This window comes from Acinonyx jubatus, chromosome E2 (assembly GCF_027475565.1).
Source record: "Acinonyx jubatus isolate Ajub_Pintada_27869175 chromosome E2, VMU_Ajub_asm_v1.0, whole genome shotgun sequence".
Classification (NCBI taxonomy): Eukaryota; Metazoa; Chordata; class Mammalia; order Carnivora; family Felidae; genus Acinonyx; species Acinonyx jubatus.
Window position 1 is genome coordinate 48,485,534 of NC_069396.1, and position 58,723 is coordinate 48,544,256.

At 50.5% G+C, this 58,723-nt stretch overlaps 4 protein-coding genes and 1 non-coding gene across 13 annotated transcripts in view; 2 read left to right on the forward strand and 3 right to left on the reverse strand.

Annotated features, from left to right (window-relative positions):
* LYPD3 (LY6/PLAUR domain containing 3) overlaps positions 1-908 on the reverse strand; it is a 4,179-nt gene extending 3,271 nt beyond the window's left edge. The window contains exons 1-2 of the mRNA XM_015070779.3: positions 721-908; positions 22-153 (exon numbers count right to left, since the gene is read on the reverse strand). Of these exons, the coding sequence (XP_014926265.1) occupies positions 22-153; positions 721-805 (217 nt within the window). The 5' untranslated portion in view covers positions 806-908. The remainder of the gene's footprint in view (positions 1-21; positions 154-720) is intronic.
* Positions 909-6,066: 5,158 nt separating this feature from the next.
* Positions 6,067-28,292, reverse strand: PHLDB3 (pleckstrin homology like domain family B member 3). 3 transcript variants are annotated; one of them, XM_027037694.2, is made up of 16 exons: positions 28,136-28,292; positions 27,219-27,625; positions 26,376-26,558; positions 26,058-26,156; positions 24,549-24,677; positions 24,150-24,311; positions 23,312-23,422; positions 23,070-23,153; positions 22,602-22,712; positions 13,467-13,566; positions 13,209-13,299; positions 13,039-13,126; positions 12,652-12,708; positions 8,441-8,660; positions 7,741-7,826; positions 6,067-6,492 (listed from the first exon to the last, which is right to left on the reverse strand). In XM_027037694.2, exons 2-16 carry the CDS (start codon positions 27,486-27,488, stop codon positions 6,358-6,360), a joined length of 1,926 nt encoding a protein of 641 aa, XP_026893495.1. In that variant the 5' UTR covers positions 27,489-27,625; positions 28,136-28,292; the 3' UTR covers positions 6,067-6,357. The 3 variants fall into 3 exon arrangements, with proteins under 3 accessions (XP_026893495.1, XP_026893494.1, XP_053065940.1); XM_027037693.2 differs by having other exon boundaries at positions 26,019-26,156; XM_053209965.1 differs by lacking the exons at positions 6,067-6,492; positions 7,741-7,826; positions 8,441-8,660 and adding an exon at positions 9,103-9,741 and having other exon boundaries at positions 26,019-26,156.
* Positions 28,293-29,415: 1,123 nt separating this feature from the next.
* ETHE1 (ETHE1 persulfide dioxygenase) lies at positions 29,416-46,742 on the reverse strand. Of its 2 annotated transcripts, XM_027037695.2 has the most exons (7): positions 46,586-46,742; positions 46,073-46,217; positions 45,815-45,963; positions 32,359-32,488; positions 30,286-30,375; positions 29,768-29,884; positions 29,416-29,602 (listed from the first exon to the last, which is right to left on the reverse strand). In XM_027037695.2, exons 1-7 carry the CDS (start codon positions 46,664-46,666, stop codon positions 29,550-29,552), a joined length of 765 nt encoding a protein of 254 aa, XP_026893496.1. In that variant the 5' UTR covers positions 46,667-46,742; the 3' UTR covers positions 29,416-29,549. The 2 variants fall into 2 exon arrangements, with proteins under 2 accessions (XP_026893496.1, XP_026893497.1); XM_027037696.2 differs by lacking the exon at positions 45,815-45,963 and having other exon boundaries at positions 46,586-46,723.
* Positions 31,415-31,524, forward strand: LOC113593471 (U6 spliceosomal RNA). The gene has a single exon (XR_003413649.1). It is a non-coding gene; the product is annotated as a U6 spliceosomal RNA (small nuclear RNA).
* A 5,062-nt stretch (positions 46,743-51,804) lies between the features above and the next one.
* ZNF575 (zinc finger protein 575) lies at positions 51,805-54,754 on the forward strand. Of its 6 annotated transcripts, none has more exons than XM_027037697.2 (4): positions 51,805-52,265; positions 52,546-52,660; positions 53,038-53,235; positions 53,708-54,754. In XM_027037697.2, the coding sequence occupies exons 3-4, from the start codon at positions 53,154-53,156 to the stop codon at positions 54,364-54,366; spliced, it is 741 nt and encodes a 246-aa protein (XP_026893498.1). In that variant the 5' UTR covers positions 51,805-52,265; positions 52,546-52,660; positions 53,038-53,153; the 3' UTR covers positions 54,367-54,754. The 6 variants fall into 6 exon arrangements, with proteins under 6 accessions (XP_026893498.1, XP_026893499.1, XP_026893501.1 ...); XM_027037698.2 differs by having other exon boundaries at positions 53,079-53,235; XM_027037700.2 differs by having other exon boundaries at positions 52,546-52,641.
* Positions 54,755-58,723: the final 3,969 nt, after the last annotated feature.

Here is a 58,723-nt window from a genome sequence, read left to right on the forward strand (position 1 = left end):
GGACCCGAGGGCCCCACTCACTGGTCTCCACCGCCCCCACGGCCTCTGTGCAGACGTCCACGCCCGGCGCGCACTTCACGGTCTTGGTCTTCTGCGGAGAGCATCCGTCATCTGCTTTCTGCACGCAGCTGTAGCACTCCAGGGCCCGCGCTCCTGGGGGCGCAGGGCCGAGCAGAACTAAGCGATTCCTACTGAAGCCTCGTCCCCGAAAGGAGAAATAGTCCTTCCCACGCCCTCTGTCCTCGGGACGTGACAATGCTATTATTGCCCACCATTTTCCGGGACAGGAGTAAAAATCTCGCCACAAATCTGGTGCCGCTCTCCTTCCAGCCGCCTATGCCTACAGTGGGAGCATCCTCCCCACAGCCCCTTCTGCCCAAGATGGGGGGATCCTTGCTATGGATGGGAGGGACACCTTCCCCTCCACCCCCCGCCCCGTTCTCCGCTCAGAATGGGAGAACTTTTCCCGCAGTCCAGTTAGCTCAGTGAGGGACCCTTTCCCACTGCTCCTTCGGACCAGGGCGGGGGATCCTTCCCACAGTCCCCTCTGGCCAGATTGGGGGACCTCTCTCACAGCCCCCTCGACCCGGACAGACGATCTTTCCCACAGGCCCCCTCTGCTCAGAATGGGAGATCGTCCCCACAGATCTCCCTGTAGGAGAGACCTCCTTCCTAGAGCCCCTACTCCACCTCCTCCATCCCCTCCCGCAGCAGACCCACCTTCTCCAAGCAGCAGCGACAACAGCAGCAGCCAGCCCGTGGTCCAGATCACTGCCTGGGCGCCTGCTTTCCTGGCAGGGTCCATGGCTAGGTCCTGCTCCCTCGGCGTCCCCCCTGGGTGTGCCGCCTCCCAACCTGGGCCCTCTTACCTGAGCCCGGGATGAGTAACCTCCCCCCAGGCAACCCTGGCCTTGCCCAACCGGGCTAAATCAGCGTCCGCTGTGGGGCGGAGCACCCGCCCCTGGGTGCGTCACCCAGCAGCTGCCAAGGAGGGAAAGGGTGGGAGTCAAGGTTCCCCGACAGCTCCCCGGAGAAAGTCTGTGTGTTTGGGGGGTAGAGGGGAAAGTACGGAGGCTCAGAATGGGGAAAGGGTCTACTCAACACGGGGCCCTTGCTATATTTAATGAGTACCTACCATATGCCAGCTTTGATCCGGACTGCTGTTGGAGGTTAAGACAGAACCGGTGCCTGCCCTCACAGAGCTCACTGTCTGGTGGGGGGGGGGGGGGGACAGATATTAAGTAATCACACAAATTGTTGTACACAACTGGAACAATGAAGGAAGAAGTGTAGGTAGCTCCAAGGAGGCATGGAGTCTGGAAGTGGGGGCTGGTTGGTCAGTGAAGCTTCCCTGAGGATGTCATTCAAGTTGTGCCTGGACCCTGGGGGCAGAGCAGATTACAAAGCAGAGGGGGGCAGTGCAAAGACCTAGGGGTAGGAGTAGCCTGGACCATTGTGTGCCTGGAGCTCAGGAAACAAAGAGGAGGAAGGTAGAAATTGAGGCTGAAGAGCCAGGCAGGGGCTAGACGGATCAGGACATTACAGGCCCAGCGAAGAGATTTGAATTAATTCTGAGAAAGGTGGATGAGCTTTGAGAGGGTCTAAATCTGGCGGCAGGGAAGGACACAATCAGACTTGCTTTTTAATATGATCAAAATCTGGGGATTAATGCGAATATCCACAAAGAAGACAGCAGAAAAAAAATGAGTGGTTCACTCACCCCATGGAATATTACACAGCAGTGAGAACAAGCCAACTATTGGCATCTGCAGCCGCGTGGATGAATCTCAAAAACTTTATGTGGAGCTCAAGAAACCTTATGCAGGGGCACCTGGCTGGCTCAGTGGGTGCAGCATGCAACTCTTGATCTTGGGGTTGTGAGTTCCAGCCCCATGTTGGGTGTAGAGAATACTAAAAAAAAAAAATAAACTTAAAAAGAAGAAGAAGAAGAAGAAGAAGACTTACCCAAATAAAACATACAGTGAACTCCATTTACATGAGGTTCTAGAACAGGGGTTACCTTGTCCCAAAGGGGCAATAGTGATGAGCCCCCGCTATCTTCACACAGGCAATAGTTACATGTGTGTACAAATATGTGAAGAATTATCCAGCTATAGAGGTGCCTTGATGGCTCAGTCGGTTAAGCATCCTACTATTGATTTTGGCTGAGGTCATGATCTCACAGTTTGTGAGTTCGAGCCCCTTGGCGGGGCTGACAATGCAGATAGGGATTCTCTCTCTCTCTCTCTCTCTCTCTCTCTCTCTCTCTCTCCCCTGATCGCGCTCTCTTTCTCTCAAAATAAATAAATAAACTTAGAAAAAAAAAGAATTACCCAGCTGTATACTTACATATTTCACTAAATGTACATTATTAAAAAAGGAAGTAGGGGGTGGGGAGAAAGAAGAAATGTCACTGTGGCCTCTGTGTAAAGCAGGACAAGACTCTGGAAGGAGAGAGAAATGCAGCAGACCAGTGAGGATGCTGGACAGTCTTCCAGGTAAGGAAGAAAAGCATCCCCGGACAGCAGGGAGCTGGCCAGGCACCCACAGCGAGGCCATGGTGTTCTGTTACACCCTAACACAGACGGGGCCACACTGTGACCTGGGGGAGCGAGACACTCAAGACCGCTGCATTACCATGTCTGAATTCAGAAACAAACAAGAGCATTGTGCAAACCACAAAATGACTAAGCGTCCCCATATCCAGGCCAATATAAGTGACTGCTATGTTATGGTATATTACACTGTTATGTTACAGTATCTATATAGATTATGTATTATTTATATTATATACTATATTACATCATTATATAAGTTACATCTCTCACCTTCCTTTGTTTCTGCCGGCTCAGATGATTTATCTCTGCCGGGAAAACGAGCGGCTGTGTTCATAAAAATATTACCTGTTCCCCAGACCCTGTTCAGCACCCCCATTCCCAATAATGACTAGCGCCTCAGTCATATAGGTGGGGCCACTTGGGATCATGCTGAGGCTCACAGAGAGAAAGTGAATGACTACTTCTGAAGTCATCCAGCATGGGCCCCTGCCTCTCAGCCTTGAAATCCCAGCCCCACTTATGGTTTGCTGTGTGACCCTGAGAAAGTGTCTTCACCTCTCTGAGGCTCTGAGATATCTGTTTTACAGTAAAGGAAGGAGTGTCTTTCATGGTGGAATGAGGCAGTGGGCAAAGTATCAACCCTGGCATCAGACAACCTGAAAACTGAATTCTGCCTGCACCATCCTCTTGCTGTGTAGCCTTGAGCAACTGGGACTCCCTCTCTGAACTTCAGCTGCTTCCTTTGCCAAAAGGGTCTGAAAACCTCTATCTCCTGAGACATAGAATGAGGCAGGGTAATAATACTGTAACTATTGTGCGTTCAGGAGCAGGAGGCCCTGTAGGCCCCAGCCGCGTGGGAGAGTTTCAGGGAGGAACCCCAGCTGGCCAGACCAGAAGAACTAGCATCTTGGGAGGGAGTGGTACCCAAGGGTGGGGAGCTTCCTCTTGCTCAGGCCTGCCTGGATCCCGGGCGCTGACCCCCACCTGGCCCAAGACCAGAGAGCAGAGGGAGGTGTGAATGTGGGGCCTCCACTTACTCTTCCCTGCTCCTGTTCACGGAGGTCACTGCAAAGTGATTTAGAATCTGGTTCCCCAGAGAGGTGGACGCAGGGGTCAACGTGGAGGCAGCTCTCCGGCCGTGGAGGTCATGCCTGGGCCTCAGACAACCCTGGGGCCCAATTTACTATGTTTTCCTGTCCCCTGGGCCAAGGCAGGCTCGGAGGCCAGTGGTATTCCCAGCCTGTCTCAGACCCACTGCCTCTGGGACACACAATTTGGGAAGGGGTGGGGTCAAGGGGCAGGGCTGGCTACCTAATTTGTGAGGCTTGGTGCAAAATGTAAAGTGGGGGACCGGGTTCAAAAGGCAGGAAAGAGTGCCATTAAAGGTACTAAAACAGAATTGCATTTTTCCTTTCTTCTGACATCTTTCTCCACCCCTCCTGGTGTTCAATGTCATGTTCCCAAAGACAAACATCTTGGGCGCTTGAGAGCCCAGACCTTCACAGGTACCTACAGACCCTGTCCCGCAACCAGAGCGATTGGTTTGCTGGGCTCCCCTTCTAGTGTGCAGCTGCCCGCTGCCATGCCCCACCCTGAGACACCACGAGGCACAAGCGCATGGCCCTGATTGTCCCAGGTGCACCCAGGCCCTGCGGAAGCTGGAGGGTGGCAATGATCACAGAGCAGGGGCAGGGAGGGTAGGGCAGACAGAACCTGTCCCAGGGAGGTGGGAGGTGGCAGGAGGTGGAACCTTGTGTGAGCCAAGGTTCCAATCCCTCCAACTCAATGCATGATATCCCTTCCTACCTCACCTACAAAACACAAATTCGAAAAGAAAATTAAGGGGGCGCCTGGGTGGTTCAGTTGGTTGAGTGTCTGACTCTTGATTTCAGTTTAGGTCATGACCCCAGAGTTGTAAGATCGAGTTCCGCGTCGGGCTCTATGTTCATCGTTCAGTGTAGAGCCTGCTTTGGATCCTCTCTCTCCCTCTGTCCCTCTCCCCCACTCATGTGCTCTCTCTCTCTCTTTCCAAAACACACACACACACACACACAGAGAGAGAGAGAGAAAGAGAGAGAGAAAATTAACAATTCCAGCTCTTGTGAGCATTCAGTTTGTAGAGGGGCTGGGAATGGATTGATCCAAGAATCCAGATGTCTCGCACCTGGAGGTGAAGGCCAAGGGACACCGGGGATCCCTGAGGGCCTGAGGATTGGGGTGTTTGCATTCCCAGGACTCAGGAGCACCACATCTGGATCCTCAAAAAATCCTGCAACGGGACACCTAGGTCCTGGGGAAATGGGGACCAGAGGGACTGAGTACCTACTTCCAGAGAGGTCTTCCCAGTGGGTGAAGACCTGTCTCTACACTCTGGTGAGTGGTCCACGCCAGAGTGATCCCAGGGGACTGTGGATCAAGGAGGGCTTCCTGAAGGAGGAGCACCTTGAGGAAGATCTAAAGAATGAAGAGCCCTTTGTCTGACTGTTCTCCACTGTCCCTCAGTGCTCAGCAGCTCTTTCTCGTCAGTTTATTCAGCTAGCAGACATTCCTTCAACACCTTGTTTGCACTTAGAGCTTGTGCCAAGGACTCAGTAGTGACCCAAACAGCCCCAACCCCTGCCTCCTGGGACTCCCATTCAGCACGGGAAGACACGCTTCATCAGCAGTGAGGACCCAGTGTCTTCAAAGCTGTGATGGGAGAAGCACAGGCAGAGTGATCAGGGCTGGCACAGAGGAAGCCCGGAGGAAGCACCTGTCTCAGCCCGGAAAGTCAGGGAAGGCGTCCTGGAGAAGGAACCACCTGAGCTATGACCTAAGTGATGAGTAGTAGGGTGGACTGAGGAAAAGTGCCTAAGCAAAAGGAACAGTATGAACAAAGACCAAGAGGTGAAAGGGAAGCATTTTTCCTCCACTTTCATGGAATGAAATGTGTCCTATGGTGCTGAGGACATGGCAGTAACCAGGACACCTCTGGTTCTGACCTCATGGGACTCCCAGTCCATAAGGGACGCAAACCCATTACCAGTGATGACCTAGGGTGTTCAGGGATGGGAGAGGGGAGCTCAAAGTGGGATGCCTGGCCCAGCTGAGGGAGCCACGAAGGGCTTCCTGAAGGAGGGGACATCCCAAAGAAGACCTGAGGAAGGAGGAGCTAGCTGGTCAAGGGCAGGGTACAGGGAATAATTATGTGCCAAGGCCTGGAGGCCAGGAGCCTAGAAGTTCCTAGAAATTGCCAAGAGCTCAGTCAAGTCAAAAAGGGTGGAAGCGGGGGGGGGGGGGGGGGGGGCGGGGGGCGGGTCCCACAAACTGAAAATAGCAAAATTACCAAAGACTAAAGACACATGCCTCCCCACCTCCTTCTCCCCGCCTTGACCTTAATCATGAAGGCCTCCATTCCTAAAGAGAGGAGAACCGGCCGTGGGATGCTTCGCGCTCAGAGATACCTATAACTCGGACATCCTGCCTAGGAAGGGGCCCGGGACGCCTGTGCTAGAAACCACGGCAGCAATCACTGTTTTCCTCCGTGTTTAATTCGGTATCACAGGAGCACCAATAAATAGTTCCTTCCCGCCCCTGCAGTCTTCCTCCTGCCCGGGGCAGGGCCCCTGAGGCTGGCTTCCCGTAGCGGGAAGACACCTGCAGCCCCAAACGCCGCGGCTCGGGCCCGCCGAGCCGCGGCACCTGCAGGATTCCCGGAAGTTCCGAAGGGGCGGGCCCGGGGCTTTTCCACAGCAGGCGAGGCCGCGGGCGGGGCGGGGGCGGAGCCTCGCCAGTACGCCCCCCGGGAGGGCGGGGCCCCTCAGGGGGCGTGATTCTCGTCCGCGGCGGTCACGATGACGTCCATCCAAATGCGCATGGCCTCGGGGCTCGGTGCCACCATGTAGAAGAGGCGTTCGTAGGTTTTCACGCAGAACGTCAGGCGAGGGTTGGGGCTCTGGGGTAAGCAGAGTGAAGGTGGTTACGAGGGCATTTGGGTTCGAATCCCAGCCTTGCTACTTATGTGCTGTGTGGCACTGGACACGTTACTTAGGCTCTCTGAACCAAGTCCCCCATCTGTCTTCGTAAATAATGCTACCTACCTCACTGGGTTATGAAAACCAAACGAATTAACATTTGGAGGCTTCGAATTTGGGGAGCAGGAGGAATTTAGATGGAGGACTCATGTCCCCTTTGTAGCCTACCTTATATATTAGAAATACAAGCTTTCAAATTTCCCCTTTCCAGAATCTAGGTTCTCCTGGTTTGTCACTGGGGAAAACTAGTATCTACACTCCATTTATTAAGTACCTACTTGCCAGCCCTGAACTGAGTAAATCCCTTACGCCCATTGCCTGCTGTTAACCTTCTCAACTCTGAGGAAACGGGGTTGAACTATGCCCATTTTGGAGGTGAGAAAAATAAAGCTGGCTAAGGGAAGTCACTTTCCTGAGGTCCCACAGCTGGGGTTCCAATCTAAGCTCTAAAAGGCCATAGTCAGGGCTCCTGGGTGGCTCAGTCGGTTAAGCGTCCAACTTCGGCTCAGGTCATGATCTCGAGGTTCGTGAGTTCGAGCCCCGCGTCGGGCTCTGTGCTGACAGCTCAGAGCTGGAGCCTGCTTCAGATTCTGTGCCTCCCACTCTCTCTCTATCTGCCTCTCTCCCTCCCTTCCCTTAAAAATAAACATTCCTAAAAAATAAAAGGCCATAGTCAGTTGCTCTCCAGAGCTCTCTAAATACTATACCAGTTGCCAACATTTACATTTCTGGCACTGCACTTGTACAAGTTTCGAATTCCTGAGTCCTCTAGGGTAATAGAGTATGAAGTGACACCATGTGGCCCATTCCCATTTGGCAACTATGGGCAGAGGCTGAGAAACGATCATCTCCTTATGATGGTCCCAGGCCACCTGGGTCCTCACCCTGCCATCTTCAGTCATTTATTCCTTCCCAGCTTGGCATCAGAGCCTGCCAAATTTTTGCTCTAGATCTTTTTTTTTTTTGCCCCAAGACAAGTAACAGTGGCAGAGAGCCAGAGACTGGGCTGTTAATTTTTGGTTGCTACAGTGAGATGACCGGTGGGCTCTTGTGCTGGGTAGAGTACCCTGATGGTGCAATCTCTGGGTGGCCTTTCCCGGGGACAAGCTAAGGTTTGACTGCAGGGGCTCTGACCAGGAGGGCAGGGGGGTCCCACACGAGGGCTTCACCTTGAAGGCACAGCGTAAGTGGTCGTAATAGACTTCCTCTATGGCCTGGAAGTAGATGACGCCTTTGAGCTTGGTCTCTTCCTTGTCTGAGGAGGGAGGTGAGGGAGAAACAGCCAGTGAGAGGTTTGCATCTGTGCGTCAGAGCGGGGATGGCCGGACCCAAGTCCAGAGACTGGTGCTGGGGTGAGGGACTGGTGACAGTCTGAAGGTCCCTAAAATACCCTGGCTGGGAGGTGGGTGAATGTTGAGGTTGGAAGGGAGACTGACAGGACTGGGGAATGGGGTCTGGGGAGCTGGAGTCCTAGGTCCCTGAGTGCCTTGGTCTTGGAGAAGAAAAGAGACTCAAGGAGAGGTTCAGAATCATGGGCTCTCCTGGAGAGGGAGGGTGAGGGGCCTGGACCCCTGGGTGTTGAGGGTGGGGGAGGACCCGGACAATGTCGGTTCAGACTCTTCCCGGGTGTCTTAGGGAAATGGGGTCTGGGGGGCCAGAATTGTATGAAACTGTCACCCGTGTTACTGAGGAGGGCTGGGGGGTTGGATTCCAGGTTGCTCCTAGGGCTGGGAAGCCAGACTCGTGGGCTTAAGACAGAAGGGGGTGGGGGGGGGGGGTGTCTCTTAGGCGTCCGGTGGGGAAGGCCTCCGCTGTGGCCACTTCCAGGGTCTTGGGGTCCCAGGTCCCAGGCGGCCAGGCGGGGCTTACCGGCGTAGTAGGCCAGGCGGCGCGCCTGGCGGTCAAAGCAGAACCACCGTTTCTTCCAGGTCTTAATGCGGCCGCCCATCTTCACCAGGGATCCGCGGCAGCAGCCCCCCGACACCCTCACGTGCGGGCAGTTCTCCGGGTTGTGGCCCCAGCGTTCCAGGTGCTGCCTGAGATCCAAGACCCGGGGGCCTGGGGGGCGGGGTGGGGGCGTGGGCGGGGCCTGAGGAAGGAAGAGAAGGGGGCGGCTGACATCAAAGGGTCAGGGAGGGGGCGGTCCTGCAGCTCACCTGTGAGGCCCGCCGCAGCCTTTCAACAGCAATATCCAGAGTGGCCATCATGAGAATGATCGTGATCCGGCAGCTACGTTTCTGGACCATGGCACCTTGCCCAGGGCTTTCTAGCAGCAACAACTTGACTCCCCAGGACTGCCCTTGGGAACCGGGCTACTAGGAGCCCCATTTTACAGATGAGCAAATTGAGGTACAAAAATATAAAATAATCCACCCGAGGTATCACAGGGCTTCTAGGTGGTAGAGCTGAAACACAAATCCAGGTCTTCCCGCCCCTAGAGTTCACTCTGAAACACAAGAGCTATGTCAGAGAAGTGAGGGAGCCCAGTGGGACCCTCATATCCTGTGCAACAGGGACCAAGTCAGTGATCAATACTTGAGAGCAGTTTCTACTACTATTGTGGTTATTCTTGTGATGAAATCAGCAATTCTTACCTGTGCTAAGCGCTTTATAGGGACAATCCCTCGGCCCCCTCAAACTCCCTTGGGACGTAAGTACATTATTACCCCCATTTTATAGATGTGGAAACCAAGACTCAAGAGAGGTTAAGTCACTAGGCCCAAGTCACACAGCTAGAGCCGACAGAGCCAGGATTCACCAAGCACAGCGATCATCTCTGGCGGCCATAGAAGGGGAAAAACTTAAGGCAATGAAAGTGTCTACTGTTCGTAAGGCCCAGCCTGATCGCACCTATTCTTTTCCCTGCAAAGAATGGTATAATCCCCCACAGTCACGCTGAGGCTCAGAGCACTGTGTCTCAGACTTGAGCGCACAGGCAGACCCCCTAGGAATTTCGTTAAAAATGCAGCCACAGGGGAGGAGGGGGGAGGGTGGCTGGATGGCTCAGTAGGTTGATCGTCCCAACTGAAATCAGTCGGTTGATTTCAGCTGGAGTGATGATCCCAGGGTCGTGGAATGGAGTCCCTTCTCAAGCGTGAAGCCTGCTTGAGATTCTCTTTCTCTCTCTCCCTCTGCCTTCTCCCCCGATCACATGCTTGCTCTCTCTCTCTCTCTAAAATAAAAACAATACAGTTAAATTAAAAATTTTTTTAAATGCTGCCCCGGGTTCGGTCAGGGGTGGGTGTGAGGTTCTGCATGTCTAACAAGCTCCCAGGGGTCAGTGCTGCTGGCCCATGGGCCACGCCTTGGGTATCAAGGGCTGAGAAAACGAGTTGAGGAAACAGAAGTAAGGCAAGGAGGGTTGAGAAATAGAGGAGACTCACTGCATGGAGATGGGGAAGGTGGAGGGCAGGTGCAGAGGAGCTGAGGGAATGCATAGGAGGGGAAGAAGCAGTTACAAGGTCAGCCAGCGGGGCCTGGAATCTTCTATGGGTCCTGTCACCAAATCCAGACAGTTACACTAACGGTCACCAACGTGTATGAAAGGTCTCACTCCGTGTTCAGCACTGTGGGAAGTGATCACAGTGGTGATCACCTTCCTTCCTCTCAAAAACAAAACAAAAACAAAACAGAAAAACCAAAACCAAAACACCGTCTATTGTCCCCATTTCCCAGATGAGGCAACTGAGGCTTCTAGACAGGCAGTGACTCACCAAGGTTACCCAGGTAGGACGTGGCAGAGCGGGGCCCCAATCCAGGAGAATAGACGGGCTCGGGACTCGCGACTCCACCGCTGCCCCTCCATGTCACCCCCACGGAACCCCTGCCCCTCTAGGAGCCTCGGTTCCCCTGTGCTGAAATTCGGAGCTATCACAGCACCCTCCTCACGAGGGTGTTTCAAGGACAAGCTCTCGAGCTCTTGTTCAGGGTCCCAGCCCCGCGATCGGGCATGCGCACAAGAAGGCGGCCTGGGGTGAAACTGGGGTGGGGGTGGGGGAGGCGCGACCAGGCACAAAGCAGGGGGCTGATGAATAAATGATGATGCTCCAAAGCAGGACTGCTTCATTTTTAATGAGGCAGAGCTCATGCCTGACAGCCCGAAGGCTCCACTGCCCTTCCCGGTATATTTTACTCCTTGGCTCTTATCAGCCCCTGACACGCTGTTTATTTTACTTATTGATGCTGGTGTTTTTTTCGATGTGCCTCCCTAAAAGCCAGCTTCCCCCAGGGCAGGGACTGTCATTTGGGTCACTGCCGTACCCCAGGGTCTACCACACAGTAGGCGCTCAAATATTGGTTGAAAACAAAGTAATAATAATAAGGAAAGGACAGATGGTTGAGAAAACAAAAGGCAGGTTGGGAACAAAGTGATCATTTATGGGAAAAATAAATTCACAAAATATGGTTCGATCGGTGCACGTGGAGAAGTATAGAATAAGATTCGAAGTCTTCCCAGCAAGAGAAAACGCTTGGGCCTCCAGAGGTACAATGGGCGACCCTCACTTCCCCCAATGCAAAGCATTTGTATTCATGCTATTAGCATAGATAAAAATAAAATTTTAATGAGGAACAGTCAGCTAAATCCAGAATATGCAAAACTCTACAGGATACATGACTCAATTTTTTTTTCCCACCAATAAATGGCATTTTTTAAAAAGTAGGGAGGGAGGATTCTTTTTTTTTTTTTTTTAATGTTTTTATTTATTTTTTGAGAGAGATACAGAGCAAGAATGGGGAAGGGGCAGAGAGAGAGACAGAGAGAGAGAGAGAGAGAGAGAGAGAGAGAGAGAGAGAGAGAGAGAGAGAGAAAGAGACAAGGAATCCAAAGCAGGCTCCAGGCTGTCAGCACAGAGCCTGAGGTGGGGCCTCAACCCGTGAACCTGGAGATCCTCATGACCTGAGCCGAAGTCGATGCTTCACGGATTGAGCCACCCAGGCGCCCCAAGAGGGTTCTTAGTATTAGAGATTTAGGAGACATTTTAAACGCATTGTGTGTACTTTGTTTGGATCCAGATTTGAATAACCAACCATAAAAAGACATTTCGGCGACCATTAGGAAGATGTGAATATGGATCACACATTAGAATGTTACAGAATTATTAATCATCTCATAAAGTATGACAATGGGATTTTTGTTATGTTGAAAAGAGAACTTACCTATTGGAGATACACAGTGAGGTACGGACGAAATTATACAATGTCTGAATTTGCTTTAAAATATTCCAGTGCATGGGGTACCTGGGTGGCTCAGTTAGTTAAGCGAGGGACTTCAGCTCAGGTCACGATCTCATGGTTTGTGGGTTCAAACCCTGCATTGGGATCTGTGCTAACAGCTCAGAGCCTGGAGCCTGCTTGTATTCTGTTTCCCTCTGTCTCTGTTCCTCCCTTGCTCATGCTCTGTCTCTCTCTCTCTCTCTCTCAAAAATAAATAAACATTAAAAAAAATGCTTTAAAATATTCCAGTGCAAGATGGGAAGTAGGTGAGGGATCAGTAAAACAAAGCTGGCAAGTCAAACAAGATTCAAAACTGATTATCACTGGGGCGCCTGGCTGGCTCAGTTGGTGGAGCGTGCAACTCTCGATCTTGGGGTTGTAAGTTCAAGCCCCACGTTGGGTGTGGAGATTACTTAAGAAAAAAAAATCTTTAAAAAAGGAAAAAAAAAAAAAAAAAGAAAAAAGACTGATAATCACCAAAGCTGCATGTTGGGTATACAGGGGCTTATCAATCTATTCTACCTCTGCATATGCTTGAATATTTGTATAGTGAAGTTTTTTAAAGAATCAAACACATTTTTAAAAGTTTTGAAAAGCCTTGGCATATACTTGCCCTCATTCTACAGTAACTGCTGACATTGTCACCTACTTATAGAAGAGGAAACTGAGGCACAGAGAAGTAGAGCATGTTACCCGAGGACATGTCATGGATATAGTGGGAACAGAAACCAGGCCTTTTTAGTTCCCCTCCCCTTGCCAAGGTCACTTTTCTATGCCTTTCGAGGAGAGGAGAGGGTGAGATAAAGGGCAGAGGCCAGGGCAGAAACAGAGCAGGGAGGTGAGGCTGAGGGCAGGGGTGGACTGACCATGATGGCAGGTACAACAGGGCCTGAGGAACCTTCTGTGCTTCTTCTCATCCCTTCCTGTGGGTTCAGGAGGAAGGACTCAAATGAGGATGCTAACCAATAAGAAGTGGGGGAAAACTTACTGGATCCTTGGGTCTGAGGGGGGATGGGCTGGGGGGCCTGGATCCCTGGGTCTGAAAGGGGAGGGGCTGGGGGACTGGACTCCTGGGTCTGAGGGAGGAGGGGACTGGGGGGCCTGAACCCCTGGGTCTGAGGGGGGGATAGGCTGGGGGGCCTGGATCCCTGGGTCTGAAACGGGAGGGGCTGGGGGCCTGGACTCCTGGGTCTGAGGGAGGAGGGGCTGGAGTAGGATCTCCTGACCTTAAGCAGGAGGGGCTGGGGTCTCACCCTGGCCTTGAGCAGTCGCTCCCTTTCCGCCACAGCTTGCTGCAGGAGCCGCTCCATGCGGGCGATGTCTGGGTGGAGGGCCCCACAGCTGGGAGGAGGGAACAGAGACCAGGGCAGGCTCCAGTGGCCTGGCCTCTTCCCGTTTCCCCACCTTCTCCCTGACGTCTCACCTGTTCCCAGGGCCACAGTTCAGCAGCTGATAGAGTGGGTGTCTTCCAGAGTCTTCCGATGTTGCTGGGAGGGCCGAGGCCTGCAGGGGTCCTGGAAAAGAAGGGCTGGGGCTAGGGGACCAGGATGCTCCCTTGTGTAAGCACCCCCCACCCCTTACAGGCATCCAGATTCCTCCATCGTTGCCAGGGGAAGGGTGGTGGTGGGGAAGGAGGTACGTGGGAATAATGGGCGGGGGGGAGGTGCGGGGAGACCCTCACCAGTACAGTGGAGGGATAGAGGTCGGGGGGATCCCCTCTGGCTCGCTCTCTCTCCCCTCTTCCGGGGCAGGCTTCCAGTCCTCTGGAGGCCGATGGAGCCCTACAAACAAACACACAAGGCCCATGCACACAGGAAGAGGCACTCAGTCTCAACTGTTAAGCCGGAGGACCGCCAAGGAAAACCAGTAGCTACTCGGCTCCTATCAGAAAGCCACTGTACATGTGATGCTGGGGAAAAGCAGCTAGTCACCAAGGACCACACAGGGCAAGGCGCGGAACGGCAGATTTAGAGACAGGAAGTAGATTCGTGGTTGCCAGGGGATGTGGGAGGAGGACATTGAGGGGTGACAGCTATAGGATGCAGGGTTTCTTCTGGGAGTGATGAATATGCTGTAAAACAGATCGTGGGGATGGCTGCACCACTCTGTGTGTGAATATACTAAAAACCACTGGATTGTACACTTTATTTTTATTTAAAAAAAATTTTTTTTAACGTTTATTCATTTTTGAGACAGAGACAGACAGAGCATGAATGGGGGAAGGTCAGAGAGAGAGGGAGACACAGAATCTGAAACAGGCTCCAGGCTCTGAGCTGTCAGCCCAGAGCCCGACGCGGGGCTCGAACTCACGGACCAATAGATCGTGACCTGAGCCGAAATCGGACGCCCAACCAACTGAGCCACCCAGGCGCTTCTGGATTGTACACTTTAAATGGATGAACTCTAGGGGCACCTGTGTGGCTCAGGTGGTTAAGCGGCTGACTCTTGATTTTGGCTCCGGTCACGATCTCACGGTTTGTGGGTTCGAGCCTGGTGTCGGGCTCTGCGCTGACAGCATGGAGCCTGCTTGGGATTCTGTCTTCCTCCCTCTGCCCCTCCCCTGCTCGCTCTATCTCTTTCTCTCTCTAAATAAATAAACTGGTAACCCAGGCTGTGCCCAGGAGGTGGACTGATGGATGGAAACAAGGGTGGGAGAGTCATCTCTCTGAATATCCTGCCATACCCTTCAAACGTTGAAACAAGGGGAATTTTGGCTTTAAAAAAATAAATAAACATAACAACCCAATGTAACCTGTGCTCCTGGACCAGAAAAAACTTTGGTTTTTGCTAGAAAAAACAACGGTGGAACAGCTGACAAAATACGAATAGGATCTGGTTATTTTACTAGTATTATCTCAGTATTAGTTTCCTGAATTTGATCACTGCACTGTGGTTTTATAAGAGAGTGACCTTGACCCTAGGTAATAAATGTAGGAAGGGTTTAGGGGTAAAGGGGAATCATGCTGCAGAGAAAGATAGTAAAGTGTGTGTGTGTGTGTGTGTGTGTGTGTGTGTGTGTGTGTGTGGAGAGAAAGGATAAGAAAGCAAATGTCAAATGTGGTAAAATGTTAATTACAGAACCTGAATGCCAGGTGTACAGGAATTCCTTCTACTATTTCTGCAGTTTTTCTGTAAGTCTTACGTTACTTCAAAATAAAAAGTTACTAAAAAATGAAGACAAACTTATTTGACAGTGAGAGAGAGAGAGAGAGAAAGAGAAAGAAAGAAAGAAAGAAAGAGAAAGAAAGAAAGAAAGAAAGAAAGAAAGAAAGAAAGAAAGAAAGAAAGAAAGAAAGAAAAAGAAAGAACAATGAAATCATTCTAAAAAGAAAAAACAGGGTTGCCTGGGTGGCTCAGTCTGTTAAGTGTCTGACTCTTGATTTTGGCTCAGGTCATGGTCCTGCAGTTGGAGAGATAGAGCCCTGCATTGGGCTCTGCACTCAGGGTGTGGAGCCTGCTTGGAATTCTCTCTCCTTCTCTCTCTGCCCCCCCATGCTGCTGCTGCTTTCTCTCTCAAGATAAATAAACTTAAAAAAAAAAAAAGAAGAAGAAAGAAAAAACAGCAACTCTGAATAGGTAATAAGGAATGATAAAAATAGGAGCGCCTTGGGGTGCCTCGGGGGATCAGTGAGTTAAGCATCCAACTTCAGCTCAGGTCATGATCTCACAGTTTGTGAGTTCGAGCCCCACGTGGGGCTCTGTGCTGACAGCTGAGCCTGGAGCCCCATTCAGATTCTGTGTCTCCCTCTCTCTCTGTCCCTCCCCTGCTTGCACTCTCTCTCTGTCTCTCTCTCAAAAACAAACAGACATTAAAAAACAATAATCATAAAAGCTCCTGGCTGGCTCAGCCAGTGGAGCAGGTGACTCTTGATCTCGGGGCTGTAAGTTTGAGCCCCATGTGGGGTATAGAGATTACTTAAAAATAAAAGTTTTTATTTATTTTTTTAAGTTTATTTATTTTGAGACAGAGAGAGCATGCACATGTGCACAAGTGAGGTAGGGGCAGAGAGAGAGGGAGGGAGAAGAATCCCAAGCAGTTCCCACAAACCACAAGTTCATGACCTGAGCCAAGACTAAAGAGTAGGACGCTCAAGCAACTGAGCCACCCAGGCGCCCCCAAAATAAAACCTTTCCTTAAACAATGATGTGTGGGTTTTTTTAATGTTTATTTTTTTTTTAGTTTTGAGAGATGGAAAGAGCCTGAGCAGGGAGGGGCAGAGAGAGAGAGAGAGAGGGAGAGAAAGAATCCCAAGCAGGCTCCGCATCATCAGCGCAGAGCCCCATGCAGGGCTCAAATTCCCGACCGTGAGATCACGATCTGAGCCAAAATCAAGAGTCGGACGCTTGACCCACTGAGTCACCCAGGTGCCCCCAAAATAAAATATTTTTTAGAAGAATAATAAAAACAATACACGGCATAATTTGAGCACCAGCAAGGGTACTCACTGCTGTAGATCACAACTCATCAAGATATTTAATCTGTGGGGCGCCTGGGTGGCTCAGTTGGTTAAGCATCCGACTTCGGCTCAGGTCATGATCTTGTGGTTTGGTTCATGAGTTCAAGCCCCACGTCGGGCTCTGTGCTGACAGCTGGGAGCCTGGAGCCTGCTTCGGATTCTGTCTCTCTCTCTCTCTCTGCCCCTCCCCCACTCACACTCTGTCTCTCTCTCCTTCAAAAATAAATAAACATTAAAAAAAAATTTAATCCATGAGTTAATAACAGTAAAGGAAGGCAAGTCTCTCGACAGAAGTATTGCAATGAATTGGTGAAGAGGAACAACAGACTAGAATTTTAGCACTTGAGACCCCTCAGAAAGATGGAGGCACCCACGCCAGAAAAAGAGAGACAGGTGCACAGCGCCCAGCACAAAGCTGAGCCTGCATCTGCTCAGGGCCCCACAGTCAACTTTACAGGAAATACAAAGAGGCAGAGAGGTGACAATGACCCCCACAAGGCAATCAGCAAACCCTGCCTGGGAAACTCCACAAAACACCCATCTGGTTTCCTCCCCAAGTAAATTGCCAAGGGGACAGAAAAAAGAAACAGAGGGGGAAGTCTATAAAGACTTAAAGCATACAGCCACTTAAAAAAAAAAAGAAAAGAAAAGAAAGAAAAGACAAAGAAAAAAAAAGGAAGACTAAACTATAGTGTGTAGGGACAAACACTTAACTGACAGAACTTTAAAGCAAAGAGAGAGGCTATAGATACTGTAAAGGTCAGGCTGGTGGCCATTCTCTAGGAGGCGGAGGGGGTCATCATTCAGGGGCATGCGGCGGGTTTCTGGAGCAGCTGTTGGGTCTACCTCCTGACATAGCTGGCAGTTCCAGAGTGTTCCCATGTAATCATTAAGCTGTGCAAGTGTTCCACGTGATTTTCTACACTCATGTTATCTCTAACCAAAAAAAAAAAAAAAAAGTTCCAGGGCGCCTGGGTGGCTCAGGTCATGACCTTGAGGATTGCGAACTCGAGCCCCGCATTGGGCTGTCCACTGTCAGCACAGAGCCCGCTTCAGACCCTCTCTCTCTCTCTCTCTCTCTCTCTGCCTCTCCTTGGCTCACGCTCTCACTCCCTCTCATCTTTCTCTCAAAAATAAACATTTCAAAAAAATTTTTTTAAGTTTGAAAAAATAAGAACTTCGAGTATTTATCAAGTGCTCATTATATACCTAACGATGTACCTGGCACTCTGCAGACTTACCTAAACTTCTAAAAGCCCACAGGGGGGCCCCTGGGGGGCTCAGTCGGTTAAGCATCTGACTTTGGCTCAGGTCACGATCTCACGGCTTTGTGAGTTCGATCCCCTCATCGGGCCCTGTGCTGACAGCAGGGAGCCTGCTTGAGATTCTCTCCCTCTCTCTCTGCCCCTCCCCGCTCATGCTATCTCTCTCAAAAATAAATAAATAAACATCAAAAAAAAAAAAAAAAAGGAAAAGCCCAAGGAGCTGGGAAAGTTTCGTTCCCCTTCACAGGGAGGAAACTGAGCCCATGTCTGTTCACTCTTTCCTTGCTTCAAAAGATGTTCCCAGCACATCCTCGCTGAGACCTTAGACACCTGGCACTGAGGAAGTGAGTTGGCAAGGTGGACTCAAGCCTTGTCTGCATGGCACTTATGTTGTAGGAACTAAATAAACCATCATACAAGTAAGTGCATCATCAGAAATTGCTGTGAGATGGGGCACCTGGGTGGCTAAGTCGGTTGAGCGTCCGACTTTGGCTCAGGTCAGGATCTCACAGTTTGTGAGTTCAAGCCCCACATCGGCCTCTGTGCTGACAGCTTAGAACCTGGAGCCTGTTTCCGATTCTGTGTCTCCCTCTCTCTGCCCCTTCCCCACTCATGCTCTGTCTCTCAAAAATGAATAAACGTAAAAAAAAAAATTAAAAAAAAATTGCTGTGAGTAAAGATAACAAGGTGTCAGAAAGGAGGATCACCTTCCAACTGGAAGGGTGGGTCTGGATGCTGACCCTAAGGCCCAAAGAATGAGAGTTGGCCAGGGAAGACTGAGGGGAACAGTGTTTCAGGTAGAAGCAGCAGCAAATGCAAAGGCCCTGAGGCAGGAGCAAGTATGGGATGTTGGCAGGTCAGCGCTCCTGCAGCTCAGCAGAGCGTGTATGGGGGACAGTGGTGAGAAGCGGGCAGGGGCCACATCATGGAAGGACTCATAGGCTGAGGTGAGGAGGCCCAGAGGGCCGCTGACAGCTTTTGGTGGGGAGGACTGAAGGAGGAGGGGTCGCAATCACTGGCTGTTGTGTGGGAAACAGATTGCTGGGAGACAAAAAGTAAGGTGGAGAGAGCTATCAATGAAGAGGCTGGTCTAGGGTCCCCAAACCAAAGATGAGGGTGGGAGTAGGTGGAAGAAGGGCGCTAATAATTATAATACTACTAATAATTGTAATTATAATCATAGTAACAGCAGCACATTCACCGAACACCTGTTGCGTGCCAGGCATCATGCTGAGCACTTTAGCCACTAACCAGTGGGTTCTGTGATTCCCATTCGGCCGCTAAGTAAACTGAGGCAAAGAGACATGTCTCAGTTCAACTACCCAGGAAGTGGGAGAACAGCTGGACACAAGCAGGGTCAGGACTCTCAGTTATCACGTGAGCCTGGAAAGGTGGGGGGAGGGTTGGATTTGGGAGGGATTTAACAGGACCTGGAGGCACAGAGAGGAAGGAGCAAGGAAGAGTATTGTTTGTTAATACTCTTCATTTGTCTGTTTACCTGGCTGAGTAAATAAATACTCCCCGGGCTCAAGATGTGCCCGGCTGGGGGTCCCCAGCTGCTCCCTCCGAGCTAGTATTAGCCACATTGCCCACTTGGATTCTGAAGGATTCCTGAGACACCCTTGCCTCCTGAAAGGCATGGGCCGTGGAAACAGGCAGACCTGGTTCAAAGCTATCTCGGCCACTTCCTGGGGGTGTGACCTTGGCAATTCCTGTCTTCTCAGGCTGGATTTCCTCTCTGTAAAGTGAGCGCTGTCCCACCATCCTGCTGCTGCGGTTGGTGCACGGATGATGTGAGTGACCTCGTGCAGAACACCCAGGAGAGGGCCTGGAACGTTCCCCCAGGTGACATCCAGGCGCAAGGCGGGTATGAGATCCACGCAGTGGGTATAGGACCCACGGGAGCCAACAGCTCAGGTAATAACTCCATAGGAATGGACAGGGCCTCCCAGCAAGTATTTATAGATATGCAATTTACTTCTAAGGATCATAATTACTCGACGTCGTGTTGCCTGGCAACCTAGTTGTCACTTCACCTTTATCAGGCTGCCAGGGGAACCAGCTGGAGAGTTCATTTCCCAAACCCTTCACCCAGATAATGATGGGACCTACTTCTGGGGGTTCTTCTGAGCAAAGAAGGAAATATTTTTTATAGATAGATTTATTTCAGGATATATGTATTAGATGGTACCATGTCACACTGCCAATAGATGACTGCTTCTCACTCCCAAATAATAGCTTCGAAATGATTAAAATGGCTTAGAGGGCACCTGGCTGACTCAGTTGGGTAGAGCATGTGACTCCTGCTCTCAGTGTGGTGAGTTCAAACCCCATATTGGGCGTGGAGCTACTTAAAAAGAATGAATGAATGAATGAATGAATGAGTGCATAAATAAATAAATAAGATAAAATGGCTTAGAGCAGACCCTGGCCTACCTTAAGCCTTCAAAAATCATGATTGTTGGGGCGCCTGGGTGGCTCAGTCGGTTGAGCATCTGACTTTGGCTCAGGTCATGATCTCACTGTTTGTGAGTTTGAGCCCCGCATCGGGTTCTGTGCTGACAGCTCAGAGCCCGGAGCCTGCTTCAGATTGTGTGTCTCCCTCTCTCTCTGCCCCTCCCCAACTCACACTCTCTCCTTCTCTCTCAAAAATAAACCTTAAAATTTTTTTTGAAAAATCATTATTGTTACTAATTAATAAATACTATATATTACGTATTACACGCTGCATATAATTATATCAGACAATACAATAACGTTAATAATAATTAATATTAACTAATGGTATCATTGTGTGTACAAAAAAGGACACATGCACACACAGGTATTCACAACAGCATTGCGTAAACTACAGAGGCCTCAAATCCCCAAAGCCCCCTTGAGGTCAGGCTCAATGCCCCCCGTGTAGACCTCTGTACCCCACCAGAGCCTGGAGCGGTTAGTGCACTGAAAACAGTGCCTGGATTCAAATCTCATCCCTGCTGCATTCCAGTGAGTTAACTACCTTCACCTCCCTGCCTCCATTTTTTCACCTATAAAAAAAAAAAAATGGAGGCAAGAACCCACCTGGTAGTATCATTGCAAAGACCAAATGAGTGAATCCATGCGAAGCATTTGAAACAGTGCCTGGGGGTCGCCGGGTAAGCATTGGACTTCAGCTCAGGTCATGATCTCATGGTTCCCGAGTTCAAGCCCGGCATCGGGCTCTCCCCTCTCAGCGCAGAGCCCGCTTTGAATCCTCCGTCTCCCTCTCTCTCTGGCCCTCCCAAGCTCACGCGCACCCTCTCTCTCAAAAATAAATGAACATTAAAAAAAAAACAACAACATAAAAATAAAATAAAATAAAACGGTGCCTGGCACACTGCAAGGACTCAACAAATGTCAGCTGTCACCATTACTATTGCTTATACTGTTGTCGTTAGAGTCATTAAAAATGATGAGCAGCTCTAAACGTATCAGTGGAAAACAATCTCCATGGTAGAGTGTGAAGTTAGGGAAAAAAAAGTTAGCCAACGAGTGGCTGATATACACACTTTTTTTTTTTAATTTTTTTTTTTTAACGTTTATTTATTTTTGAGTCAAAGAGAGACAGAGCATGATCGGGGGAGGGTCAGAGAGAGGGAGACACAGAATCTGAAACAGGCTCCAGGCTCTGAGCTGTCAGCAGAGCCCAACGCGGGGCTAGTACCCACGGACCGCGAGATCATGACCTGAGCCAAAGTTGGCCGCTCAACCGACTGAGCCACCCAGGCGCCCCACACACTTAAAAAAAAAAAAACAACGCTTACGTGATATGCCAATGTCTAAGCGCTTACGACGCGACCGCGCCCCTCAAACAAAGATTTTCACCTAATATTCACCCCTACCCCGTGCCCACCTCTGACACTCTCTACTCTGTTTCATTTTGAAGAGTTAGCAACAACCCCTTCAACGAGTGTTGTAACCCGTTAATAAGTGGGGACCCCCAGTGTTAGGGAGAGCTGGAAGGAGGGGTACCCAAGAAACGAGTAGCTGTGCCAGGGAGGGGGGCTGGGGCCAGTGGGGTGGAGAGAGGAGGCCTTTTTATCAATCTTTTAAAATGCTGCTTTTAAAATGCACTCCTGGGTGAAAGGGGGAACACTTCTGCACTGCTGGTGGAAATGCAAACTGGTGCAGCCACTCTGGAAAACAGTGTGGGGGTTCCTCAGAAACTGAAAAATAGAACTACCCTACGACCCAGCAATTGCACGACGAGGCATTTATGCAAAGGCTATAGGTGTGCTGTTTCAAAGGGGCACACGCACCCCCATGTTTATAGCAGCACTAGCAACAAGAGTCAAGTTATGGAAAGAGCCCGAATGTCCACTGACGGATGAATGGATAAAGAGGATGAGGTACCTATATACAATGGAGTTATTACTCGGCAATCAAAAAGAATGAAATCTTGCCATTTGCAACTACGTGGAGGGAACTAGAGTGTGTTATGCTGAGCAAAATTAGTCAGAGAAAGACAAATACACGATTTCACTCATACGTGGAATTTAAGATACAAAACAGATGAACATAAGGGAAAGGAAGCAAAAATAATAAGAAAACAGAGAGGGAGACAAACTGTAAGAGATGGTTTGAACAATACAGAGAACAAATACAGAGAACAAACTGAGGGTTGCTGGTGGGGTGCTGGAGGGAGGGGGATGGGCTAAATGGGTGAGGGGCATTAAGCAGGACACTTGTTGGGATGAGCACTGGGTGTTCAATGTAAATGATGAGCCACTAAATTCTATTCCTGAAATGATTACTGCACTATATGTTAACTAATGTGGATTTAAATGAAAAAAAAATTCTATTAAAAAAGGAATTAATTAATTTTTTGAAATAATAATAAAAATAAAATGTCCTCCTGGGGGCACCCAGTTCCATTTTGCCAGGGGAGCGGGGGGAGGGGGGGATATCAGGCAGAAGAAAGAAAATCGGTACAGGAAGCTTGAGCCTCATAAAAATTAAATTAAAATATCCCTCGATCACGCCTCCCTGTCCCCCATGCCCCCGTGGCAGAGAGAGCCACCGTGAAAGTTCTGGAGACGCAGTGACAGGAAGACATGGGGGGGAAGGTACCTGCAGAGAGCTGTGAACAGAGAAGAGGCAGGAAGAAGTGGCGGTGGCGGTGTGGGCGGCGGGGTCCTGCAGCACCAGCAGCTGGCGGTCTGTCTTCTGGGTGAACAGGAGCTTCAGGAGAGGGGCGGAAGGTTAATGGGAGCCACAAAGATCACAGATGACCCACCAGTTCCCAGATGCTCTGGCTCATGGCTCCAGCGTCAGCCCATCTCTCAGACGGAGAAACAGAGGCTCAAGGTGACAAGAGAGTTAGACCCTGGTCTTAGGGAACAAGGGCTCTGGGCAGAGACTGTTTATTGGTCCCCTGGGGGGGGCAGAGGGGGGGCTCCGGGGCCTGAACTCCTGGGTCCCAAAGGTAAACGCATTTAGGGGGCTGAGAAATGCAGATCCCAAGGGAGAAGGGGTCTGGGGGCCTGGACTCCTGGGTCTGAGGGGGGAGGGGCTGACAGGTGCAGGACATCCCCTTACCTTAGTGAGGGCCTGGCTGGACTCAGAGAAGTCCCCTCCAGGGGTTCCCTGAAGGCAGTTAAGCTGGAGCAGTCGGCTCCGTTCCTAAGGGAGAGCAAAGTGATCACCACTTCCCATATCGCAGTCGAAATGGGATGTCCCAGCAGCCTTCCCTGACGCCAGGAGACATCCTGGGGGGCCGCGTGGCGACGGGATGCCCCCAGAGGGACGTGAGGACAGCTGCACAGGCCTCCAGGACTTACCTGCGTCAGGGCCTCAAGGGCCTCCTCCTTCTTCTGGCTCAGCCCCCTGCTCTCAGCTGCCATCTGCTCCCCCAGCGCCTTGAGCTGCTCCTCTAAGACCTGGATCCGGCGCTGCAGGGCACACCCGAGTGACCTGGTCACTCAGCTGCCCCAGGGCTCCCGGCTGGCTCCCACAGAGCCAAGTCCTCCTCGAGAGCCCGGGACCGAGACAGACCCCCAAGAGAAAGATGCAGAGAAAAGAGACAAGATGCGACTGAACGGAGACAGACAGAAGCTGTGTGAGACAGGAAGGGAGAAGATCCAGAGGTGGAGGTGGGCAAAGGAGACCCATGTCAGACCCTTCGAACTGAAAACTTTAGAAAACTTTGTGTTAAATATAGTCAAAACATGTCACTTTTTCCAGTAGGACCTGTCCGACCCTTGAATACGAAACTCCCAGAGAGGGCCGGCAGGGTTCTCTTTTTGGACTTGGGTTTGAGAGGCAGAGAACGCAGTGGCCAAGACCGAGTAGGTTCAGATCCCAGCTCTATCCTCTACAGACTGAGTGACCTTTGGAAAAGATTACTCGAGCACCTTGACCTTCAGTTCCTGTACTTATAAAGTGGAAAGAAGGTAAGGTTTGCCTCCTAGGATTCTTGAATGATTCAATGAGCAAAGACTCATGAAACATTTAGGACCGTGCCTGGAACATAGTAAATGCTCCATAAACATCAACGCTTGTCCCTGCTCCAAAGAACGGGACCCAGACGGGAAAGGAGGACAGAGAAAGGGCCAGTCGTGGAATGGAGGAGACAGAGGGCAGCAGCGAGGGAGGCAGGGCCAGCCCGGCCCGACTTACCCTGTGCTGCGCCACGCTGGCCTGAAGTTCCCGGACCTTGGGGTCCAGTGCCCGGGCCCCGGGGCTGTCCCGGTCCTCGTCCTCCCGCCGGCTCTCCTGCTCCAGCTGCTGGAACTCTAGGTCCTCGTAGGCATGCTGGGCCACATCCAGCTGTTCCCTCATCTGCGGGTGGGAATGCAAAAAAAGACTGGGGCCCAGGGGGTAGTGGGCCGGGGCCAGGAGTCCCGGTCAAGGAGGTAAGAGGGACCTGGGGGTCTAGCCTCCAGAGTCCTGGGGCTTACAGGGCTGGGGCCTGAACTCCTAAGGGAGGGAGGAGGGGACTGAGGGCCTGGACGTCTGGGTCCGAAGGAAAGAACGGTTCAGACCCCAGGTCCCCGAGTGTATCTGGAGGAGCCTCACCTCCTGCACCCCCTGCAGAAGTCGCTCACGCTGGTCCTCTGGCTGTGAGTCGAGTTGTCCCTGGGCCTCCTGGAGTCGCTGGCGAAGAGCCTCCACCCGATCCCGCTCCTGGCTCAGTTGCTTCTGTTCCTGAAAGAACAGCCGGGCTCTGAGCCACAGTCTGGACACAGGAAGTGAAACAGAGGCCAGCCCAGCCAGAACTCAGAAGCCTGCCTGGGTGCCAGGGCCAAGAGTGCAGGGACCCTATCTGTCTGGTTCTGTCTATCTGTAACGGCTGGGTCCATTACACTCAGAACAGACTGAGACAATCAGGGCAGTGGGGCACAGAGACCGGGAATCAAGAGTCGGGAGCAATTTCTACAGGGGTGATCCAAGACTTCCTGGGTGGGAGGAGTTTAAGGTAAGCCTCAAAAATCAGGGAACATTTAGGGGCGCCTGGGTGGCTCAGTCAGTTAAGCCTCCGGCTCTTGATTTCGGCTCAGGTCATGATCTGATGGTTTGTGGGATCAAGCCCCACGTTGGGCTCTGTGCTGACAGTGCAGAGCCTCCTTGGAAATCTCTCTCTGCCCCTCCCCTGCGCGCTCTCTCTCTCAAAATAAATCAACTTAGGGGGCGCCTGAGTAGCTCAGTTGGTTGAGCACCCAACTTTTGATTTTGGCTCAGGTCATGATCTCACAGTTTGTGGGTTCAAGCCCTGCATCGGGTTCTGTGCTGACAGCGTGGAGCCCACTTGGGTTTCTCTGTCTCCTTCTTTCTCTCTGTCCCTCCCCTGAGCTCTCTCTTTCTCAAAATAAATAAAGAAACTTTAAAGTAAATAAATAAACTTAAAAAAAAAAAGAATGAGGGGCGCCTGGGTGACTGACTTCAGCATCAGACTCTGTGCTGACGGCTCAGAGCCTGGAGCCTGCTTGGGATTCTGCGTCTCCCTCTCCCTCTGCCCCTCCCCCGCTCATGCTCTGTCTCTCTTAAAAATAAATAAAAATTTTTAAAAATTTAATAAAAAAAAAAGAGAATGAATAGGTTCTTAAAGAATTTACATACAATATCATAGCTGGGATCGGTGTTTAAAACTGGGGATAGGGAAGCAAATTGGGGGACAGAAAACAAAACGGGATGATTAATCACTGCTGAAGCCGGTGGACACAACCACACGGCCACCATCTGACTATTCTGTTTGTTGGTTTGACATTTTTCCCAGTATGACATTTAAAGACCAAAGAGGCCAGGCGAAGGAAGACCCCACTCCTGCAACCCCCCCCCCCCCCGACCCCTGCCGTGAGTCAGGTTCTAGAATCACGGTCAGGGAGGGAGAAGGAAAACAAGTACATCTGCCCATTCCCCACCCCACCCAGACCAAGTATCCCCACTTGGGTAACGGGGATAACCCTGGGGCTCGGGTCCCAGGAGCACCACCAGGAATATCCGTCCCACAGGAAGGAAACTGGTGGTGAAGGTCCAGCAGGACCAGACCTGTTCCCGCTGTTCCCGGCTGCCCTGCTCCGTTTCCACCTGCTGTCCAAGCAGCTCCCGGAGTTGCTCCTCCTCGCGCCGGGCAGCCACTCGCTCCCCAGCCAGCTCACCCCGCAGAAGGGCTACCTCCACCTCCATCTGTGGAGAGAATGCAAGGACTGGGGCCCAGAGGCCTGGGTCCGAGGACGGTGTGGAGGCAGGGCACTCGGATGCCTGGGAATCTGAGCTCTTGGATTCGGAGGGAGGATAGGACCGGAGGCCTAAGAATCGGATTCTGCAGGAGGAAAGGCCTGGCAGACTGGCCGTGAGGGCTTCCTGGAGCTGGGGCCAGACTTCCCACGAGGTCCGCGGCCTCACCTCGATCCTCAGCTCCTTCCTCTGGCGCTGTAGCTCCTTCACTCGCTGCTCCATCAGGGCCACGCGGGTCAGTGCCTCCAGCTGCTGCTCTCGAAGCCGCCGCGCGGCCCCTCGCACCTTCTCTCCAGGCTGGGTGGATGCGGGGGCCGTGGCCGGGATCTGTGCTGGGGGCGGAGCCTCCCCCTGAGGTTGAAGGGTGCGTGGTCAAGAGGGGAGGCCTCACCCGTCAGCCACCGGGTAGGTCCGTTCCCCACCGCATTCCCCGGACTGGGGGTCCTGATCAGCCCCAGTCAGTCGCCACGCCCGGTTATTCAAGTGGGGGAGGGTGTAGGTGCGGTGTCCCCCCGCCTGGGAGGAGGCCCAGGGGCTGGCAATAGGGGAGGGGGTATGTGGCCGACTCAAAGAAGGTGCCTTTTTCCATACCCAGGTCCCATTCCCGGCGCTGCGTTTTCATAGACCCGGATCTCTCTCTGTCTCTCTGCCTCTCTCCCTCTCCCCCCCCCCCCCCCGCCCCGGGTCTGAGTCTTTCCCTCTGTTTCTCTGGGCTTTGTCTCTCCGACTTAGTCTCTATCTCTGAATCGCTATGTCTGCCCCTCTCAGAGTATTTTCCTTTCTCAAGATTTCTGTTTCTCTGAGCATCTCTGTCCTTTGTTTCTGGGTGTCTGTCTGTGTCTCTATCCTCATCTCTCTGAGCCTCTGTCTCTGGTCTGTGTCTCTGTCTCTTTTGGGTCCTTGTCCTTGTCTCCCTGTCTCCGGGTCTCTCTATACCTGTCCCTCTGTCACCCGCCAGTGCCTCTCTCTGGGTCCCCCCGTGACCCCTCCTTCGCCCTCCAGGTCCCTCACCGCGTCGCGGCTGCTCTCCGTGCTGCTGCCTTCTCCCACTTCTTCCTCTTCCTCAGCCTGTTGCTCAGCTCCTCGGCCGCTGGGAAGCTCCTTCACTCTCTGGGGCTCCTCGGGGGCCTCGGGGGCCTCGGGGACCTCGGGCGCCTCCGGCTTGTGGGTGTCCCCCGCGTGCACCTGGGGCTGCGTAGCCCCATGGGGCCGGTCCTCCGCGTCGCACTCCGGTACCGGAGGCGGCTGGCACCCCTCCCCCGGGCCGCTCGGCGTCCCCATGGCCGCTTCGGGCTCCGGCGGAGTGGGCTGGCCCTTGCGTTCCGGGGGCGTGGTCTGGCAGCGTGGGGGTGTGGCCCACGAGGCCAGAGCAGCTCCCGACTGCTCGGGCGCGTGGAAAAGAGCTCCAGGAGGCGGGTCTAGGAGATCAAAGACTGGAACTGAGCACTCGGAGGCGTGGCCTGGAGTTTCTGGGGGCGGGGTTCGATGGCTCCCAGGGCGCCACACCCCCGAAGGCCAGACCGGAATTTGAGTCGGGGTCTTAGCACGCCCCCTACTGGCCTCTCCCTCCTACCCAAGGGTCTAGCCTCGGACCCTCCCGGCAGCCCCTCACAATGCCTTAGACCACCCAAGAGCGACCCCATCTCCTTCTCCCTCCGGGACTCCGGCGTCCGGACTCCCGTATCCTCCTTTCCCGAGCCTGGTAGACTTGGCTCCGACTCTACCTGAGGAGGGAGTAGCGCCCCTGCCTTCTCACTCAGGGATCCGGGAGTCGGGGCTCCTAGTTTCCCTCTCTACACAAACCGAGAGTCTGCGTCCTCTGCTCCTCCCCGGGGTTAGATTCCCAAACTGCAGCCTCCCTCCTCCCCCGGGCGCCCAGATGGCCGAGCTTCCAGCCCCGTCTTCCCCCGCAGCCCCGGCCCCCTCACCAGCTCAGGCTTCGGCGCGCTTCCCTCTGCGCTCCGGGCGCTGCCTTTTCTGTCTAGAGGACAGGTGGCTGGGGAAGAGGGAGGAGAGAAGCTGTTCTGTCCCCCTCCCCAGCAGCCCGGAAGTGGAGGGGGGGACAACAGGTCCAACAGCTCCCGAGGGAGGAGGGAGAGACCAGCTTGCCCCGCCCGCGGCCGCGGCATCCGGCCATCCCGGCCCCACCGGCCCCACCCTTGGAAAACCCAGCATCGCGACCCCCCTCTCTGCCTCCAGCACCCCCCGTTCCTGTCCCCTAAAGGGCTAGTCGTCTTGATCACCTATGTATAAATGCCTCCCTAAGGCCCAGACCCCGGGAATCCTGAAAGAAAAGGGGGGGAAGGGAGATAGGGGCCTCTCCCCTCTAATGAGCCCTTTAGAAGGGCTCCGACCGGTTTGGGGAGCTGGGCAAGGGGAGGGGGTGCCCTGAGCTGAGTCAGAGACCCGCCCACAGACCGGGAAAGTGTGCCCCCCCCATCTGTTATGGGGTGGAGGGCAGAGGTTAAAGGTCTCAGCCAGACCCTTTCCTCTCTGGGCAAAAACAGGAAAATTATTGGCACGTGAGAAAGGATTATTGGATGTCAGGAGCTGTGCTAAACACTTTATACACGTTAATTTCATCCTTACAGTAGCCTAATGAGAAAGGGATTACCATCTCCATTTTATAGCTGGGGAAACTGAGGCTGAGAGGGACAAATGTGCACAAAGTCTATACATGTTGTTAATCTTAAAGCTGGAGTTGTTCTCTGGAAAGTCTGTGTTCTTAACCATTAGACATGCTGTCACTCTGGCGCAGCCAGGAAGTGCCTGGAAGATCATTCCAAACGATAGTTACAATAATTGTCACCACTGATAGGAACCCGGCCATGAGGGGAGGGTGCCAAGCACCTCATACATGTGGATTCCTTGGGTCGTCATGACACCCTATTATTAGTATTATTTCCATCTTACAGATTGAAACTGAGGCCCGGAGAAGTGGAGCACCTTATCCTGGGTCTTACAGGTAGAAGTGGTTCAAACTCAAGACCGTGTTCTAATCCAAGGAGGTGAGAAGCCCTGCCCCGGATACGAGTTTCTGATCTTGTGAGTTGGAAAATTTCCTCCTTGCAGGCACCCTGGATCTTCAGTGACCTTGCTCACCCCCTTGGCCTCTCTAGACCAGACACCTCAGCCCAGAAAACCAACTGGTTCCCCCAGAAAATGGACAGAAATAAGATTCAGAGCAACAACAAAACAAAACAAAAAGAAATGTTTTAAATTTTATTTAAGAAGCTCAAGGGCTGGTGAGGGAGGGGAAGAAGAGAGGCTTCGGTGATGGCGCCCCTCTCTGTACCCCACCTAGTGCATTCTTAACGGATATGAGCACCTGACAAAGCCAGGTCAGGAAGGGGGAGTCTGGATCCCACAGCGCATATTAGCTGGAACAGCAATGTCTGAAAGGAAGAAACCAAGGTTAAAACAAAGGGCTCCAGCAGACCCCCTCGTGCCCCACTGGGGACCCAGAAATCCTAGGAGCCCCTCTTCTTTGGGAAACTAGAGTTCTGGCCCTGAGCCCCACCCTCCCTCAGACCCAGCAGTCCCGGCCCCCAAATGCTCACCTATCTGCTGAGGCTTGGGCAAGTTCAGGTTGTCCATGACCTTGACAAATTCCTCACAGCTGAGAGTGAGCCGAGGGTTCAAAGTCCTCTCCTCCTCCACAGTGGACACTGTGAGCCCTAGTGGCCGAGGGAGGGGAAGAATGTCAACCTGGCAAGTGCCTGGGGCTTCCTAGGACTACACTTCCCAGGAGGCTTAGGGTGCATCTCGGGCCTGGGACTAATAGGCTCTTCCCAGAATGTACCTGAGATCGCTGGCTCTCCTCAAAAGGCACTATGGGAAATGTAGTTTCCCACCTTCCCTAAGCTCTATAAGGAAGTCCCGGGAAAACTCTTGCCCTCCGGAATTCTAGTTGTAGTTTCTCCATCCACACTCGGCACACCTAAGCGCTTAATCTTTTTTGGCCAGAGAAATTTCTAGGAATTGTAGTCTCCATGCCCCACAAGGACTACAGCAGTTTGGTACGCCCTCTCAAATGGAAAGTTATAGAAGTCCCATACCTCCCCCAGGAAGCCCTCACCATGGTAATCATGAGCAGGGTAGACCAGACAGTCTCCTGGAAGCGTGAAGATCTTTTCATGGACTGAGTGGTACAAGGTCTTAGCACAGCCTGGGGAGGGAAAGTTCAGAGGAGTGAATCAACAGGACAGGAGCCCTCTAATCCCTTCCTTCAAGAAAAGGGTGGGAAGATAAAATCACATAGCTAAACTGCCCCCCTCATTTCCTGCCAGTACCCCCCTGCCTAGGCACAGAAAGAGAGGAAAGGGCGTTCTAGACAGATGGAACAGCATAGGCAAAGAGTTGAGGAATGGTGAGAAATTCGCCATGGTGGTAAATAAGGTTGGGATGAGATCCTGAAGCACCAGGGAGTTGTGCCCTCAGCCTGGGGATGCCAAGGAAAGCTTCAGGGCAAGGAGGCTAGACTAGAAGGTAAGAAACTGAAGACATGAGGCCAAAGAGAATGGTTCCAACAACACCCTCTGAGTCCTCAACTGGGGCGGGGGCAAACCTCTCTAGACCATCATTCCCGCCATTCATGTCAGCCCAATCCTTCAATTTCCTAACTGTGCCGGGAGTGGATAAATGGGAGATGAGGCACCTCGGAAAGAGACAGACAGACACAGACGGAGACATAAGGAGAGGAAGAGGAAGCAAGAGGCAGCCTGGGGCTCTGGTTACACACTTCCAGCTCATGGTTGTCCTATCTTTGCTCTGTCTTTATCAGGGCAGCTAAATCCTCCCAATCTAGTGTCAGCCCCGTATTCGCATGCGCGCACACGCACACACGCTCAAGGGCAGGCACACCCAGAGATTCTGAAACTAAACTCCCTTCCCACAGTGAAACTCCTGAATCTAACTGCCCCCCTAGCAGCTGAACTCCTGAATCAAACTCACACCCCTCCCCGCTGCGACACCTCCAGCAGCCAAACTCCTTATGGGGTTTAAAAATATGTCCACAGGGGCACCTGGCTGGCTCAGTCGGTAGAGCATGCAACTCTTGAGCTTGGGGTTGTGGGTTCAGGTCCCACGTTGGATGTAGAGATTACTTAAAGAAAGAAAGAAAGAAAGAAAGAAAGAAAGAAAGAAAGAAAGAAAGAAAGAAAGAAAGAAAGAAAGAAAGAAAGAAAGAAAGAAAGAAAGAAAGAAGGGCTCCCTTGGGCGGTGCATACACTACAATTGGAATGATACAGAAAAGGTTAGCGTGGCCCCTGTGCTAGGGTGACATACAAATTCCATGAAGCATAAATACTAAAATATTATTAAAGTAAATAATAAATGTATGTCCACAAACTCGCTGACACTTTTCTGTTCAAAATGTGATCCTTCCCCTCGCCTTGACTTAGTGGTCTCCACTAAGTGACTTGCAACGAATAAACAGGATATTGCAGAAATGACAGAGGTTAACTTCTGAGACTCGGTCATTAAGAAAAAGTTAGGGCTTCGGACTGCTTGCTCGTTGCATCTCTCTGATCATGCCCTCTGGAGGAACCCCGCTGCCAGGTCATGAAGACAAAGTACCCCCATGGAGAGGTCACATGGTGAGAAACTGAGGCCTCCTGCCAACAGTGGGAGCCAGCTTGCCAGCCATGTGAGTGAGGCGCCTTTGGAAGTGGACCCTCCAGCCCCAGTCACGCCTTCAGATGACTGCAGCCCAGGCCCTAGCTTGACTGTGCCCTCCATGAAAGATGCTGAGCCGGAACCACCCAGCTAAGCTACTCCCAGAGTCCTGACTCTCAGAAGTTATGCGAGATAATGTTAATCATTGTTTTAAGTCATTACACTCTGGGGTCATTTGTTTCACAGCGATAGATAACTAACGCCCCCCCCTTGAATCTAACTGTCCCTCAATACAGTAAACCACTGCATCTGCCCCCGCAAGGGTCATGACTCTAACTCTCCCCGACTCCAGCATCTAAACGTCTTGAATCTAATCCTGAACCCCTAAAACCCCCATTAATTCATTCTTACAACAGGTCCTTAAAACTCTGGTGTCATTCTAACACCCATTCATTCATTCTTACAACAGGTACTTAAAACTCTGGCCCACGCATAACCATCCTATGATCTCAGGCTGGAGAAGGGGGCCTGTGACCTTGCTGGAAGTCCGTCCGCCCACACCCTCGGATGAGCAGGGCATCTCCAGTGAAGGCCATGCTGTGGTCATTCAGGACGAAGGTGACACAGCCTGGGGTGTGGCCGGGGCTGGCCCGGGTCTCCAAGGCCTGGTGGGGAAGGAGAGTACAGACAGTTATCAATAAGCCACGGACTCTGGTCTGATGGCAAAACTGACCCCAGAAGCACCCATCCCACCTCAGGATTACATCTAGCTAGCATAGTTTTTTGCAAAAAGATTAGGTGTGCCTGGGTGGCTCAGTCAGTTAAGCGCCTGACTCTTGATTTCAGCTCAGGTCATGATCTTGCTGTTCATGGGATCGAGCCAGGCATCGTCTGCCTCTGCACTGACAGCATGGAGCCTGTTAGGTGTTCTCTCTCTCCCTCTCTCTGCCCCTCCCCCACGCACATGCTCTCTCTCTCTCTCTCTCAAAATAAATAAATACACACTTAAAAAATTAAATAATAAAATTATGTTATTGAAATGAAATTAAAGATGCTATACACAAGTATTTAATGACATGAAAATATGTTAAATATCTGGTAAGTGCTAAAAGCAGATTAAAAAAAAACTTGTACAGTGTCATCTTTTAAAAAAAATTTATTCATTCACTCAAAATATATTTTTTTCTTTAGGCTTTTCCTACATTAACAATTTTTAACAGAAAACATGTCATTTTATAATTAAAAGTAAAACACAAAATTCAGGATAAACTAAAGATGTAAACATTAAAAGAACCACAAGAATTCTAGAGAGAGAAAAAAGAATTCTAGAGGAAAATATATAAGGATATTATGAGTATATAAGAATATATATAAAATCATATAAAGATATATATAATCTTTTTTTTTAAAACATGACTTTTTTTTAACGTTTATTTATTATTGAGAAACAGAGAGAGACAGAGTATGAGCGGGGAGGGGCAGAGAGAGGGGGAGACACAGAATGAGAAGCAGGCTCCAGGCTCTGAGCCATCAGCCCAGAGCCTGATGCGGGGCTCGAACTCACAGACCGCGAGATCATGACCTGACCTGAAGTCAGACGCTCAACCGACTGAGCCAGCCAGGCACCCCAAAGATGTATATAATCTTATAAATACATAAGGAGATTATACACACACACACACACACACACACACACACACACACACACATAAGGAAAAACAGTGACAAAGATGACCACATAGTTTAACTTCATCATAGAAAAGAACAAAATAAGAGTTAAAAGACAAAAAACTCAGACAGTAGTCGCAGCATGTATAAGAAAGTATTATAAAGTGTGAACAGCCATCATATATAAACAGCTCCTAAGCATCAATAAAAACTCCCAAAAGAAAAATGCACAAAAGAAAAAAAAAAAGAGGCAATTATGGAAGAGGAAACAAATAGTCAAAAACCATCTGAAACAATATTTGATCTCCCTTTTTTGGGAGAAAAGGAGGGAGATTTAAATGTTAAAAACCCTCACTTTTCACGTACCAGATTGGCAATTGTTAGGGTATTGCTCAGGGTGTTTGAGGCAAGCCCTTTTGTTTCCTGGGACGCGGGTATGACTCCATGTAGCCATTTCAGAGGGCAAGTTTGTCGTGTTTACCAGCATCTCAAATGTGCACTCTTTCTGACCCCTCAAAGTTACTGCTAAGACGCTGCTGTTAAGAACTTCCGACACATGTGCAAAAAACGCCCACTCAGGAAAATCCTCATTATCTAAATTCCCACACTCAGTTCAGGGAAGCAACTGTCAGAAAACAGTTGTTACCCTAATGATCTAACAACCACTTAGAAGATTAGTTCCACATAGCACCCCTCCCACCAATTAGCATCCTGGTCCAGGTCAGTCTAATCAGCAGATTATAGAAGGGCACCATGTGCAGACCCTGTGTCCACACCCAGCACCCATTCTGCCCTTCCCCACTCACAGGTCTCCAGTTTGGCTCGGGGCATCCGTGTGCCCAGCCAAGCACTTCCTCAGCCTCCATGGTAGCTTGGGTGGCTTCTGACACGGTTCTCTGGCCACCAAGATCTCCGTAAATGTCTGAGAATGTCTGAGAAAGCTTTTCCCGTCCTGATACAAGAGTTTGGCACCTCTCCTTCCCACTTCATCTGGTTCTGGACAAAGGCGTGATGGCTGTAGCTGCAGCAACCACCTTGCAACCATGAAAAAGAATCCCCAAAATGATAGCGCTGCTTAATCGGACCATGACTGCCTTCTTCCAGACTCTATTACAGGAGAACATTGAACACCCAATTATTTAAGCCACTGTATGGTTTTTTAAGTCATGTATTGGTTTTTCAGCCAAACACCTTCCTAGCTCATATATAATAGGATAGATGTGCAATGCCAAACAAATGCAAAGCAAAATCACAGACCTTGCAAAAGCTTGTGGGAAAAATCGCAGGCATCCTGCACCAAATTAACACCTTTTGGTGGCAGCAAGGGGATGATCTTTCACTTTTTATTTGGTCTGTTTCTGTACTCTCTGAATTTTTCTTTCTCAGGAGCCTTTATTTCATTTTATTTTTATTTAAATCCAAGTTAGTTAACATATAGTGTGACAGTGGTTTCAGGAATAGAATTTACTGATTTATCACTTACATAGAACACCCAGTGCTCATCCCAACAAGTGTCCTCCTTTAATGCCCCTTGCCCATTTAGCCCACCCCCCACCCAACACCCCGCCAGCTACCCTCAGTTCTCTGTGTTTAAGGGTCTCTTATCACCTGTCTCCCTCTCTGTTTTTATCTAATTTTTCCTTCCTTTCCTTTGTGTTCATCTGTTTTGTGTCTTAAAGTCCTCGTATAAGTGAAGAAGTCATATGATTTTTGCCTTTGTCTGACTAATTTTACTTAGCATGATACCTCCAGTTCTATCAGTGTTGCAAATGGCAAGATTTCCTTCTTTTTGATTGCTGAGTAATACTCCATTGTATATATAGACCACATCTTCTTTATCCATTCATCCATCGATGGACATTTGGGCTCTTTCCATACTTTGGCTATTGTCAATAGCGCTGCTATAAACATGGGGGTGTACGTGCCCCTTCAAAACAGCATCCCTGTATCCCGCGGATAAATGCCTAGTAGTGCAATTGCTGGGTCGTAGGGAAGTTCCATTTTTAGTTTTTTGAGGAACCTCCATACTGTTTTCCAGAGTGGCTGCACCAGCTTGCATTCCCACCAGCAGTGCAAAAGTGTTCCCCTTTCTCCACATCCTCGCCAACATCTGTTGTTGCCTGAGTTGTTAATGTTAGCCATTCTGACAGGTGTAAGGAGGTATCTCATTGTGGTTTTGATTTGTATTTCCCTGACGATGAGTGATGTGGAGCATCTTCTCATGTGGCAGTTGGCCAGCTGGATGTCTTCTTTGGAGAAGTGTCTATTCATCTCTTTTGCCCATTTCTTCACCGATTATGTGTTTTTTGGGTATTGAGTTTGATAAGTTCTTTATAGATTTTGGATACTAACCCTGTATCTCTGAATTTTTTTTAAAACAAAAGACATGGGTGTCTTTTAAACTAAATATTGTGATGGATGATCAAGAGTAGTGTTCAAAGTAGTGAATCACAGTTGTAGCAATGGGTATTGACCAATCAGAAGGACATCAGCCATGAACAACCAGTACAGTTAGAAAGTATCTATATGGTCTATATGGTACGGTAAAAGTATATATATGATATATGTAATTGTGTGTGTATATAAATTGGACAAAATTTTAATATCAATTGAGCAAAATCCTGCTTGCCACGTAGATCAAGATTCCTCAGGCCCTTGGTGATGGAATCTGTGTGGCAAGTGGCTTGGCTAGTGAGCAGTATCCCTGGCCATTCCCTTCTCTGGAATATCTAGAATCCGTCCTCCACCACCATGTACCTCCCACCGTCCCACCCATCTTGGGCCTCATCCTCTCCTGCTTGGAACAACCACCAGCATCCTCCCTGGCCCACCAGCCTCCATCCATCTCCCGCATGACCCTGAAGGGGGTTTCTATTGCCCAGATTCAAACCTGCTCCTCTCTGCTCAAGACTCTTCCTTGGCTCCCACTGTCCCCAGGGCAGGGTTCTGGGTCCTCGGCCTAACTTTTGAAATGCCCCTGTTCTGGTGCCTGTCCACCTTCACAGCCCAATGGCCTATAACATCCTCCATTTCTCAACACGCCCAGCTACTCTGAAACCCAGGGTCATTTCCAGAAAGCACCAGGTTTTTCCACACCTCTTGCCCATGCAATTCTCTCTGCTAGGTACACCCTTCCCTCTTCACCCATTAGTCAGATCGACTCATTTCCAAGAGCCCTGACATTGACTGACCCCTTCTCCTGTGCCGGGCTCTCTTCTAAGTGTTCAACTCGACTGAACTCATTCACTCCACACACACCCTTATGAGGTAGGTACCGTTCCTGTGCCCATTCTGCAGATGAGGAAACTGAGGCACAGGATGAGAATAAGAACGTGCCAACTATAACCATATACTAGAATATGAACGAATCTCACGGATAAGACAAAAGCAAATAAAATGCACTAGACACAGAAGAGCAGAAAGGTGTGGAATGGAATAGGATGAATGGGGCAAGGAGGGGGATAGGATAAAGTGAGAAATCTCAGGGTGCCCACTACACAGTACAGGGAAGTGGTATTTCATGAAGTGGAGGTTTCATTGACGAATCCAGAAGGAAAACATCCCATCTCATGGCGAAGGTGCATGGACCAGTGGTCAAGAACAGTTTCCTGAGCCAGGTGACATGGGTTCTAAATTTGGCTCAGCTATTACTAGCTGTGTGTCCTTGCACAAGTAACTTCACCTCTCTGGGCTTCTCTACTCATTTGTAAAATGAGGATAATAATTGTCCCCACCCCATAGGGCTATTACAAAGATCAAATTATTTTGTATCTGTAGGGCACTTAGAAAAATGCCGAGCACACAATAATCGCTGTATAATAAAAGTAACATAATCATGATGATGTTTGAAAATTTGTAAAAACACTGATCTACTGGAACCACAAGGCCTCCTGGGTTCAAATCCCCGCTTGGCCACTTTCTCAGTGTAATTTTGGGGCAAGTCACGTCCCCTCTTTAAAAGGGGGAAAATAGGGGCGCCTGGGTGGCTCAGTCAGTTGAGCGTCTGACTTCAGCTCAGGTCACGATCTCACGGTCCGTGAGTTCGAGCCCTGCATCGGGCTCTGGGCTGATGGCCCAGAGCCTGGAGCCTGCTTCCGATTCTGTGTCTCCCTCTGTCTCTGCTCTTCCCCTGTTCATGCTGTCTCTCTCTGTCTCAAAAATAAATAAATGTTAAAAAAAAATTTTTTTTTTAAATAAAAGGGGGAAAATATTTCCTTCTCTGTAAAATGGGGAAAATATTTCTGATCTCACTATGTGGTTATGAAGGTTGAGATGTTTGTCAGAGAAGAAACAGCAAAGGCCCAAGGGCCAGATTCAGCCATAGAAGTGTTTTGTTCGGACTGCTCGGGAGTTATGAGAAGTCTGCATTTGTAGTCTATCCTTAAGGAGTAGAAGATTTTGGGAGTGTCTGCTGGCCCAGTTAGTTGAGCATCCCACTCTTGATTTCGGCTCAGGTCATGATCTCAAGGTCATGAGATGGAGCCCTGCATTGGGCTCTGTCGAGCTCCACGCTGACAGCACGGAACCTGCTTAACATTCTCTCTTGGGGCGCCTGGGTGGCTCAGCAGGTTAAGCATCAACCTTGGCTCAAGTCATGATCTCATGGGTGGTGAGTTCAAGCCCCATGTCTGTGCTGACAGCTCGGAGCCCGGGGCCTGCTTCGGATTCTGTGTCTCCCTCTCTCTCTGCCCCTCCCCAGCTCACACACACTTGTGCGCTCTCTCTCTCTCAAAAAAAAAAAAAAAAAAAAAAAGTGGAAGATTTCTGAAGAACGTATATTTGCAGCTTCTATTAAAAAAAGAGAGAGAATGGGGCGCCTGGGTGGCGCAGTCGGTTGAGCGTCCGACTTCAGCCAGGTCACGATCTCACAGTCCGTGGGTTCGTGCCCCGCGTCGGGCTCTGGGCTGATGGCTCAGAGCCTGGAGCCTATTTCTGATTCTGTGTCTCCCTCTCTCTCTGCCCCTCCCCCGTTCATGCTCTGTCTCTCTCTGTCCCAAAAATAAATAAACGTTGAAAAAAAAAATTTAAAAAAAGAGAGAGAAGGCTTGGCAGTAGACAGACTACATTTCTAAACATGCATAATCAACTCGAATTGTGCAGTGGGTGTCCCGCCTCATACACAGAACACACACCCTAACATTTGCCACAGGCCCCACCACTCCCTGCTGCCTGCAGCAATGTTTGATTATGAAAATCCTTCCAGACAAAAGCTGAGGAAATGCACTTACAGACCTCAGCACAGTGTGTGGCAAGAAGCAAACCCACAATGCTTGTTAACTATTGTTAAATTCTCATTATTACCACTAACCGATATCAAAATATATACCATCTATTCCAGTTGCCAGCAAAGAAGAAGAAGTTGAGTGACACCACGAGCAAACAACCGGACGCACCCAGCATGTGGAACGTTCTACAAGACAACAGGCCGGAAACTTCAGAAGTCAATGTCATGGTGCAGAAAGGGTATGAAACTATTGTAGAATTATTTGTTGTAGCTTTAAAAAAACGTTTATTTATTTAGAGAGAGAGTGAGAGGGGAAGGGGCAGAGAAAGGGAGAAAGACCAAGCAGGCCCCACGCTCATCACAGAGCCCAACATGGGACTTAATCCCACAACCATGAGATCATGACCTGGGCAGAACTCAAGAGTCGGCGCTTAACCAACTGAGCCACCCAGGTGGCCGTAAAGTGTTCTAGATTTACATGAACCTCGTTGGGTCCTGGTTCCTAAAAACAGCCTTAAAAATGATTCCTGGGCACCTGGAGAAATTTGAACATGGCCTGGATTTAAGAATGATTTCATAATTATTGTATATTTTCTGTGACAAAGATTTTGTAAAAGAATTGTTCTCAAAGTGTGGTCAAGGGAACCTTGAGGGTCTGCGAGGTGAACTATTTTCACGAGAGTAGGAAGACTTCTTCCACCCTTCTTACTGTCATTCTCCCATCAGAGTTCGGTGGTGTTTTCAACGTTTATTTGTTTATTTATTTTTGGGACAGAGAGAGACAGAGCATGAACGGGGGAGGGGCAGAGAGAGAGGGAGACACAGAATCGGAAACAGGCTCCAGGCTCTGAGCCATCAGCCCAGAGCCTGACGCGGGGCTCGAACCCACGGACCGCGAGATCGTGACCTGGCTGAAGTCGGACGCTTAACCGACTGCGCCACCCAGGCGCCCCTCGGTGGTGTTTTCTAGAAGCTCCGTGGCTGGTGATGACGTCACTGCTCTGACGGCTGATGGGAGTACTTGGATATTCTTGTGTTAAAAAAAAAAGTCTCAGTTTTAACTCCTAATGCAGTAAATTTTGTTGGGTCTCTGAATAGGTATGTTTTATTTATTTTTTATTCAGGGGCGCCATTCAGACCCTCTGCCTCCCTCTCTCTCAAAAAAAAAAAATTAATTAAAAAAAAAAAGTTGTGGGGGTAAGCACCTAATATCTTGACCTCACGCAGGTCACCTGTTCTTGAAACTGGATAATCTCAGCGGCAGAATATGCTGCAGGGATTCCATAGGCCTGCCTAACCGCACATTCTTTCACATTTCTTCTTCCCACCACGGTGCTGCAAATACGTGACACCTTTCAGCAGGTGCTCCTTCCCCAGCTTTCCGCTGCAGGGGTAGCTTCTCAAACTCGGTCCCATACGCTGAACCAACAGGAAAGGGACCCGCCCCGCAAGCTCACTCGCCTTGCAGTTCCCACGGCCCACACTGCCCCCTGGTGGCAGGCGAACTCTTGCCTCCTATTCCATTTGGTCCCCAGGTTCATGCCACGACTCCTTTATTCAAAAGCACTTAACCTTGGGGGCTCCTGGGCGGCTCAGTGGGTTAGGCATCTGACTCCTGATTTTGGTTCAGGCCATGATCTCATGGTTTGTGAGTTCGAGTCCCGCATCTGTCAGCGCAGAGCCTGCTTGGGATTCTCTCTCAAAATAAACAAGTAAACTTAGACAAAGCAAAACAAAACACTTAATCTTGATATAACCAACCACTATTTCTGTGCACTCTGAACTCAAAAACCCAAAATGTCTTTTCCCACTGCAGCTAAATACTCTGAACCTCCATCAGCCTTCCTTTCCTTTGTGAAAGAAAACGACATTAGTTGTGATGTTCAGAGGACAGTGTACAGATATCTACCACTTGACGATGAGTCAAAAATTAAGACAGGTGATGGATGGACCCGACGTACACGGTCAATTTTTCTTTCAACTTTTCTTTATGCTTAACATTTTTCATAAAATGTTGGGAGGGTTCCCCAATTCAAATAGTTCCAAATAGAAGGAAGCACTGAAATCCTCAGTTGGACTACAAGAGGACCACCTGGGAGCTTTTATTTTATTTTCTTAATATTTTATTTTTAAGTCATCTCTACACCCAACGTGGGGCTTGGACTAAACCTCGAGATCAAGAGTCACAAGCTCTGCTGACTGAGCCAGCCAGGCACCCCACCTGTGAGCTTTTAAAATATACTGGTTCCCCGTGTTCACCCCTAACAATTAAATCCGAATCTCTAAAGTGGGATCTGGGGGATCAGTATCTGGCAATGCTCTAAATTAACATATTAAACAAACAAGACTAACTTTCTGAATCTGCCACTCCTCGTGGGAGCTGAAATGTTCACATCTCATTGCTCATTAAAACAGAAATTTATTTCTGCACTGAAACCGTCCAAATGTGGCCCACTGTGAATGTAAAATATACAACCAGCTCAAGAAAACCTGGCAATTTCTACTCAAGTTAAGCGTATGTCAGTCCTATGACCCAGAAAGTCCATTCCTTGAATTGAGAATAGTGTCCACCAAGAGATCCGCATACGGACCCTCACAGTCGCATTAGTTCATAATAGCCAAAAGCTGGAATCAACCAGCGAAAGGAAAATGGATAGACTGCCATAAATTCATACAGTGAAATGCTCTGCATCAGGGGTTGGCAAACTATGGCTGCTGCGCCAAACTTGGCCTGTCACCTGTTTTTGTATGGCCTGAGGGCTAAGAATGCTTTTTACGCTTTTTTCGTGGTTGGAAAAATAAATAAAAATGGGAGTGGTACTTCATAATACATGAGAATGCTGAAATGAAAATTTCAGAGGCCACAAATAAAGTTTTACTGGAGCACAGCCATGCTTATTCATTTATGCATTGTCTACGACTGCTTTCACGCCAACACAACGGAGTGGTTACAACAGAGACCATATGGCCTGCAGAACCGAAAACAGTTACTGTCTGGTCCTTTACAGAAGAAGTTTGCCAATCTCTGCTATATAGCAACAGAAGGAAAGGACTACAACTATATACAACATTGTGTGGAGTAAAAGAAGCCAGGCACAAAAGAACACACATTGTATGACTCCTGTTGACAAGGTCCAGAACACGTAGAACTAATCTGTGATTAAATAAGTCAGAAGAGGGGCGCCTGCTGGCTCAGTCAGTAAAGCATGTGATTCTTGATTTCAGGGTAGCGAGTTCAAGTCCCACGTTAGGCATGCAGCCAAGGAAGGAAGGAAGGAAGGAAGGAAGGAAGGAAGGAAGGAGAAAGGAGGGAGGGAGGGAGGGAGGGAGGGAGGGAGGGAGGAAGGAAGGAAGGAAGGAAGGAAGGAAGGAAGGAAGGAAGAAGAAAGGAGGGAGGGAGGGAGGGAGGGAGGGAGGAAGGAAGGAAGGAAGGAAGGAAGGAAGGAAGGAAGGAAGGAAGGGAGGAGCTAATATTGTAAATCTTAAAAGTCCTTCTCTGGGAATGCAAGCTGGTGCAGCCACTCTGGAAAACAGTATGGAGGTTCCTCAAAAAACTAAAAATAGAACTACCCTACAACCCAGCAATTGCACGACTAGGCATTTATCCCCGGGATACAGGTGTGCTGTTTCAAAGGGAAACATGCACCCCCATGTTTATAGCAGCACTATCGACAGTAGCCAAAGTATGGAAAGAGCCCAAATGTCCATCGATGGATGAACGGATGAACAGATAAAGAAGATGTGGTATATACACACACACACACACACACACACACACACACACACACACACAATGGAGTATTACTCGGCAATCAAAAGAATGAAATCTTGCCATTTGCAACTACATGGATGGAACTGGAAGGTATTATGCTAAGTGAAATTAGTCAGAGAAAAACACAAATCATATGACTTCATTCATATGAGGACTTTAAGAGACAAAACAGATGAACACAGGGAAGGGAAACAAAAATAATATAAAAACAGGGAGGGGGACCAAATAGAAAAGACTCCTAAATATGGAGAACAAATTGAGGGTTACGGGAGGGGTTGTGGGAAGGAGGATGGGCTAAATGGGTAAGAGGCACTAAGGAATCTACTCCCGAAATCATTGTTTCACTATAGGCTAATTAATTTGGATGTAAATTTAAAAAAAATAAAATTAAATTAAAAAAATTCATCAAAAAAAAAGTCCTTCTCATAAGGGAAAAAAAATTAGAAATAAAAAAATAAGTAAGAAGAATGGTGTTTTGATGGGGGTGTCAATGGCCAGGGAGAAAGACAAGGAAAACTTCTGGGGTGATAGGTATGTTCTGTATCTGGATCTTAGCAATGGATGCTCAAGTGTAAACATATGTAGGAATTTACAGGGTGCCCGGGTGGCTCAGTCGGTTAAGCATCAGACTTTGGCTCAGGTCTTGATTTCATGGTTCATGAGTTCGAGCCCTGCATTGGTCTCTCTGCTGTCAGCACAGAACCTGCTTCATATCCTCTGTCTCCCTCTCTCTCTGCCCATCCCCCCCCCCCACTTGCATGTGCACTCTCTCTCTCTCAAAATAAATAAACAAATTTTTTTAAATTACCAAGCTGCACATGTACAATATGTGCAATTTCTACCATACAACATGCACGCTACAATTCTTTTAAAATGGGGGGAAGAAGGGGCGCCTGGGTGGTTCAGTCGGTTGAGTGACCGACTTCGGCTCAGGTCATGATCTCATACTCCGTGAGTTCGAGCCCCGCGTCAGGCTCTGGGCTGATGGCTCAGAGCCTGGAGCCTGCTTCAGATTCTGTGTCTCCCTCTCTCTCTGCCCCTCCCCCTCTCATGCTCTGTCTCTCTCTGTCTCAGAAATAAATAAATATTAAAAAAAATTTTAAATAAATAAATAAATAAATAAATAAATAAATAAATAAAATGGGGGGAAGAAAATGAGGGAGGAAAAAAATGTGGCCATCGCTAAAGGTATCTAAAGAACACAAATGAAAACCACACAGAACACTGGATAATCATAAAGACAGGTACTGGCAAGGGTTGGCAAGGATGCCCAGAAACTGGCACTTTCATTCACTGCTGGTGGGAACATAAAATGGTGCAGCCACTTTGGATATCGGTCAGTCGGGTCCTCAAAGTATTAAATATAGAGAGTGATTATTGATTTAGCAATTCCATCCTAGGTATATATATACGCAGAAAGAAATGAAAATGGAGGGACACACAAAAACTCGTACATGAGTATTTTAGCAGCATCATTTATAAGAGCCAAAAAGTGGAAAGAGCTAAAATGTCTATTGGCTGATGGATGAATGAATGAGGTATATTCACACAATGGAAGAGTACTCAGCCATAAAAAAGAATGAAATGCTGATAGATGCTACAATACAGGTGAACCTTGAACATGTAGGGTCAGCAACAGAAGCGTGTCAAAAAAGGCCATATAATACATGATTCCATCTCTATGAAATACCCAGAACAGGCAAGCCTGTAGAAACACAAAGGAGATTAGTGGTCGCCTAAAGCTGTAGGGGCAAGAGGGGAGGGGGCTGGGGTGACAATCAGGGGGAGTGGGATTTCTTTTGGAAGTGACAAAAATATTCTAAAATTAACTGTGGTGACGGATGGACTCAACTCTGAATATACTAAGAAGTGTAAAGTTCCAGTGGATGAATTGGACGGTTTGTGAATTATACCAATTAAGTTGTTTAAAAAAACAGACACAGAAGGGGCGCCTAGGTGGCTATTTCAGTTAAGCATCCAACTCTTGACTTGGGCTCGGGTCATGATCTCAGCGTTCCTGGGTCCGAGCCCTACATCGGGCTCTGCGTGGACAGTGTGGCTCCTGCTTGGGACTCTCTCTCTCTCTCTCTCTCCCTGTCTCTCTCTCTCTGCCCCTCCCCTCTCTTAAAATAAATAAATAAATAAACTTAAAAAAGAAAAAAAAGACCCTGAAGCTAAATTCGCCACAGCTAAACCCTTCAACATGCATGCATGCATTCATTCAGTCAGTCAGTCTAACAAAGGGCTCATCTTGACACAAAATCCCAACAGTTTTTCACTCTTCTAAGCCTTCTCAACTCAAGAAGTGCTTGCTAATACCTGACAATTACGTGCAGTGTATGTAAAAGTACAGTGCATTTTTTTTTACCCGCTTCCAGAAGAGGACTTGAAATGAAGAGGCCACATCCATGTAGCTAAGCCCTCTGATCCCACACACAGCCCTCATTTCCTCTAAATGCTCTGACTCATATAAACTATCCCCATTTAGCAAAACCCTCTAACCTGGAGGCCAAGACTTCATCCTATCCCTTGACCATTCTGTCCCCAAAGTCAGCCAGACTCTCCGTATCTTTAGCCAGTCTGATCAGAAAAACAAAAGCTTTGTTAGGTGTTTCTCCTCCCCCCCAGCACCCCCTCCACCTCTATCCTATTGCTCTGGGTTGAAATTCTGGCTGGAAATCTGCTGACTAGGCCTGTGACAGCGAAAAAGAGGTAGGAACCTTCAGACCCTTCCTGTGTGAAGCAACAGCCATGCCAAGGGTGAGACAAGCCTGCACGTGGCGGGGGGTGGGAGGGTGAGAGGGTGGGGGGTGGGGGGGGGGGAGACATTTAAGGAGGTGGTGGCTTGAAGGTGTCCACCCTGCCCTTGCCTGGCCCTGAGAGCGGACACCTCCTTAAATGTTGTGCCCTAGGCGCCTCGATGGCCTCACCCTGATCCTGGCTCTGGGCAACAGGAGGCTCCTTCCTCCAACAGCGGCTCTAGAAGACAGCGCTGGGTCTCTCCCTCAGCCCTGGCTTCAGAATTTTAGCCCTCGATCAACTTTTATGGAGATGCCAGGCCAAAAGAGCTGCTCCAAGGTGGTAGGAAACTCCATAAATGTTGTTGACTTAAGGGGCCTGGCCAAAGACACACCTGCCCAGCCTCTTGCCCCAGTGCCCCACCTGGGTTTATGGCACCCTCCTCCCAGAGACAAACTCAGGGATCAGAAATCCAGGCCAGAGGCCCCTCCTACCCCAGGATTCAGGAGCGCAAGCCTCCAGCCCCCTCTTCCCTTAGGTCCAAGAAGTCCAGGCCACCACCCTCTCGGGACCCAGGATCCAACTCACGAAGCGCCCGAAGTGGATGGAGTCCCCATCCTCAATGTGCAAGTCAGCCTGGGCCCCGCTAAGGCGGGAGATGACAGACTGGCAGCCGGGGAGTAGGGACCGGAGCAGCCCTGAGCCCGTAATGTGATCCGCGTGGCAGTGGGTATTCACTGGGGGAGAAAGGAGGGCCAGGTCCAGGAGGGCACAGAGGAGGACGCAGGCTTCCCAGCCCCCAACCCCCTCCTCCCTCAGACCCAGGAGTTCGGTCTCCAGACTGACCAGCATACAGCAGCCGCAGCCCCAGTTCCTTGACCAGCTGGGCATCCCGAGGCGCTGTCTCCAGAACCGGGTCGATCAGAATGGCCTCACGGGACTCTCTGTCACCCAACAGGTACGTGTAGGTGCAGCTCTTGGGCTCAAACATCTGGGAAGGGGGCGTGGGACAGGTGAGAGCGCAGAACCAGACTTCCACTCACTGGGGACCCAGGACTCCGAGCCTCGATTCGATTCTCTTCCTAAGATCCAGAAGCAGAAACCCTTCTTTCCCCTCGGCGTCGGGAGTCTGGGGCCCCTGCACCTTACTCCATCTGAACCAATGAGTCCCAACTTTCCAATACCCCCCCCACCCCCCCGCCAAATCAGGGTCTCCAGCAGTCTCTTCCGTCTAGGACTCAGGAGTCCGGCCCCAAGCCCCGGGGATCCCAGATCTCCTCCCTTTCAAGGAACCCGGAGTCCCGCCCCTGCCGCCGCCCAGCGCCCAGTAGTCCCGTTGCGGGTCCAGCGTCCTCGCACCTGCCGTAGGAGGATGGGAACTCCAGACCCGCTGCGCTGGCTGAGCTGCCTCCCGGCGAACCTCAGTGTAGCCCCCGCCATCGCGCTCGCGGCCGGGTGGGACCGAGCCGAGGCGCAGCGCCGGCGGAAGCCCGGTGCCCACTGGCTGACCTGGGCGGGGAGGGGCGGGGCGCGGCGCGGCGCGGGCGGGGCGGGACGGGGGCGGGGCCGTCTTAAAGGGGCCGCGCCCGCGGCCGCTGGGGTGGGGGTGGGGGTCCAGTCTGGCGAAGAGACTTCAGAGACCGAGAAGAAGGTGAGACAGAGACACGGCGAACGGGGAGACACTCAAAAGGCGAGGGAGAGACGTTGGGAGAAGCACGGACAGAGAGAGAAATGAAAACCCAACAGGAGGCCCCAATACACTGATAGCGGGACTCCTTGTGTATTTCCGGTGGTTTTTCTCAGGAGAGAAACAGGCAGACAGAAAAGCTCAAAGTCAAGGAGAGAATTTTGCACATTTATTCCTCACTTGGGGTCTCCTGTGTGCCTGGCCCAAGCTGGGAGAAGCTGGGGACCTGGAGGTGAGCCCTGTCCGGTCGGTGAGGGGGATGGTGCAGACATCAGGGCTGAAACAAAAGAAGGTTCAGGGATTGCCAGGAGCTCAGGGGAAGGAGGAAACAGGAAAGCAGGGACCTTCAAGCACTCTTTACTGTGAGGTTCCCCCCAAATAAGACCTCTTCACTCTGGGGCCCATTCTTGCTGTTTCTGTAGGATTGCTACACTGTTCACCAGTCCCTTGAAGGCATGCACACCTTCTGGGTCAGCTGTGAGATGCCGCCCTAAGGCGGCAGAAGAGGTTTAGAAGAGGTTTCTAAGAGGTAGAAACCTGGGCATACCCCTTCCCAACTGTGCGACCTTGGGCTCAAAACTTACCGTCTTCTGGGCTTCATTCAGTATGAGTATTCTCATCTGTAAAATGAGGTTGAAAAGAGCTCCTCCCTCATTGTGAAGATCTAATAAGTTCAGACATGTAAAGTAAAGAGTCTGGGAGAGCGCCTGGCACAGAACAAAACTATTATTGTGATTTCATCACCATCCTCAACTCCTTCCAATTCATCACTAGGCCCTGTTTTAAATTTTTTTATGTTTATTTATTTTTGAGAGAGAGAGACAGAGAGAGAGAGAGACAAGACAGAGTGCGAGTGGGGGGAGGGGCAGAGAGAGAGGGAAACAATCTGAAGCAGCTCCAGGCTCTGAGCTGTCAGCACAGAGCCTGATGCGGGGCTCAAACGCATGAACCGTGAGATCATGTGATCTGAGCCTAAGTCGGACGCTTAACCAACTGAGCCACCCAGGTACCCCTATCTAGGCTCTGTTAAGTTAACCTCTCCAATCAGGCCACTTCTCCACCATCACGCTCTCAGCCCCAGTCAAGAGGCAGCAAAGCATAGATGCAAATTACGTGGGTTCCAGGGCCTGGCTGCAGGAGTTTAAATCCTGACCCTGACCCTGTGTGACCTTGAATAAGTGACCTCCCTCCTTGTGCCTCATTTTCCTTATTCTGTACAATGGGGATAATAATATCGCCTCCTCTTAAAAACTTGCTGTCAGGATGAAATGAAAGAACGTATACCAAGCACTCACGATAGTTTCAGGTATATAAGAAGTGCTAACGAGGGCGCCTGGGTGGCTCAGTCAGTTAAGTGTCCGACTTCAGCTCAGGTCATGATCTCACAGTCTGAGTTCGAGCCCCGCATCGGGCTCTGTGCTGACAGCTCAGAGCCTGGAGCCTGCTTCAGATTCTGTGTCTCCTTCTCTCTCTGCCCCTCCCCTGCTCATGCTCTGTCTCTCTCTGTCTCAAAAATAAATAAATAAATAAATAAATAAATAAATAAATAAATAAATAAAAAGAAGTGCTAACTAAATGCTGGTAGTTAATATTATAATTAATATATAGCAGCCACCTCGCTGGGCTTCTGGCTTCTGCTCTGCTTCTGGCTTCTGCTCTGCCTCCCTACAGTCTGTTTTCCATGCAGCAACCAGAGTGAGCCTTTTAAAATATCAATCACAGGAGTGCCCGGGTGGCTCAGTCGGTTAAGCATCCGATTTTTGGCTCAGGTCGGGATCTCGTAGTTTATGAACTCGAGCCCCATATCCAGCTCTTCGGGCTCTGCAGTGACAGTGCCTGCTTGGGATTCTTCTCTCCCTGCCCCTCCCCCACTTGAGCTTTCTGTCTCAAAATAAATACATAAAAAAATTTTTTTTAAATGTCAGGGGCGCCTGGGTGGCTCAGTCGGTTAAGCGTCCGACTTCAGCTCAGGTCACGATCTCGCGGTCCGTGAGTTCGATCCCCGCGTCGGGCTCTGGGCTGATGGCTCAGAGCCTGGAGCCTGCTTCCGATTCTGTGTCTCCCCCTCTCTCTGCTCCTCCCCCGTTCATGCTCTGTCTCTCTCTGTCCCAAAAATAAATAAATGTTAAAAAAAAAAAAAGTCAAAAGAGGCGCCTGGGTGGCTCAGTTAGGCGCCTGACTTCCGCTCAGGTCATGATATAGCTCCTGAGCTCCGCATCAGGCTGTGCCTTGACAGCTCAGAGCCTGGAGCCTGCTTCAGATTCTGCGTCTCCCCCTCTCTCTGCCCCTGCCCCGCTCTGTCAAAAATAAGTAAACATCAAAAAATTAAAAAATAAATAAAATAAAATAAAATAAAATAAAATGCCAATGACAGATTAAAGAATCACAGAAAACAAACACAATATGTGGAGCTTGTTTAAATTCTGATGCAGATGCAACAAGTGTAATAAAAAGATATTTATGGGATATAATGTCCGGCATATAGCTTCAAAATCATCTGGGAGGGGTGGGTGGGGGAATGAAACATTGGCCATCAATAGATAATTGCTGATGCCAGCCACTTCTATTATTAACAATTCTAGGGGCGCCTGGGTGGCTCAGTTGGTTGAGCGTCCGACTTCAGCTCAGGTCATGATCTCACACTCCATGAGTTCGAGCCCCGCGTCGGGCTCTGTGCTGACAGCTTGGAGCCTGGAGCCTGCTTCAGATTCTGTGTCTCCCTCTCTTTCTCTGCCTCTCCCCTGCTCATGCTCTGTCTCTCTCTGTCTCAAAAATAAATAAAAACATTTAAAAAAATTAAAAAAAAACAATTATATTCTCACGCTTTCTGTATGTTTGAAATAAAACATTGTTCTTAAAAATGAAAAGCAAGATATGCAAGGGACAATCGCAGAAATGTGATAATGTGAAGAAATGACTCTTGGGGTGCCTGGGTGACCCAGTCGGTTAAGGGTCTGACTTTGGCTCAGGGCATGATCTCACAGTTCGTGGGTTCAAGCCCCACGTGAGGCTCTGTACTGACAGCTCAGAGCCTGGAGCCTGCTTCGGATTCTGTGTCTCCCTCTGTCTCTGCTCCTCCCCTGCTCGTTCTCTGTCGCTCTCCATCTCTCAAAAATAAATGAACATTAAAAAATATAATAATAAAGTAAAAAGAAATGACTCTAAAGTTTGAAAGTTGTGATAATGATATTTTAGTTGTGTTTCAAAGAGAGAGAGTCCTTATTTTTTAGGAACACAGGTTTCAGTGTTTCTGGATGAAATGTGTGGAATTTACTTCAAAATAACTCAAGGGACTTAATGGGGGAGGGGATGATGGAACAAAATTGGTCATGTGGGTGATGGATTGGTGAGGGGCTGGTTATACTCTTCCCCTTCCTTTCTTTTGGTCATGTTTGAAATTTTCCATAAACTAAAACAATTTTCTAAAAAAGAGTATATTGAGGTCCCTGGGTGGCTCAGTTGGTTAAGCGCTTGACTGTTGATCTCAGTTCAGGTCTTGATCTCAGGGTCATGAGTTCAAGCCCCATGTTGTAGTCCACACTGGGCATGGAACCTACTTTAAAAAAAAGAGAGAGAGAGAGAGAGAGTATATGAAGACCTAAACTAGTTCATGCCACTTCCCATATTTAAAACCCTTCCTTGGTTTCCCACTCAGCTAGACCTTTCTAATTCCTTGACCTCAAGTTCTGTATTGCCCCCAACGTCTATCTACTCATCACAGAGAACTTCTGGCTGTTAATCCTTTCCAGCGTTTATTTGATACAGATTTATCGGACACCTACCCTGTTCTGGACAGAGGGTGAACAAGGCAGACAAGTTGTTCGTCTTAACAGGGAATACATTCTAGAGGACAGGAATACTGTATTAAGTGCCCACCAGGGAGATGTGACAACAGAATAATGAAGGGAAGGGAGCACCATGAGCTACGGTGGACAGGGGAGGCCTTCTGCAGTGGTAATATTTGAAATGAGATCAGAGTGGGAAGTCAGACAAATATGTTGATGGGGCAATGACCTTGGGGGAGGACATAGGGAACCGCTAGTGCAGAAGCCCTGAAGTAGGATGGACCATGGGATGTACCAGCCCTGGAAAGAAGGTGAGTTTGGAGGATGGAGGTAGGAAAGATCCCCTGAACGCAGCATGTTCCTTCCCACCTTGAGCTCTCTGAACTTGCTATTCTGGGACAACTTTGATTCTCTCATGGCCTATTTCAATGCACAATAAAAACAAAAAGTAATATTGGTAACATGCATTGAGCACTGTAGGCACTGGTCTAAACTTTCCATTGATTACTGAATTTAATCCTAACATCCCAGAAAGATGAAGGGACTTGGCCAAGGTTACACAGATAGAAAGTGGCCAAGACAAGATTCCAAACTGGTTACCCAGGCAATCCGGCTCCAGAGTTCGAATAACCCTACACCTAACACCCAGGGCTCCCAGGACTCGCCAGACCTTATCACACTGAAGACCCACCCATGCAGGGCATTTTTATGGGCACTTCACGGTCATTCCCGTGCTGGGCGGGAAAGTGCACCGTCATGGCCCGGGGAAGGATGCCAAGCGTGGCACCCAGGGCCTGGCACCAGGAGATCCAACCCTCCCAAGAACTCCCGCTGGGATATTTCGGGAACCGCCGTCCCCCTCCCCTTACCACATCTGGGCCGGGGCATTGGGGTGGGAGGGGCTGAGATTCTTGAATCACCCAATGGCGAAGGGTGCCGGGGGCCTATGCAAATAACACATTTTTTATTGGACCTCAGCTCTCTCTGAACCTGGAGTCTCACCCCGCCCACTCACGAAAAATTGGCCTGACTTCTTTGCAAAAGCCTTGGGCAGACGTTTCTTGCAATTCCCTCCGGAGAGTGAACTCAGGCTCCCAACGAATTCTCGAAAGGAAGGGGGACACAGAGAGGGAAGGGGCCTATGCTGGGCAGTGTCTCAGTGATCTCTAAACCCAGTTTCCCCGAGTTAGGTCCTGCACGTGCTTGACTCCACTCAGCCACCGTAGGCCCCGCAAGCCGCAGTACACTTTCCTATAGCCCTTAGACTAGCTCCGCGCTTGCTCACCAACTTGCCTGCCTCGCGCACCCACCCCTTCGATTTCTTCTCCCGCGGCAGCCTCAGCGGGCCGCGACTGCGCATGCGTACTGACGCCCCCACCGGGCCCCGCGTAGGAGGAGTGGATGGAAATGAGGCTGGGCAGACCAACTCGCGCACCCTCCCTCCCCTCCCGTCGCTGGGCGCGCGCCGGGAGGTGCAGCTCCGCCGAGTCCGAGGGCAGCGCAGCAGCTGCAGCGGCCGCTGAGGGAGGGGCCCGGAGCCCCGCCCCCGGGGAGGGGCCTTCCGCAGGTGAGCCGGGCTCGGGTCCGGGCCTGGATGCCTGGGTCTTCGGGAAGTGGATTGGGGGCTGGACGCCAGGATCTCCCGGAAAAGAATCGATTGGAGTCCTGATGCATAGGTTCCGGAGGGACTGCATTGGTGCCTGAGCCTTGGTAGGGTGCACTGGTGCCCGAATGCCATGATTCCGAGGGGTGCACTGAGGCCCGGACGCCTGAGACCCCGAAGGAGAAATCCATTAGGCGTCTCTTAATCGCAAGACAGGCCACATTCTTTCTGCATCTCCCTCCAGGTCTCCCCTCTACCCTCCACGCTGGGGATGAAATTTAGCAACAAGAAGGAAGCAGTTCACGCGGCGTCCATGGACTGAGACTAAACCCCGACTCCGGTAAAGCTACCTATTGGAGGTGAATCCCGCCCACTGAGCTCAGGCCCCTCCCCTGGGACAGAGTTGTAAAAGACCCGCCCACCCCGCTGGAAGGCCCCTCCCCTGGGTCTGAGTGGCTTTGGAGCCTATTTATATGGCCCCGCCCATTCCCATCTTAGTTTCCACTGCTGGGAGGTTCTAATGGGGGGAGGTCCCGCCCACTGTGGATCCAGGCTTCGGCAGCTCTGCGCTCAGGACAGCCCCAGAGTTTAAGTTGTAGAGGCCTCGCCCACTCCGTTCAAGGGCTCCAAGCCTGGGTCTAAGTTGCAAAGGGTCACGTGTGCATAAACCCCTGCTAGTTGTGCTTTTAGGCTCCGCCGGCCCGCAAGCAACACCTGCCCTGCCTTTGGATTCCAGACTTAAGACCTCGCTCCTAAAACACTGGTCCGTGATTTTAGGCCCTATAGCCTATCCCCATCAGCCTGATCATCACCGGCGTGGCCTAGCTCCCTCTGGGTTCCTGGGCCAGCAAGATGCTGGAACGAGATGCGGAGTCCGCGGCCGGGGACACGGATCCTAGTCCCACCGGCAAGGAACCTATAACCAAAGGAGGAGGTGAGAGCAGTCCCGCCTGTGAGTAGGGGGCACTCTACAGGAATTGGGGCCAAGAGAATCACATTTTGAGGGAATCTCAGGGCGAAAGTTTGAAGGCCTAGGGTGATGGCTATTTGGGTTGCTCCGAATCGCGTTCTGGGGAATCGTACTATTTGGCGTTGGGGAAATTCAGTGATCATTTTTGGGGCTCAGAAAATTCAAGGAGGGTCAGGAGGTTTGATATGTGGAATTTCAGGGTGATCACTTGGGAATGTACTAGAAACGAACATCTTAGTCGCTTTGGGGTTCCAGCTCCGTAATCCTTTGGAGCCCCTTAGGATGATCATTTGAGGAATCTCAGTATGACCCTTGAGTGTCCAGATACACTCCAAGTATCAAGGCTGGGACGGGGTGGGGGGCGGGGGAGGGAAGCCTGGCCTAAATTCAGGTTGTTGGCTGATGCCTGGAGCCCACCCGCCCTCCTGTCCTGTAGCTCCCCACCAGGGCTCGCCGCAGAAGCCCAGCCAGTCGGTTCCCGGGCCTGCCACGTCCGCGGGGGCGCCTTCTCGACCCCGCCGGCGGCCCCCGCCCCAGCGCCCGCACCGCTGCCCCGACTGTGACAAGGCCTTCTCGTACCCGTCCAAGCTGGCCACGCACCGGCTGGCACATGGCGGCGCCCGCCCGCATCCGTGCCCCGATTGCCCCAAGGCCTTCTCCTACCCCTCCAAGCTGGCAGCTCACCGCCTCACGCACAGTGGTGCCCGCCCACACCCGTGCCCACACTGCCCCAAAGCCTTTGGCCACCGCTCCAAGCTGGCCGCTCACCTCTGGACCCATGCGCCTGCCCGCCCCTACCCGTGCCCGGACTGCCCCAAGTCCTTCTGCTACCCCTCCAAGCTCGCAGCCCACCGCCACACCCACCACGCCACCGACGCCCGCCCTTATCCTTGCCCGCACTGCCCCAAGGCTTTTTCCTTCCCCTCCAAACTGGCCGCCCATCGCCTGTGTCATGACCCCCCCACGGCGCCGGGCAGCCAGGCCACGGCCCGGCATCGCTGCTCCAGCTGCGATCAGGCCTTTGGCCAAAGACGCCTCCTGCTCCTTCACCAACGCAGCCACCACCAGGCTGAGAGCCAGGGGGAGCGCGAGTGAGCCCTCCCCTTGGCTCACAGCGCCCCCCTGCCGCCAGCCCAGGTCAATGAAGAGGTGGCATTTCTAAGCTGGGCTGTATGGACTTGCCTCTGCTCCACGCTGGGCTCAAACTTACCGGGCTGAGGACTTCTGCTCACCTGTTTGGGGAAGGGAAAGGTGTCACCCATAGTTAGCACTGGGCCCCAAACTATGGGTTTGGAGCTGTGGGTTGAAAGCAAGTCCTGGCTCCGGTTTTTTCCCTCCTATTCATAAGGCGAAAGTAAAAAGTCTGCTAGCACCGGGGGTTGGTGAGGAATGTGGGGAAACAGGGTCTCTCCTTATTGTGAGTTAAATTGGTGCCTGCATTTTGGCCATTTTGACTGTATCTATAAAAAATTTTAAATGCACACATGGTCGTGTCAACTATTCCACTTCTAGGAACTTATCCTGTAGATAAACTCAGCATGTTGAAATAGGCGTAAGGGTAAGGATGTCCACAGTGGGATGGTTGTGGCCAAAGACGGGAAACCATCCAAGTGCCCATTGGTAGGGGACCAGCTAATAAATTCCCGTAGGGCCACAGAATGGACTATGTTGCTGTAGGAGAAAAAAAAAAAAAAGTCTATTTGTATAGATGGGGAAAGAGTCCCTAAATATACTAAATAGTGAAAGCAAGAACAAAGGGTATACTACCAAGAGTAAAAAAAAAAAAATTAAATATTTATTTTTGGGGAGGTCACAAGCAGGGGAGGGGCACAGAGAGGGAGACACGGGATCTGAAGCAGGCTCTGTGCTGACAGGCTGACATCAGCGAGCCTGATGCAGGGCCCGAACTCCTGAACCTCAAGATCACGACCTGAGCTGAGCCGAAGTCGGACACACTCAACCGACTGAGCCACCCAGGTACCCCAGTATAAATTTTTTTTAAAGCTCAAGCTTTAGAGCCAGCCCTGACCCACTACTGGGGGACCTTGGACAAGCTTTGACCCTTCTCTGGAGTCAGATGCCTTCTCTAGAACATGGGAGTGTTATAAGGCCTTTATAAGGACGCAGGCATCATCTCTGGCAGTCACTTCCCTCCTGAAGCCTGTTTCTCCTGCTATAAAGTAAGAATGACTGAGCTAACCTGGAGCTGCCCCTCACTCTTCAGATGTGTATTAAGTGCCCACAGTGTGCTGGCCCCTGCCCAGGGTGGTAGGAACACACCAGTGAACAAGACAAGCCTGGTCTAGTGAGGGAAGCGGGCACTAATCAAGTAGGGACCAAGAAAAGAAAAGAAAAAAAAAACCTAAAGAGGGGCGGGGGGGGGGGGGGGTTGGGGAGGCAGCCACCACCAAGAATTATTTCAATGTTGACATGGCCAAAGACGCCATTCAGTGAATGACATCCGTGGCATGGGCTTGGGAACAGGCCAGTGAAAGAGAACCAGGAGCTCAGAAACAGACCTGTGCTTACCGGGGGTCCTGACTAGTGACAATCCCCACATGTCCATGAGGGCCTGACAGTATGTGTTTGTAGGTTTTGTAGGCCACGGTGTCTGCTACAACTACCCCCACTCTGACGCTGTGGTACAAAAGCAGCTGTACACGTTATGATACATGGGTGAATGAGTGTGGCTGTGGTCCAGTAAAACTCTGCAGAAATAGTAGGTGGGCTGGGTGTTGCCCATGGGATGTCGTTTGCAGATCTCTGCTGTCGGTGAGTGGGGAAAGGACAGGCTAATCTGTGAACCAGCTGAGAGGTACGGGAAAAAAAACCAAGTGGGACCCTGTGGAGGCAGAATAACGGTCCCCCAAAGAGGTCCACGTCCTAATCCCCAGGACGGGAGCATGTTAGTTTACACTGGCAGACGGGACTTTGCAGATGTGATTAAGGATCTTGGGCGTGGTTAGGCAGAATCCTGGCCCCCCAAAGATGTTCAGTCCCTAGTCCCTGAAACCCACAAATATGCTATGGGGGCGAAGGAGAATTATGGATGAAGGAATCAAAGTTGCTAATCGGCTGACTTTAAAGGAGGGAGATTATCTATCCCCTTGAGATGGGGAGATTATCCTGATTATTCCAGCCCCCCCCACCCAACATAACCAGAGGGGTCCTTATATGGGAAAGAGGGAAGCAGAAGAGTCAGAGGCCATGTGACAATGGTAGCAGAGACTGGAGGGATGCAGGGCCATGGGGCAAGGAATTCAGGCAGCCTGTAGACACTAGAAAAAATAAGGAAATGGATCCTCCCCGGAAGGCACACAGCCTTGCACACCATGATTTTAGCCCACTGAGACTGACATTGGACTACCACTGACCTGCAGAACTGTAAGAAAATAAATGTGTGTTGTGTGAGGCCCCTAAGCTTGGGATAGTTTGCTACAGCAGCAATAGGAATCTTACAGATCCCAGTCTCATACCATACACAAAAATAAGTTTCTGGTGAGTTAAGATTTAAGTTGGGAAAGCAAAACAGATGGAAATAATAAAGGAGAATATCTTAGTAACCTCAGAGGTACAGAAGGAATCTGTACGACACGAGAAATGCACATCGTAGAGGAAAAGACTGGTAAATTTGACCATAAATCAAGTGACAACTATGACAAGAGATACAAGAAGAGTGGATATATACCTAGCACATACTTTTTTTTTTTTTAGTTTTTTTTAATGTTTATTTATTTTTGAGACAGAGAGAGACAGAGCATGAACGGGGAGGGGCAGAGAGAGGGGGACACACAGAATCGGAAGCAGGCTCCAGTCTCTGAGCCGTCAGCACAGAGCCCGATGTGGGGCTCGAACTCACGGACTGTGAGATCATGACCTGAGTCGAAGTCGGCCGCTTAACCGACTGAGCCACCCAGGCGCCCCTAGCACATACTATTATATAGAGGGTTAGAAAAGATATGTTTGAGGAGGGAGTGTTTGAGTTCAGATCCAAAACGTGTGGATGGAATGAGAGATGCTTTGTGGAAGTATCCAGCATAAGGGGTAGGACCGAGCAGGCAAGTGCAAATTAGCAGGCTGCCAGACCACAGTCCACTCAGCAAAGCCTTGGGGGAGGGGTGGGCGAGGGTGAGGATTCAAGTCCTTCCACACCCGGAAGTGCGGTTTGTATCAATGTTTACATACAGAGCTGTTCTGGAAGATGCCCTCCGCAGCAACCACACCACCATCCAAGTTTCAGGAACGCAAACGCACTTGAGGGGTGTTGATCTCTGGTCTAAACGTCATTGTACAGGTGGGGAAACAGGCCCGGAGAGATGGGATTTGCCTGTACCCAAACAAGGCCAGCAGGCCAGGACCTGATGAGCCAGGGTGGATCGCGTGTATAGCTCAGGCCAGCTCTTGCCCGAGGGCCTTTGCACTTGCTTTTCCAGACCTCCCCTACTTCTCACTGCAGAGGAATTCTTCCTGCAGAGGAATCAGTCCCTTGAGATGCCTCCCCCGCTGACCTTATCTAAACCACGCCACCCTGCCCATCACTGTAACACTGCCCTGCGTGATCTGCCTCACACGTTTATCACTGCTCAATGCTGCAGTCTCTCTCCCAGAGGAATGTCACCCGGTGAGTGGGGCCTCATCTGTTTTTCACACTGCAGTTCCACGGCCTCACCCATAGCGGGCGCAGTGGGCAGAACAATGGCTTCCCAAAGACATCCACATCCTAATCCCTGGAACCCGCCAATATGCTATGTGGCAAAGGGGAATTACGGTTGAAGAAATCAAAGTTGCTAATTGGCTGACTTTAAAACATGGAGATTATCCCAGAGTATCCAGGTGGTCTCGAGGTAAACACGAGGATCTTTTAAAGGTGGCAGGAGTCAGAAGAGTCAACGTCAGGGTGATGTGAAAGACTCCCCTTGCCACTGCTGGCTTTGAATACAGAAGGGGAATCGGGGATTTGGGGAAAAGACAAGGAAGCAGGTTTTCCCCAGAGCTTCCAGAAGGAACACGGCCCTGCCTACATCCTGAGTTTTAGCCCAGTAAGACCCGTTTTGGACTTCAGACCTCCAGACCTGGAAGGTTCTACATTTCTGTTGTTTTAAGACACCGGGTTTGGGCTAATTTGTTACCTCTGACTGCCCTTTGCTCTGCTCAGACCCCTTCCTGACCTCCCTGGCCACAGGATAATGTCCAAGCTTTTCGACCTGGCGTTCACAGACCTTCGGGACAGCCCTGTCCTCTTGTTTTCTGCAGTGATGTCACTGTTCTCTATCTGTACGCTCTACTACAGCAGCCACTGAGCACTTGAAGTGTGGCCAGTGTGGCCAAGGAAGTAAATTTTTCCTTTCCTTTCAGTGCAGTTCATTTAAATAGCTACCTGTATCCGCGTTAGACAGCACAGCTGCAAGGGCTACGTCCACCCTTCCAGACAGATCTGCCCTTAAAGTCTCTT

Excerpts from the sequence above, each read along its gene's own strand:
- PHLDB3 (XM_027037693.2), bottom strand. The coding sequence starts at position 27,488 with ATGGGGACGCCGAGCGGCCCGGGGGAGGGGTGCCAGCCGCCTCCGGTA. Across the intron at positions 24,678-26,018 it reads GCCGGGAACAGCGGGAACAG|GAACAGAAGCAACTGAGCCA; the intron begins GTCTGGTCCTGC and ends CTGTTCTTTCAG. Across the intron at positions 23,423-24,149 it reads CCAGCGTGGCGCAGCACAGG|CGCCGGATCCAGGTCTTAGA; the intron begins GTAAGTCGGGCC and ends TGTGCCCTGCAG.
- ETHE1 (XM_027037695.2), bottom strand. The coding sequence starts at position 46,666 with ATGGCGGGGGCTACACTGAGGTTCGCCGGGAGGCAGCTCAGCCAGCGC. Across the intron at positions 30,376-32,358 it reads GCGGACGGACTTCCAGCAAG|GCTGTGCTAAGACCTTGTAC; the intron begins GTCACAGGCCCC and ends TTCCCTCCCCAG. Across the intron at positions 29,603-29,767 it reads GCCCAAGCCTCAGCAGATAG|ACATTGCTGTTCCAGCTAAT; the intron begins GTGAGCATTTGG and ends TCTTCCTTTCAG.
- ZNF575 (XM_027037697.2), top strand. The coding sequence starts at position 53,154 with ATGCTGGAACGAGATGCGGAGTCCGCGGCCGGGGACACGGATCCTAGT. Across the intron at positions 53,236-53,707 it reads ACCTATAACCAAAGGAGGAG|CTCCCCACCAGGGCTCGCCG; the intron begins GTGAGAGCAGTC and ends CCTGTCCTGTAG.